The sequence below is a fragment of the Clarias gariepinus genome, chromosome 20, assembly GCF_024256425.1.
Source record: "Clarias gariepinus isolate MV-2021 ecotype Netherlands chromosome 20, CGAR_prim_01v2, whole genome shotgun sequence".
Classification (NCBI taxonomy): Eukaryota; Metazoa; Chordata; class Actinopteri; order Siluriformes; family Clariidae; genus Clarias; species Clarias gariepinus.
Genome location: NC_071119.1, coordinates 6,073,795 through 6,145,883, shown reverse-complemented (window position 1 = coordinate 6,145,883; position 72,089 = coordinate 6,073,795). Strand labels below are relative to the sequence as shown.

At 39.3% G+C, this 72,089-nt stretch overlaps 2 protein-coding genes, 1 long non-coding RNA gene and 1 pseudogene across 4 annotated transcripts; all 4 read right to left on the bottom strand.

The window, feature by feature from the left end:
- Window positions 1-8,013: 8,013 nt before the first annotated feature.
- LOC128508793 (uncharacterized) lies at window positions 8,014-9,600 on the bottom strand. The gene is made up of 8 exons (XR_008355950.1): window positions 9,543-9,600; window positions 9,399-9,449; window positions 9,273-9,317; window positions 9,115-9,176; window positions 8,737-8,791; window positions 8,608-8,649; window positions 8,374-8,527; window positions 8,014-8,260 (listed from the first exon to the last, which is right to left on the bottom strand). It is a non-coding gene; the product is annotated as an uncharacterized LOC128508793 (long non-coding RNA).
- A 1,599-nt stretch (window positions 9,601-11,199) lies between these two features.
- On the bottom strand, window positions 11,200-14,760 carry LOC128508234 (uncharacterized; annotated as a pseudogene).
- Window positions 14,761-33,939: 19,179 nt separating this feature from the next.
- Window positions 33,940-57,472, bottom strand: LOC128508784 (C-type lectin domain family 4 member E-like). The gene is given in 5 exon segments (XM_053480263.1): window positions 33,940-34,078; window positions 34,302-34,417; window positions 36,120-36,296; window positions 36,460-36,653; window positions 57,240-57,472. Coding segments are annotated over 5 exon segments (768 nt in total). The 5' UTR covers window positions 57,382-57,472.
- Window positions 57,473-64,673: 7,201 nt separating this feature from the next.
- Window positions 64,674-70,235, bottom strand: LOC128508788 (hepatic lectin-like). 2 transcript variants are annotated; one of them, XM_053480269.1, is made up of 6 exons: window positions 70,059-70,235; window positions 67,151-67,309; window positions 66,765-66,886; window positions 66,554-66,666; window positions 64,965-65,127; window positions 64,674-64,746 (listed from the first exon to the last, which is right to left on the bottom strand). In XM_053480269.1, exons 1-5 carry the CDS (start codon window positions 70,189-70,191, stop codon window positions 64,986-64,988), a joined length of 669 nt encoding a protein of 222 aa, XP_053336244.1. In that variant the 5' UTR covers window positions 70,192-70,235; the 3' UTR covers window positions 64,674-64,746; window positions 64,965-64,985. The 2 variants fall into 2 exon arrangements, with proteins under 2 accessions (XP_053336244.1, XP_053336243.1); XM_053480268.1 differs by having other exon boundaries at window positions 64,687-65,127.
- Window positions 70,236-72,089: the final 1,854 nt, after the last annotated feature.

Here is a 72,089-nt window from a genome sequence, read left to right as displayed (position 1 = left end):
ATGAAAATCCATGCGGTGATATGACCTTACCAAGAGACCGGGTATAGAGGGAGAACAGAAGAGGGCCAAGTACTGAGCCCTGCGGGACACCAGTAGAGAGTCTATGTGGGGCAGATGTAGATCCCCTCCATGTTACCTCATATGACCTATCTTTTAGGTAAGAAGCAAACCATTGCCACGCTGTTCCACAAATTCCAAGGCTTGTAAGAATAGATAATAGAATCTTGTGGTTCACCGTGTCAAATGCAGCTGACAGGTCCAGGAGGATGAGGACAGATGACAGTTTAGCAGATCTAGCAGCATGGAGCTTCTCAGTGACTGACAGAAGGGCAGTCTATGTGGAATGTGCCACTTTGAATCCAGATTGGTTTGGATCATTAAGGTTGTTTTGTGAGAGATGAAGAAACATTTGATTATAAACAGCTCTTTCAAGAATTTTGGAAATAAAAGAGAGCAGTGATACCAGGCGATAGTTGTTAACTTCTGATGGGGCCAGGCAGGGTTTCTTGAGGATGGGAATAACCCTCGCCTTCTTAAAAGCGACAGGAACATGACTGGTTAGCTGGTCATTACACGGTAAAACCGACACATCTTTTTTATGTATTGACGGGTCTCCAGAGCCGTTGTTCAGTTATGGTAATGGGCGTCTCGTTTTTCCACACACGCTGTAGCGGTTGACCAGTCATAGATCACCGTGCCATGTGACCAATCACAGCAGCGAGGGCTCAGGGAAAGGAGGGGTTTAGACAGACTAAATCTTCGAACTGCTTTACACAAGTCGTTTACGAATCATTTAAAAATAAGGTAAAATTAAATCTATTTTTAGAGAAAACTTAACTGTTTTTTGACCTTGCATACACGTAAACCTGTTTTAGGAGACTCATTAAGCAATATTAGCAACCTTTTAAAATGGCATAATTGGACCTCTTTAAAGAATGCGCATATATACTTGGGCAGCCATCAGTATACTTGGGACCAAGTGTGCTCTGTATGCGAAACACTGCTGTGGAATATCAGCACATGAATCTGCTCACACTGCATGTCTGTAGATCACACGTGAACTTCCCACTCTCACTCTCTCATACTCTCAGCCCCCGCCCCCCTCCTCTGCCAGCGCTGTCCCATGGTTTGTGAGTGTCTTACTTGCAGCTCTTTATGGGGTGTTGAAAAAACAAAACAATGTTAAAGTAAGGAATAAAAGACCCAATGGCATGTTATTACAGTTGTGTGCAAAATGACATTTTAGTGATTGGTTTGTTGGTTAATAAATGCATTGATTAGTAGCGGTTAACTATTTAACTATTATTTATTTATTTATTTATTTATTTTTAAATAACAACCATGTTGATTCCAGCAGTCATGCTTAACACTCGTTCAAACACACTATCAGCAAAATGTAATGCTAGCAACATGCTAAGCACTGTAGCATCAAATTAGCGACATTTTCATGATATTGCTAGAAACATGCTAATATAGCTAGCATCATGCTAGCTACATGCTAATCAGCTAAATGTCATGCTAGCAACATGCTAATCACACTAGCATCATGGTAGAGACATGCCAATCATGTTATTATTGAAATGCTAATATAATTAGCATAATGCTAATAAATGCTAATATAATTAGCATAATGCTAGCGACATGCTTATATAATTAGAATAATGCTAGCGACATGCAAATATTGTTAGCATAATGCTAGCAACATGCTAATCGTGTTATCATCATGCTAACAGCATGCTAATGAGGTTGCTAGGGGGTGTGGCTTAGAAGCATCATGATAAATGCCAAAGACTGATTGGTTACCTGAGTTGAATGAGCCCTCCCCGATGTCGCTACGACAGTGGGATCCACAGTTAAATTCAGTTTTAAAGTTCCTATGGAAGTTACCATTGTATGTTAATTGCTCCCGGCTAGGGCAGTTTACCATTTGACCCTTAGAAATTTCAGTCTTATTTTCGCCATGCGGAAACCCGCGGCTCGTACTTTCACTTTACAAAAGGCAGCATTTTGATCAAAAGGCTGATAAACGCATGTTGTACAGTATATACAACGCGACAGCGCACTCAGTTACTGTCATCTCTCTTCTCACCTTTGATGTAGGTGTGAAGTTATCACACCAGTTTCCCGAATGGGGGAATTGGCAGAATTGAGGCGTTTAAAAACGATTTAACAAGACCGAGCAGCCTAAAATGTATTTCGCCAGCTAAAGAATAAATAGAAATAAAATGTTTAATGGTACCAATCAAATCAGACTTCATAATTACTTTGAGCGTAATTCACAAATTTACTGAATATATTATGTTTTTATGTGTATACAGTATGTGTTTATATGTAAATATATTATATGAGTATGTGTTTGTGCGTGCGTCTCATACGTGACATTCATATAAAATGCAATTCATGATAAGTGTATGTTGTTAAAGTATTTCTGGATATGTATGTAACGATGCGGCTCACGCGAGGGGCAGAGCCGCGAATAAACTGTTTAGAACGGGCCGGGTCGTGATACCGCAACACTTCATGTGATCATTTGGTCGCACCGGTAAAAGGTGTCAGGGCCAAAGAAAAAGCGCGCTTTAGAAGACACAGGCAAAGCCCAAGCCTCTGTCTGTCTAAGACGCTGGCGAGAAAGTGAGGGAGAGACACGCATCAGTTTATCACGCGCTCTCAGGTTAAAGTGCACAAACCACAAACTCTACTCTCTCTTCCTACTATAAATCCTCAGTAAGGGCATAAGCCCCGAGAACATCTTTAGTTTTTTAGTTTTAGTTTCCAGAATCCCGTCCGTTATCGCGTAGACGGCGGAGCTCTGGTTATTTTGTGTTTTCAGTTTTCTTTGGTTTCCTTTTAAGTTTCATAATTAATAATCCCACGCTATCTCCAAATGTAAATGTCTTCCTGTGTCTGTCATAAGCTCTCATAACTCCTATTTCACTGACCCTCTCTAAAGCCCTGCGTCAGGGCTATTATAATTAGTAAAACATCTCGTGGTGCAGATCTCCACCGCAGCCCCTAACAATATAATTATTTTTTTTTAAAAGAAGTAAATTAAGGATGTCTTGAAACATAATGCAGTAACTCTTTATTCATTTGAACACGGTAAAGGTGTTAATCCTTCGTACATTCCTTTATTCGTCCTTTCTGTTTGTGCTTAGGTTTCACCAGTGGCGAACTAGCCATCTGAAGCACTGGGTTCCCGGTGGGCTGCTGATCAATGTGGGCCGGCCCAGTCAATCCGCAAATATATAAAAAATTACGGAAACTACACAGCCCACCACATCCTACATCATAATACACTGGCTCATTAATTTTTAAAACTACTTACTAGTATAAAAATATAACACAATATATTATAATGTAAAAAAAAAAAAAATAAGTATATATATTGGGTCATATTTGTAAAACAAAGAAATAAAGAACAATAAGACAAACAACATATAAAACTACCTATAAAGACAATAATTTCATCCCAGTGGCACAATCTGATTACATGTGCAGTGCCAAGTATTTGGGGGTATCATTATGATGCAGTGTAAGATATACCACTCATCAGTGTAAGAGACACCACTCATCAGTGTAAGATACAGATGTGGCTATTAAGACTGCGCGTGTTTTCCCGCGGGATGCCACAATTTAGCGCGCGGCGCGCCGTGACTTGCCGTAAGCAACATTCGGGAATTTAAATAAATGTGTTGTGCTTCACTCAATATCCGCCAGATGGCGCATGGAAGGACTTTATTTAAACGCCAGACCAAGTACTGTACAACGAAGAATTGTGTATAATTACTTAGTCTAAAACAATATTGTTCCCAATGCTGAAGCAAACATGAATTTTATTTTGCTTTACAACAGATCTTTCATGATAAATGTGTGTATATGTGCTTCATATTTTTTTCATAATGATGAAATGAGATGCCCAAATTCGTGCTTTAAAATTCTTAATAAGTTTCTTATATATTTTTTGTAATGTTTTAACAGGGACAAAACAGTGAAAGACATGGCAATGTCTCGGTTTACATGGTGTTGAAATTAATTTAATTTCCTGATAGTAGGCTATCTGATAGTGTTAACTATGCGAATGTCCTGATTTGTGAATATGCCAACATATCTTATTTAAAACGTAAAAATGTGTCGACATCATCAGAAGACATGAATGAACTATATATATTATATTATTAAGTAAATATTATTTTATGATCACGAGCTTCTTCGAGCATTTTATAATAATCATCACATTTGCTGTTTGTGTCCAGCATTTAATAATTATTTCATACATTATTTAACCACGGCTGGAAATAATAGCTGGAATGTGATGTGATTGTGAATTCATGACTGAAATAAAGCTGTTCGTCTTTTGTAAAGTACTTTCACTTTAGAAAAAGGCAGCGTTTTTTTATAAAGCGTTTTTTAAAGGCAGCGTTTTTAGGTTGATAAACGCGTGTTGTACAGTATATACACCGCGACAGCGCGCGCAGTTACTCACTTCTCACCTTTCATGTAGGTCTGCTTGGACTAATTCGTTTTAAACCCCTCAAAAATGTGTGTGTATTCAGCCCCAAACCTCCATCAGTTATTAACGATAGCATCTATTTAGAAAAAATGCCCCAGTGATTTCGGAGCTTTAGGAAATCTCCCGGCGCTCTGCGCATAACACCGGGCCAACTCATGTCGGAAAGAATTTATAAATGGTTTCTAAACGTGGGCTATTGTTTTTTTTTTACTTATAGTATTTGTTAATTTAATTTAAATGAGGTTTGGGCTGGGGACTTCGATTCAGCATCGTGATTCTCCTCTTTAATTTACTCCATAGTTTTAATCAGCGCTCAGCCGCATGCATGAAGTTTTCCAGAGTGCACCGGCAGAAGTAGACTAATGATTATGAACGCGTCGGGAAAACAGCAAGCAGACTGACTCTGACCATTTAAAAAAACGTTTGCGTTCATTTTCTGACGCGCTCAATTTCACCAAAAACAATACAGAACAGCGCACCTTATTTGCTTTCAAACATTTATAAAATCACGTTTTTTTGTTATTGTGAATGCGCCTAAATAAAAGTTGAGTCTTATAAAGGCATGTAGTCTTATATAGTTTTATTATATAGTTTTTGCACATTAATCAGAGTCCTCATCTGTTAAATTTTTGAGGACAATAGTTTTTTTTCAGCCTGTCACGGCGTGCGCCCAAATCAATATCGCTCCTCGCTCACTAGTTAGGCGGCCTCTCCTTCAGATATACGAAGAAGCGGGGCTGCAGAATTAAGCACGAATAGTGAAGAAGAGCTCTCCTTGCTAAAGATCACGGGCTTCCAATCCGCGCTATAAAATACTCGGGGTTTGTTGGTTTACAGTGGATTTTACTACTGCGGAAGTGCGGCATGCAAACGGGGCAATTGGAACGCGCCCCAGAGACTTCAAAGAAGAGCAAGCGCGAGCGGACGGAGGCAGGAGCTGCTGTCCGCGGATAGCCGTCGTACTCGTATTTTATAGCGCAGGGTGCAAACCCGGGATTGGCATGGATGAGCTATGTCCAGCTCTGTATCAGCATGTCATGTGGGCATTATAAGACTAAAAAGTGGCAGCTGGCACGCCTAAAAATAGACGCAGGTTAATTTTTTTTATAGTCTAAATTAAAATCCTCCTCTTTAGTGCCTCCTATTCCTATTAATCCTATTGTTCTTTTAGTGTCACTGCGTGTGCTTACAATGCCAGACAACATTCAAATGCAAATTATTCACTCTCCCCAAGTGTGAATCAGCTGTTCTCACCTATACATATTAACCTATACGTTCTCACCTAAAGTGTTTAGGTAAAATTTCACCTATACAAGTGTGACAAATATGCAAAGAAAAAAATAGGAAGGGGCAAATACTTTTTCATGGCACTTCACATGTAGTCAGATTGTTCCACTGGGCTGAAACTGTAGCAGGTGGAGTTATAGCACTTTTCAAATCACACTTATTATATATGAATAACTTTGAATGATGAATTCTACGTTAATATGATCTCGGGCTTGCTCCACATTATAAAAGCAAAGCGCGGAGTTTAGTCCGAGATCAGGGAAGTACGTGATGTGGTGGAAAATAGGCAGTGGCGGTTCTACACTGAATTGCTCCGCGGGCGAGACTCCCTCCCCCCATCCCCCCCGTCAGCGCCACTTCTAACCAACTAAACCCCCTGTCTGAAGTCTGCTCGGTCTTGTTAATTTGTTTTAAAAACCCCAATTCTGTGAATTCCCCCAGCAGCGAAACCGGTTTGATGACTTCACACCTGTTGTAAAGGTGAGATGGGGGATTACAGTAACTGTGGGTGCGCTTCACCTCGGAGCGCGCTGTCGCGTTGTATTCAATGAATAGACTAAAACAAAATCATGTTCTTCAGCATTGGAGACAATATTGTATTAGGCTAACTTTATTAAAGATTATACACTTTTGTATTCTTTGTCCACACACGTGGGCATCTTTAAATTTTTAGATATTGATCCTTTCTCGATGCAGTGAATTTTCTAAGCAAATTAATAATGATTTCCATGAATGAAAAGGAGAAAGAAGAAAAGGTTACGCAAAAATAAGAAAAAGCTTTAGAGGTAAATGCTGTGAAATGCTTCAAATGAACAGATTCTGCCTATAACAGGTCAGGGACAGTGAGGCTGGATCCAGCAGCGCACCACATCCCACATCATAATACATGCTGATGATGACCAACACGTCTCCCCTGATCTACCAGAGCCAAGTAAAAAGAATGGCAATCAAACAGAATAAAATTAGTAGCAGCACTAACTTGTGCTAGTTATTATGATGGTGGTCAATATTAATTGAAATAATGTTTCTCAGCATTATTTTGTGTTAATATTGACTACCCTAATAATTAAAATAAGTAACTAGTTTACTAGCGTTAGCTACTGCTGCTACTGATTTTATTTCAGCTTACCTGTTCAGTTTTATTGCCATTCCTTATAAAATATTGTCTTTATAGATTTATATGTTGTTTGTCTTGATGTTCTTTTTTTTCGTTTCTTTGACCCAATATATGTTCAGTGATACTTCAAAGAACATGTTTAAATAGCATTGATTTCTGTATTGTGTTATATTTTTATACTAGTAACTGGTGTTAAAAATGTATCTCTACATTAATGAGCCAATGTATTATGGTGTGGGCTGCTGTGGGCCAGGAAGTCCAGGGCCACTTTTTGGTCCCAGTCCGCCCCTGTAATAACGAATGGAGAAAGCACAGTCGAAGCCCGGGGATTCTGTGTTCCGCGCGCGGACCAGCCGCCTTAGAAAAAACCCTAAACCGTTTCCCATTCATTTTCAATGGTAGTGCTAAACCACTACGGATGTAATTATACTTTCGGCCGCCGGTGGCGCTGTGTGGCCCGCCGGCGTCGTTCCGCGCGCTGATTGGTCGAGCCGGGAACCTGAGTGAGACAGAGAGAAGCCCCTGTCTGCAGCCTGCAGATCGGGGCGGGGCTGAATCTGGGGCGGGGCCGCCCCGCCCACATAGATTCTTATTGGTTGTAAGTAAATGAATGACATCGACGCAACGTTCCTCCCACAACTCCTCTCATTGGTTAGTGAAATGTATTGAACTCGCTGCCACGAGAAACAGGAAATGCAGTTGAAAACAATACTTATAAATTATACATTTTATACAAAGGCTGAATCCTTTGCTCATTTATTCAGCTTTCAGATGCGTACAAATCTCAGTTAAGTTTTTAAAAAAATGTACGCTTATGGCAGGTTTGTGGTTTAAGGTTACATACATTTACAAGCAAGACTTCCGCTTTTTAGTTCTCCCATTTCTGGCAATCCGTGACGGTAAAAATGTCAACCAATCGAGTTTATTTACAGCTTTTTTTATATTGTTAATAAAATACATAAATGTGGAATATTCTCACCACTATCCTTGTGTTATTAAATTAATAAATAGAAAATTGTTTTTAAACATCAGAATTGTTTATAAATACAAACATTTATGACACATGAATGAATTATGATGACAAATGAATGAATTTCACTTTTATTTATTGAAGATGATTTCAGCAAAGCATTACTTCTCCCTCCCCATTTAATAATGGCACATGAAACAGCAGTCTGGGTCCTCAGTGCCATCATAAAACCCTCTGAGGCAACCACGTTTCCCATTGCCGCAATAACCGAAGCAGGTCTTGAATAACGTTTTGCATATTTTGCATTCTTTAATTTCAAAAGGCACCCGTAATTCAGCCCTTGATGCTTCACTCCAATTTTCCCAGTTCACTACACCTGTAGCCAAAAACACACACACAAAGCAGAACTTATCTAGGATTGTTAGCCATGATACAGCTTTAAAAATACAATAAGCAAAATTACATAAAAAAAAACAGACAGATGCTTACTGTCAAGCCATGCATAGTGTGCCTTCTGTCTGAACTGGGTCCTGTTCACAATTGCACTAAAGCAACTGCAAGTAAGTGAAATATTCATGTAGGCAGCATCTCCATCCTGTAGCACTACTTCCAAGAGTATGATCTCCAAGATCTCCATGAGTAACTGGAAAGTATATGGAAAACATTTAACTCTTCATTTGCTTGAATGAAACAGGAGAGTATTCAAGCACTTAAGAGACTTACATCCAAAAGTTGCAACTCAGGAGTCATGATTGCCTTTTGTGCCTAAAGAGGATAGCAGAGAAGACATGTAATTCTACACATGTTAAGAGAATACGACAAAAAAAGTCATATTAAGTGTAATTAAATTACATTATTTTCAGTTTGCCTCTTGAGTCTCTTAGTTGCCCGTCTTTCTTCTTCAGACCTGTAATAAAATGTAGTAAAGGAGAAGTATGTTATTATTTTTAAAACTTTTATTTACATAATAAAAAGTGCTACACCTTTAAAATTAAAAATTGACTGATTCCCATTAAACGTACAAAAGTTACTCTCTTTGTGCTTTTGTTCATGACCCTAAATAGATTAAAAACAAGCAATTATGCATATCGCAATATGTACATTTACAATTTCTTTAATCATTTTTATTATATTGCACAGGCCTAGTATGTATAATGTAAAAGCGCACCTCAGCAAAAAATTTAGTGCTAGTTTTAAAAAATGTAGACAAATAAAGAAAAGACAATAAACCTCAAGGTGAAATTCTCCAAAAGAAGCAAACACCACTATCTCCTAATACCAGGCATGTCTGTCTGAGGGGAAAAAATAAAAAATAAATAATATATTTATATATGCTTTCTAATTACTTTTTAATTATATGGCAAATATACGTTAGAGTTTTTACTTACCTCTGTAAAATCAAAGCTCCCTGCGGTTGCAAAGCTCAGGGAATACTGGAATTGTAAACATTACAAATACATTTGTTCTATACTGGATCAAAATCTAGTAAGAAAACATCAGCTCTATAAACTTACCATAAGGACAAAAATGCCACAGTTGTTGCTTAAATGTTGTCGTGGAAGGCCCTGTTGATGTAGCCATGAACACTGTTAATCTACCTTGAAAAACAAATTATTTAAAATGCTTTTACATTTATTTTTTCAAATGATTATTGGTACCATATCGTTGACACAGTATTCATGCCAAGGCCCAGGAGAAATGATCTGTGCAATATTTCTGTGATGAGAAAGACAAAACAAATCATTACTTAAAAAAAAAATATATATATATATATATATATATATATATATATATATATATATATATATATATATATATATATATATATATATATATATATATACTGTATACACATGGTTAGGAACAAATAGTCTTTTTTAAAAATGTGGTAAAGAACAACCACAATCTTATAAAAACGTGGTTATGAACGACCACAACCTCTCAAAACAGTGCACTAAAAACCTGTAGATTTGCACATATTCTTCCTGACTGAATATTTCACCATGCAGAGGATCAAGGAAATAAATGTCATGCTTTCCCGGATTCATAATCTGTTGAGTATGTGACAATACATTCACCAGACAACAAGATGACAACAGCAGTTTATAAATCAAAAGGTAGATGAGAATACATTTTTAGCATTTTATGAAAAATATTCTATTCTTTACTGCAAAACACTTGCTCTGTGTAGATATACTTAAATCTGAACTAGGGATGCATTCCTGTAATATCACACATGGACACAGTTCAATATATTGACAAAAAGAATAATTGTTTACATACAGCACAAATTCAGGCAGAAGCAGACATAAGTAAATCACAAGTTAAACGGGTTAAAGATTAAGAATTACTTACACAAACCATCCAATGGTCTGGTACCCATGTTGGGAAGATAAACCAGTCAATGTTTGTATCCAGCTTTAAAAAAAATAATATTGGTCATGGTCAAAACTCAGAAAAGGTGTCAGGATTTAAAATTTTAAAAAAGTGACTAATACATACAGGCAAGTGTAAAAGTTGCTCTTCAAGCATCCTATTTGGCCATGTAGCAACTTGATATGAATTGGCACAAAAAACATTTACATTCTGTATTAAAAAAAAAAAAAATACTTTAAGCTATCCCTTTAAGCAGCTTAAGCAATCTAAGCACAAAATACAGACTCTATCACGTGTGATTTTGCTATGGTCTCTGGCACTTTAAGGCAACAGTTGAGAACCTGTAATTAAAGAAAAAAATAAAAAATAAAATAAAAAATAAAAATAACGGAAACTCAACATAAACATCATTGATCAATTCTATATGGAAATATTATGTGTCTTAGCTGTCTTACCGTTCCCTCTATGTCTTTTTCCAGGCCTAGAGAGCACAGGTCTGATCGTGTTAGGGTTATGTTGTATACAGTTGTGAGTTGCTCATCTGAAAACTTTCTGACATCCAAAGCATTATTCAGCTAGGATTCAGAAAATAAAAGAAAAAACAAAACCACCAAAATAAAATAAAAAAACTTACAAGGATCAACTGTATTTTGCAAAATAAAATTCCTGAATGTAACTTACCAACTGCTGTTGCCCCAGATTTGGCATGGATCCCCAAAATTCAGGCTTGTTACCACAGGACCTGAACACCACCCAGGGTCACATTGGGACTGGACAGCTGTACAGAAGTAGAAGATATAAACAAATCTTAAATATTAAGCAAAGCACATAAACTTTATTGACTTAAAGAACAATCTCAACCTGCATGTGTTTCTTGCACATCTAGGGTTTCATTCAAAAATTGGGTTTTTGCTGCCACATTTAGTTCTGCTCCTCCTGTGCATGTTATGAAGATATAGTACAATAAAGTGTAAAATCATAAGGAAGTGACCCTTTAAAATTCACATTCAGCACATAGAATATTTAAACATTACACAGTGTGATCTTTCCATTGCAATCTAACTGAAAATTACGATTGCCACTGAACAGTTGCTTGAGGTGCTCCTTCTTCTTCCTGTTTTTCCCAAGGTTCCGATGATGAAGTATATTTCGAGCAAGAAATATGTGTGCAGATGGTCTTAAATGATTTAAGAAGTAATTATTTCTCTTAACTTCTGAAAACAGCTGCTCTGCACACTGACTATTAATTTTTCCAGCCAGCTCTGGTACAACACCAATAGTACGCAGCACATCTCTCTGATCTTTACTATTGTTTTGGTGGAAAACGTCACACAAGCAGTAGTGCTCTGAGGAACCAGTGATTGGGTGGCAGTCAGGATCCACAAGCGTCTTCTTGTGAGCCAGCCAGGGAAGGTGAACTTTTAACTTCCCTTCTTTTGCTTTTTGTATGTTTTCAGGGGTAGGGTCTTGTACTCTGCCCTCAAAGGGATGGAAAGGTGGGTGAAGTGGTTTTCGCTTATTTGTGTGTGCCACCAACCCTCTTGGATAGTCATAAATCGTTATATTTGGAAAATGTTTCCAAGACAAAAGAAGATCAGCAAAGTCACGGGGACTCTCCGCTCTCAGGTTGAACTTGACAGAATATACAATACCACACGGACACATGATTACACCACCTGAAAGCACATAAAACATTTAAATGAAAACTTACAAGTTTTTTGAAAGACCAGTGAACCCATTCAAACAATACATATGGAGAGAAAAAAAAAGAAAAGGAAAAAAAAACAACTTACCTGAAGCACCCCACACCTTTTCAAACACCTTGTTGTATGTGACTCTGTTTGACATTTTACCACGAAGTCTGAGGACGAGATCCATTTTGGAACCAACAGCATCAACCCGACACTTTCTACACAGCTTTTTCAAATCTGCAATCTGATCATGTATGCAAATTTGTAAGTAGTATAATCAGTTTCTGACAGCATATATACATACGTAAATACACACCATCATGCTATACAGGCAACGGTGTTATAATAGCACTATATGGTAAACCAAAACACTAAACAATTTAAACAAATATGTACCTTAAGGTGGAGTAGCTCATCTCCAAGCCTTTCCTCAGTAAAAGGCAAATCAATGTCACTTCCTTCATCTGGAGAATGTACTTTTGCACTCTCCGTGTTTAATACAGTACCATGGCTGATTGTCTTGTTTTTGGTCCTATCCATGGGGACCAGTTGTGATAACTTGGTGAAACTGTAAATGGAATTTCTTTACCACCTTGAGGAAGAAAAATATAGAAATTTAATGCAACAAACATAAAATAACCATACAAAAAGTGATAAAATAGTAAAAAAAAAAAATCTTTACTGTCCATTTGTCAGATTTTTTAGCCTAAACATTATAAATTTTTACATCAAGATTAATCTGCTAGAAAAACATAATGGCAGAAAACATTAAAGTCTTGTTTTTTTATAAAAAAAATAATTATAATAATAAAATGAATAAATCAAATGTTTATGCTTTAAACTAATAAGAAATTTGTGGGCTAAGATGAACAAAAATTAATTTTGCTTTTTCAGAAATAAAACATTAACCAAAAGTAAGCTTTATGCTGAAAACAGAAAAAACAAATCTGGCTGCCTGTTTTATTTTTCTGTTTTCATACCTGCTTCATATCAAAAGCAGTTATAAAAATGGGATATTCTGGAAAAAAATATCTATAATCAAAACTTACTTGGGTAAAACCCCCTGCTTAACATGTCCATTGCCACTGAATCCCAAAATTTTTCTATGTCAACATGACCATTGTAAGTTGCAGGTGGAGATGAGATTTCACTCACTGTAATATAAAATAAATAAATAAATAAAAAAACTCAAATGAAAGCTTAATATGTGAATTAATTTACACAGCAACAGGACAGAAACAGAAATAAGAAACCAATGCAACTAATATATAATAACTTTATACTTACCTGGGATGCTAAACACTCCTTTTTTATGAAGGTCCATAATCACGGTACTTGGAGTGTATCCACAGGACACACAGGAGTACATGTAGTCCAAATCACATAAAGTTTCGAAGTGCAGATATGCTTGCATGATTAGGTCCCCTTTGGGCAAAGACTCTCCCTCTGGGGCCTCAATTATCTGCACAACCCTATCTACAGCTGTGTGATTCTGGAAGGACACAGAGGAGAAGAAAGGTTAAAAATAAACATTAGGAAATAAACTATAAAATAAAATAAGAGCACTTCTAGTTATTTAAGACCCAAACCAGTATAAAATGTTTTAATCTGAGCTATTAGCAAAAATAAAAAATAGTTGTTAAAGTATAAGTACATAAGTACAGCAGCAGGTATGATTCTTGATATTGTACCTGTAGAGAATTTCTCAATACCACACACAAATGCAGTGTGAGGACTATATGATCATTGAAGTTGTGCAAACCATCCCTCCATTCTTGGTACCTGTATGTGAGGTTGCATTTATGGCACAACTTGTAATAAGTAGATACACCTGAGAAAACAATAATTTACTGATAAATAAATTATCTATCAAAACAACAACATTAAAAATATTTATCCAAGCAATATTAATAAAAAAAGACATACCCCGAATCACTCCGTGAAAAGTGACTATCTTCGCCCGGCAAGTTATCATTACTGGCTCACCCAAAACTCCCTTGCATAATCTGCATTCAACTTCCTCAGGCACTAGATGTTTTGGAAATGTGTGTTTTGGCATTTGCAGGATGTCCTGTGAAATTTCCACTGGAATTTTCTTATTTTCAAGCAAATATTCCATCATCTTTTTAATAATAGAAGAGTTTGGGGGATATGACACATCCTGACCATTGGTCTCATCAGATTTATGGACAGTGTTAAGGACCTCTGAACTCTTTACTCTCTTGAAGAGTTGTTGCAACGTTTGGAAAAGATGCCATTTTGCTGTCGCTTTGTGTATGCATGACTGCCGAGGTCGGGCACAAGGACAATGCCAGTTGTTTTTCTTTTTATCATATGCCACCATCACCCTTCCCATTCTGCTGTAATAGGACACTGTTGGTTCAAAGACCGAAATTAAGTACTTTGTTGATGAACTTCCACAAGTGACCTGGAAGGACAAAGGTGTCTCTGCAGTATTTGCGTCTTGTTGCAACAGTAACAGTTGGGCTTTTCTTGCTTTTCCAAACCACTTCTCCTGCACCAGCTGTGAGAGACTGTTCTCTGTCAGTGCAACTTTGGTTTTGTCAACTTTTTTACAGAAAGTTAGTGATTGGAGATGGCAGCACTCGAAAGGTAGGTCTGCTGGACGCAGGACGGCTGAGGCTGAGTCTGCTGGACGCAGGACGGCTGAGGCTGAGTCTGCTGGACGCAGGACGACTGAGGATGGGGTGGTGTGGAAGAATGGCTGCCAATGTGCTTCAGTAAATTTGCCCGAGTTAACACAGTCAATGAACAATAGCAGCAGTGAAAGTGGGATTTTGCCCGACATTTCAAACTGCATTTTATGATGATGAAATCTGAAATAAAAACAAAACAAAAACAATAGTCATTACTATATATTTGTAGATAATTGCCTATACTAAACTTAATTTGTCTTTCACTCTGGCCTGTGGACAGTGAAATAACAAGCAAATTTATTTGCGATTAAATGAAAGGTCCTTGATCAATGAAGTAAGGCTGCACCAATCATCGGCCAATATAATGCCTTAAAATAAAACAAACACTCCATTACAAAATCAGACATACATAATCATGCACAGAGCATTATTGCCCGGTTTGGTACCATAGTAAACAAACTAAAGTGACAATAGCAAAATTGTTTAACTCACCATCATGGTGCACTGCCAACTGGAAATGGTTTTTGATGTGATAGTACACCAACTGTGGCATACTGGTGTATGAGCAGAAAGGGCAATTGCTGCAGCAGTCTTTTAAATACTGCTCACACTGCCCTTTGCTTAACACTGTTGTATGCATGTTTGCGAAGAAAATGGCTCTTAAAAGAGCCCTTGGGTTATGTAAACAAAACAAAGAGAATTGAGGGGTAGTGTAGTGTAAGTTAAACAAAATAGAAAATGTGGTGCACAGGAAAAAATTTATGTGGATGTCAACATCAAGGATCTGCAAATAAAAGGAATAGATCATTGGTTTTAGTATCAAATAATTTAAATTGTGTATATATAGAAGTTGCATTATAAAAAACAAGCCCTCCTCTTTGTGCTGAATGATTTTATTCACAGAAACAAATCCTAACATTTTGCAAATCAAATCACAACATTAAAAATGAAACCATTTAAGTTAATTTACTAAGGAAAAAAATACATTTAAACGAACCCAGTAATGTTAGTCCCTTTACAGATAATGTTGTAATAAAGATAGACACTTATTACATCGAGGCTTATTTACAGTGAAACGTCATCCGCGACAGGCGGCAAATCGTGTGTGTGTATATATATATATATATATATATATATATATATAGTATATATATATATATATATATATATATATATATATATATATATATATATATGCATGAATTACTAACAGTTATAGATGGAAACTATACTGTATCCAAGACATACCACGCATGCACTGGGGAAGACACATCAACTCAAATGCATTAAAAAGCACACACACGAAAATCTACTTTAAGTACTAACGATACACTTTAAATTAACAATTTAGTCATAAAATGTACCCGGTGCACCTACTCAACATGCAGCAAAGAACACCAGAAATGGAAGTTTGAACGTTAGACTTTGCCACCAATGAGAGGAGTTGTGGGAGGAACGTTGCGTCGACGTCATTAATTTACTTACAACCAATGAGAATTATATGTGGGCAGGGCTGCACGTGCAGCCCCGCCCCAGATTCAGCCCCGCACCGATCTGCAGGCTGCAGACAGGGGTACTTGGAGACAGACGGACGCTGTGCGCCTGCGCGACACAGAGACCACGCTGATCGGTAAGTTTTTTCTTATATTATTATTAATTTTAACTTGAATAAGACACAAACAGATGAACAGACCTTATCTTAGCTCTTGCTATACATTTCTCGCCGCCATCGCTGTAATCTTTTTGTTTTTGCAGAGTTTATCGTGTGCGTTAACCTTCATCATTCATGTCTAAACACACTGAGCACATCATTCATTCATTTAGTTAGAGGGCATTTAGATGAAGTAGCAACGAGACAAAAACGCTAAATTAAAAAAAGAAAAAAAAACCCCGCTAAATTTCATTCTGTTACATCTAACTCTAATGTGTTTATCCCATAAGAAATGTTATATAGTATATTTATCCACTTTGGGTAAATTTCATAGTACTTACTTCAGTTCAGCAGGTACCTAATATGGTATTTTTGTTCATACAGTACCACATTAGATTTGTTTGTTCACAATGCTGGTGTGGTAAAGCACAGGCAGTATCATATTAAATACCCACTGTAGTACCATGGTCTTCACAAAATTATCCTTTGGAGGGAACCATAACAGAACCATAATTGTTTGTACTGTTTGTGCACAGTAAGTTAAACTGTATTGTGAAAAATGTATAGTTTTTGTGATAGCTCCTATGTATCCGAGGGATTTTCATGGCAATGTCAGGCCTTTGCCAGCATTACGGATAATGTGTGTTTGTTTAATTTGTGTAAAAGGAAACCTAGACAGTTAGAATTAGATAGTACAGACAGTAAAAGTACCTGTACTGATATTTAATCTTTATAATCCTTGTTGTCCACTGAGCATTTATATAACATGTTATAAAAACTATGCTTGCTTGTGATGCTTAATTAAACAAAATATTTTTTCTTTGTAACAGGTAAAATGCACAAACAAGTTTGAATCCATGTATTTTAAATTAAAAACTGATCAGTATGCCTATTATGAAATGTGCATGCCTATGTAGTCTTTATTTCATTATTATTTTTCCATGTTTCTTTCAGCTTCTGCTTCAGCTCCTGCTTCTGCTACTGCTTCTGCTACGCCGCAAACGACATCGACTGCCAGAGAAGGTCCAGGCATCAGGACCTGAAAGAGCTGTCAAACCAAAAGTCCTCCTGCGCTGGGACCACAAGTCGTTTTCCCAAACTAAATCTTTTATTAAATCTTTTCTTCTCATCCCAAACAGCCAACTTGTACACACGGGTTACACTGGAATGGCAGGGAAGTAGATTACTGAACTGCAAAGGTATTTTTTTTGTACAAGGATCTGTAGAATTATGGAGAAGGAAGGATCTGGGCATGGAGAAGGAGATGAAATGGAGAGAATTTCAGGACTATAAATTCAATGAGATGAAAAGACAAAGATGGGAAAAGACAGAAATGATAATGTGAGAAAGGGGTAGACTGACAGTGGTTTCTCAAGTTTGTATTTTTTTTCTTCTTCTTGTTCTTTATAGTTTTTGTTATTGTTGCCAAGAGTGTTTAAAATACAGTATAATAATTTCTGCATGCTTCATTAAGAAAAGTGAATAATGTATAGTGAGAAGTAAAATAAATTAATGAGTGTGGAGATTGTAACAATTAATTGCAATTTCAATTAAAAGTGTTTCGGCTGAATAAGTGAAGTCAGTCTTATTATTTAACAGCCACAAACAGAGTTTTGGATATAACCATGACATTACATTATCAAGTTATGCTTCAGTACTAAATGCATGTTTGCAATTGAGATTTTTTTTTCTTAAGCTATGAAACATTAGCACTCACCTTACTATAATTTAATGATAATCATAAGCAAAAAGTATAAAACAAAGAATTTACATTTTCACCCAGAGCGGGAATAATTCACAAATTACTACCCTGTGCTGGGTATCTCTGATTCTTCAGCCTCAATACCATAGTGAGGTGAGCATTAGCTTTTTAATTTCTACTCTCCTTCTTTTGTATCAACAATGGTTCTCCTTTGACTGTTCCACAAGAGGTAGAGGGCACATGCCCTCTGCAGAGAGAAAGAAAGAGAGAGAGAGAGAGAAAGAGAGAGAGAGAGAGAGAGCACATCCACAAGGAACTCTCAAATGAAAAAGGTTTTGCCCTTCTAGGCCACTGTACAGTAGGTATCATCCAAATGAGAATAGGTTCTCTTTTGAGTCTGGTTTCTATCAAGGTTTCTATCCGTCAGCTGTCTTTAAAAAGTAATCAGTTAAAATAAATTACAGCATTACTTTCTGATAAAAGTAAGTCGTTAGAGTACTTTTACATTGCAGAAAATTAAAACTCCTTTGTGATTCCTCATGCATGTTGTTTTAGTCAAGACCTTCATAATTATTCTACCATCATCACTTAATGAAGTTTGGCCCATAATCTGTTAACTACTAATACCCCTATCTCACCTATGTGGTTTCGACCAGTGGCCGTAAGTACGCGGTTCACCATGATTCACCCTAAGTTTTGGTGCTGTGATTAAGTTTCCATCTTCCTGCTTGTCAGTCCTAGCATGCTGTCTGGCTCATGGATTACATAAATTATCCGAATAACTGATTACATTTCTGAAAAAATAACTAAATAACTGAGTTAACTCCAGTCCTGAAAAGTCAATGTCAAGCACAGTTTGTAAGTCACCAACATCTAAACACTGAACCTAGTAATAAACAAAGTAGTTAAATCAACTCTGTTTGAGCAGAAGGATCACCAAATTGTCTGGGACACTGGCCAGACACTGGTTCAGGTTTTGAGATTTTAACTGACTGAAGATGAAACCGTTTTGCTACACTTAGCCTTTAAAAAAACCCATTGAAATAGGTTGTGATATGTAAACATTATAGTGTTTTGTTCAGATTTACCACAACTGCACTGTCTAGTCTTGTAGTAGACGAGAGAGAGAGAGAGAGAGAGAGAGAGAGAGAGAGACTTGACTTTTAACGTCTCTTTATTTTACAAAAAGTTATTTTTTTTCACATGACACATGCTAAATAAATAAGTAAATAAATTTAGTAAAAAAAAAAAAAAAAGCAGAAATATTCAAGTAGCCAATTTTGGGAGAAAAGCAGTGGGACTTAGCTGCTGGGCGTATGAATAGCGTTAGTGAAGGCTGCTGCTGATGTTCTCTAGGGCTTTGCCCTAAAGATTCTCGAAGTTGGGAGGGCAGTGCTGACATCACCTCTTCCAGGAGTCTCTCCATTGGGCGGTTTGATTTGAATCCAGTTTTTGTGCAAAGTTCATCTGCAGTCTTCCACCCCGTTTTGTTCCTCAGGTCCTTGGTTTTGGTAATTCCAGCTTTCTGGAAGCGGTGTCGAATGAACGTTGATGATAGCATCCTGGTGTTTATGAGCGGGTTTTGGAATAGTGGTTCCTGCTCATCTTTACCACAGATGTCCAGGCTTTAAGTACGGATTACTAGAAGTGTGTTGTGGCTGATAAGTCAATTTCACACATCACCTTCATCCTGCACCACATCACCTCCATCCTGCACCACTCCAGCAACACCTGCTCCACCAAAACCACGGTGCTCACCTCACAGCACACCCCGTGATGGAGTGGGAGAGGAGGGGCTTCACCACTCAGGTGAGCCGCAATCCCTGCACCCCGCCACGAGATCAACAGCTTCACACAACAGCAGATTAAAACTAATAACGCTGCGTGGGTTGCTGTTTATAGATGTTTAGTGTTTTTGTGCTTCAGGAAAGAAAGCTTTAAGTATTAGAAAAGTTTTTCAAAAAGTTGGTAAAATGCTCACTCGCTTTCACACCACTTCCCAGCTTGCACCAGAGAGAAAGAGAGAGGGAGAGAAAGAGAGAGAGAGAAAGATATGTACAAACATAACAGATTCATGCTTTATTTTTTTTTTTTCTCTTAACATATAAGTTAGCAAAAGCAACAATTACTGACAAGGCCATGCACCACTACAGCAGTACAGACAATGGTGGATTTAAACACAATCTCTAGACTTGGCCATAACTAAATTGTGTCTCTGCTGATGCGGATTTTATCAGGTCTTACTGTTTTGAATCATTCATAAATTGAATTTAATTCTGAATTTGAGTGATTGTTTCTGTACTGTGTGATGGATAATGCTTATTATGTATGCATATAATATACAATGTATCATGCATAAGGTATCATGATATATACAGAATTGTGTAAAAAACTGATTTATATTACCAAGGTTAATGTTATGGTGGTCAGTTTGTTATTAACCATATGTTGGCCTTTTATTTAAATGGATGCATTTTACACAAGTATTAAACTAAGTAGATCAGTACATATGCAAATATTTCTGAGTATGAGTGTACTTCACCTGAACTCTCAGATTTCTGATGGCCATCACTGTTGTCTTCTGAAGCGTCTGCATTTGCATAAATCTTTTCAAACATAGTGATCTTTCTGTGAAGTATAGTAGTTATCAGTCCTTATAGAAACACTTGTAGCAGTATTTAATTGTCTATAACTACACAGAGGGACTGTCTACAGGAGCGCTGCCTAACTAACTGGGTTTGTTGCTGCTACAGTATTGTGGCGTACTGTAGGTGGGACGGCGCCGTTGTAGACCATCATGCCTTGCAGGGGGTTTTCTATGTGTTTACCCTGTTGGGGAAGGTTGTTTGGGTTAGTGGCTTCCGCCATGTTTGTGTGTGTTACCTCATGCTAATCGTGCTCTAGTTCATGCTAAAGCTGAACGGTGTGATTCTCGAGTGAATGTGTTTCCCATGCTGTACTGTGACTGTGTGATAAATAAACTTCTCCCAGCCATTTGCATTGGGCAGCAATCAAGCTAACTTGTTCTCCAAGATCCTTCCAGTGGTAAAAAAAAAACAAAAAAAAACGCTACACTATGTTGAATCCTATTTCCTCTTTTATTTTAAACATGCAAAAAGCAAATGACACACTATGAAAACACTTTTACCGTGGAAAGCCCTACTGCACTCACTACACACTTAATACACAGTCATCTAACCATCAGCCTTTCCCCTTGGGTGTTTACTTACACCTTAATAAGTATAAAGTTAATAGTAGATGATGATTTTAAGTGTTTGTACTGATATGCAGGAATCATTGGGTTCTGAAGTGAAGCAGCTACACATCACACCAGCTGCTGCATCAGAGGCTATATCTGCTTATTAAATTAAGGAAATTCAGTGGTTAGTAAGCATTACTGTGTTTGGAAAAGGAAGTAAGCATTTTTTTCCTCATGTTTTTCAGGAACATTTTAAAACACCATCTCTATAAAACACAATCATGATTAATTAATAAAATGTATTTCAACACTGCTTAATTCTTGAATATAATCAGTTGATAATGAATTATTTTCTTTAATATCAAATTGGGCAAAGGCAAATTAAATGTCTATGATATTGTACTCCATCTAGTAAGTTCTTGTTTCTGTAGTGTTTTCACACTTTAACCACAGGAAGCTATGGCAGTTAGTATCTTTATTTACAGTACTTACTGTTAAGCAACTTAGGCTTTTTCTGCATGTGAAGCCTTTTTTTTTTTAAAAAAAGCACTGTGCAAGACTAGAGAGTATGCCTGGAGTGAAAGGTGATTCTCTGGGTATTGATGCATGCTGTTTCGTATAAGATGCTCTTATTACAATTAAGAAACAGGCTACACACTGACCAGCTATAACATTAACATTAAATACAACTAGAGTTCAGGTTCTCCAGGTTCTCTCCTTTGGCCCCTCACAGCATGGCTCTACAAGAGGTTGTCCTGTATTGTCTGAAACCAGGACATCTAATTTGTCCTTTTAGGTATTATTTGTTTTGTATTTTTTTTTTTTTTTTGTATCACAGAGCATTTATAAGTGTACTTAGCAACTTCATCAAAAAGAACCTCAGAAGGCTTGTGGTGCAACACAATGCAATAATGAAATAATTTTGAAACAAATAACTTAACCAACAGTTCTTTCTTAATCTGAGTTCACTTTTCGGAGAATAACCATGATGCAATAATTCTTAATCGTAAATATGAGAACAAATGTTTGTGTGGTTAAGAGCTGCTTTAAGTTTAATTATTGATACTTAATTCTGAAGGCTTTACGGCCACTTAGCATCCTTTCTAAGTATTTGTCTGGAAAGGAAGTTTTAACTGATGAAACCTGCATGTTGAGAACATGGATCTATTTTTACTACATTTCTATTTATTGTTTAAGGAAACTGCCACACACACACACACAGGTGTATATGAGAGACCTGTTCCTGTAAAGTCCTGTGTTCTGTTGAGCCTGAGATACATTTCACTCATCCTGCGCCAGCCGCGCTCAATGTTGTGCCTTCGCTATTTCACGCACCTGCACAAGGGGAGGCACCCTACGTAGGGAGCCTTCAGAGTGAGTGAGGGACAAAAGATTTGGGTGCTTCCCCATCACAACTGCACAGTGACAACAAATGCACATATACATTTAATTTACTGCTTTTCATTCACAACATGAAGGCAAGGCAAGTTTATTTGTATAGCACATTTCATACACAGTGGTAATTCAAAGTGCTTTACATAAAGGAGAAGGAAAAAATCATTAAATGAAATAGAAAATAACAGCAATAAAAGTCTAAAAAATTTTTGATTTTTTTTTTATAAAAATGAAATCAGTTTGCATGAAACAATTTAAATTTTTTATTAAAAATCAAAATAAAACAGTTAATAAAGGTAAACATAAAATACAGTGCAGTTAGTTCTGACATGGCACAGTGCTCATTGAATAAACGCACAGCTAAACAGATAAGTTTTAAGTCTTTTAATGTGACCAATCCGATTTCTTCTGGAAGCTGGTTCCAACTGCATACAGCACTAAAGCTAAAAGAGGACTCCCCTTGTTTTGTGTAAACCCTTGGTATTTCTAACTGACTCAATCCTAATGATCTGAGTGGTCTGTTATACCCCAATCCCACCTACGCGGTTTCGCGCAGTAGCCGTAAATAGGGCTCATCATGATTTACCACGAGTTTTTGTGCTGTGATTACGTTTCTATCTTTCCGCGTAAAAAATTAAACATGTTAATTTTTTTTTCAACTCACGGTGAGATGCAGTGTTAGGTACTGTTACGTCCCCAGGTCTAGGGTCCCAGGGCGTAATAAATAATAAATTCTTAAACAACCAACTTGGTCTTTGTTTTATTTTTTTTTTTTTTACACACACACACCGGAAGCTCTTGGCTTCAGGGTTGGGCCAAGGCCAAAACAATAAACAAAAACCCTGCCCTATCTCCTCCCAGAAACTAACTAAACTACAAAGAAAACTAAACCAAAAACACAGGGCTAAACTGACTCCCTAACTAAACATTTAAAACAGGAGAAAACGGGTCTAACTAAAATGGCGCCCAACCCCTACTGCTTCCATCAAAGAATATGTATAAACAAACAAAAATATAACTATTTACAATATTTACAACACTTAACAAGTAACATAACACAAAGAGACCAAAACACACACCACACAAGCTCACAAACACAGGCGCGATCCAACAGTTCTATATTCATCACATAAACAAGCACAAGCAACATCTCCCAACATAGCGCGCGCTTCCGGCTCTCTTCCGTGACTTTAAAAAGACGCGCAGGTCCAACAGCAGCCAATCCTGGCGCACGTCACGCACGTCCAATCAGGGCGAGGCCACCTGCAGGAACGGGAGAGCAAGAGAGAGAGAGAAAAAGAGCGCGCGTGCACGCCGCCACCAGCATCCGCGCCTCTACACTTACATGCCACACACACACTGGCATGTAACAGTACCGTGAGCTGCTGTGATTGCCCACCGACGTTCCGCTGACGTTCTGCTGACGTTAAACATGTTTAATTTTTTTGCCCGTCCTCGCAGAAGTTTACGGACCTTGCAGAACTTTGCGGAATGTCGGCGGGCAATCGCAGAATCTCATGGTACCTAACACCGCATCTCACCGTGAGTCAAACCGCATAGGTGTTGTAGGGGTATAAGGTTTATGTTCAGTAAGCGTATCTGCAATGTATTTCGGTCCTAGGGCATTAAGTGATTTATAAACGGGTAAAGGTACTTTAAAATCTATCTTAAATGTTACACAAAGCAAGTGTAAGGACCTAAGGACTGGTGTGATGTGATCAGATTTTCTGGTTCTAGTCATATTCCTGGCAGCAGCATTCTGGATGTGCTGCAGCTGGCTGATGGTCTTCTTGAGAAGGCTGGTGAGGGGACCATTACAATAATCCTTACCATTACAATAATCCACACTGTTGGTGATAAAGGCATGGGCAGGATTTTCCAAGTCTTGATTGGAAACGAAACATCTAATTCTTGCAATGTTTTTAAAATGATAGTATGCTGATTTAGTTACAGCTTTGACATGACTACTAAAACTAAGGTCTCCAGAAACACCCCAAGATTCTTGACTTGATTTTTAGTTGTTTGAACCCTAGAGTAAAGTTATTTATTGACCTTCAGAGCTTCATATTTGTTTTTAAATGCAATGACCGAAGTTTATTCTCCTTATTCAACTGAAGAAAATTAATTTCATCAATGTATTGGAAGAGGGAGTCTACGGGGCTATAGTCATTTGAAGATAAGGTTAGGTAAACCTGGGTATCATCAGCATAGCTGAGTTTCAGTAGTAGGGAATTTGGTTATTTCTCATTATGTGACTTAGTGGGAGCATATCGACAGTGTCAAACGCAGCACGAAGATCTAGCAGTATCAGCACTGACATTTTGCTAGAATCAGAATTTAAATGAATATCATTTATTATCTTTATGAGCACTGTCTCTGTACTGTGTTGTGCTCAGAAACCAGATTGAAACCTGTCCAGGTATCCACTTGAGTTTAAGTGGTTGTTCAGCTGATTTAAAACCAACCTTTTCAATAATCTTGCCTATAAAAGGAAGATTTGACATTGGTCTGTAGTTATTTAACATGGAATTATCAAGATTACTCCGTTTCAGAAGTGGCTTAAGAACAGCAGTTTTCAAAATGTTCAGAAAAGTCCCAGAAAAAAAAAAAGGTGTTCTTTACTTCTAAAAGATCTGCTGCTAAACAGTTTAAAAAAGATGGAGAAAGTGTTTCAAGGTCGCAGGTTGACGATTTTAGTTGCTGTACTGTTTCCTCCAAGATTTTGCTATCAATTGCTTGAAAAACAGATAAAGTAACTGTTTTTTTTTAGGTTGTCTTTGAGTTTTTCTTACCTCTGCATAACTTGATGTGTAAATACCCATTCTAATATCATTTATTGAATTACTGAATTATTTTCTTTAATATCAAATTAGGCAAAGGCAAATCAAATGTCTATGATATTGTACTCTGTCTAGTCATCTAGTAAGTTGTTTCTGTAGTGTTTTCACAATTTGACCACAGGAAGCTACTGCAGTCGGTATCTTTATTTACTAGCTGCTAAGCAACTTAGGCTTTTTCTGCATGTAAAGCTTAAAAAAAAAAATAAAAAATACCTAACTGTGCAAGACTAGAATATGCCTGGAGTGAAAGGTGATACTCTTGGGATATTGATGCATGCACTTGTAATATATTTTCAAGAGCTATTTTTTAAAAGATCAAATACAACTAAAGTTTAGGTTCCCCTTGTGCTACAGTACCAGGTCAGCTTTCGCCCCTCACAGCATGGCTCTGCAGGAAGTTGTGCACTGTTGTCTGACACCAAGACATCTAATTTGTGTTGTCAGGGTATTTTTTGTTTGTTTGTTTGTATTTTTTGCGTCATAGGGCATTTATTAGTGTACTTAGCAACTTTATCAAAAATAACCTTAAAAGGCTTGTGGTACAGCACAGATAATCAGTATGCACTAATGAAATCATTTTGAAACAAATAACTTAACCAACAGTTCTTTCTTAATCTGAGTTCACTTTTCAGTGAATAACCATAATGCAACAGTTCTTAATCTTAAATTTGAGAACAGATTTTTTTGTGGTTAAGAGCTGCTTTCAGTTTAATTATTGATACTTAATTCTCTCTCTTAAGGCTCTATGGAATTTTAGCATCCTCTCTAATTATTTGTCTAGAAAGGCAGTTTCAACTGATGGGACCTGCATGTTGAGAACATGGATCTATTTTTACTACATTGCTATTTATTGTTTAAGGAAGCTGTCACACACACAGGTAATTCACAGGTGTTTATGACAGACCTGTTCCTGTAAAGTCCTGTGTTTTGTTGAGCCTGAGATACATTTTACTCATCCTGCACCAGCCGCGCTCAATGTTGTGCCTCCGCTATTTAACGCACCTGCACAAGAGAAGGCACCCTACGTAGGGAGCCTTCAGAATGAGTGAGGGGGAGGGATTTGGGTGCTTCCCCATCACACCTGCACATCGTGGGAACAGATAAACATGTACATTCAATTTATTGCTTTTCATTCATAACATGAAGGCAAGGCAAGGCAAGGCAAGTTTATTTGTATAGCACATTTCATACACGGTGGTAATTCAAAGTGCTTTACATAAAGGAGAAGAAAATAATCATTTAATCAAATAGAAAATAATAGCAATAAACTTGATTTAAAAAAATATATATTTAAAAACAAAAAATAAAACAATTAAAAATCTAAGATAAACCTAAAATAAAGTGCAGTCAGTTCGGACATAGCACAGTGCTCTTTTAATAAATGCAAAGCTAAACAGAGGAGTTTTTAAATCTAGATTTAAATGTGACTAATGTTTTAGCATATCTAAGTGTAAGTACAGTGTAAGTACCTAAGGACTGGTGTGATGTGATCAGGTTTTCTGGTTCTAGTCATAGTCCTGGCAGCAGCATTCTGAATAAGCTGCAGCTGTCTGATGGTCTTCTTGGGAAGGCTGGTGAGGAGACCATTACAATAATCCACCCTGCTGGTGATAAAGGCATGGACCAGTTTCTCCAAGTCTTGATTGGAAACAAAAGATCTAATTCTTGCTATCAATTGCTTAAAAGACTAACATAGTAACTGTTTACTTTTAAGTTGGCTTTGGGTTTTTCTGACCTCTGCATAACTTGATGTGTTAATAGACCTTCTAATATTACTTATTTTCTCAGAAAAGAAGGAAGCAAACTTATTGCATTTGCTGTCAGAAAGCATTTTAATGGGATTCTAGCTTGGTGGGTTTGTCACTCTCTCAATAGTAGCATAAGGATTGTGAGTGTTGTTTAAGTTGCTGTTTATAATGTTTGAGAAGGTCTATCTACAGTAGCTGTGGCTAGTTCCAGATTAAAAGCATGAAGGCTGTCTTTATAGAGGCTATAGTGAATTTTAAGTTTTGTCTTCTGCCACATACGCTCAGCTTTTCTGCCTTCTTTAAATAATGATAAACAGAATGCATGGAGCACCTTTCAGCAAAATACCTAGATATTCAAAAGACAAGTACTAACCAAATGACACTTGCTTGCATTGATAGACATATTTAAATAGAGCAGCTACACCTCCAGCTTCCTAACAGTTCTGCATAAACTAATGGAAGTAAAGTTAGAAGGGGCTGTTTCATTAAGGATTGTTGCACTGCAGCTATCTTCTAACCAAGTTTATTTTAAAAATATAGAATCCAATTTGTTTGTGGTGTTTGTGATAATCAGTTAAGTTCCCAGCAGTTCCAGTACCTCTGACAGTAGTGCAGCTGAAAATCTCAGCTATATATTATGTTCAAGTTCTAATACACTCATTCATTTAGCTGTTTTACCACTTAGCCTGTTTACATAGTGAAGGGGGATCCTAGAGTCTATCCAAGGTGACTTTGGGTATAAGGCAGGGCACACCCTGCGCACACAAACAATATGAGCAATTTAAGAATGCCAATTAGTCTAACCTACAGCTCATATACTGTATATATACAGTATATAGTGTGGGACCCAACTTGGTCTGCTATTGTTTTGCAAGACAAGCAAAAATTTGTAATAAAAATTTTGCTTCAATTTATTTTAACGACCAGGTTTTGCAAAGCATCACGTGATCACACTGTGGGATTGTGGGTAATCCTCAAAATGAGGCAAAAGCAAGTTACCCTCCTCCTCCACAACAATAATCCTCCTCATCATCTTTTCTTTCATCTCTCTCACACCATACACAATTCAAGGTAAAGTGCAGGTTAATGTTTCATCTTTACATTGTTTTTGTCATTTTTATATCTATATTTTTGGGTTGTGGAATGAATCATCCGAGTTTCTGTAATTTCTTATTGGATTACAAGCACGCTTCTGGAATGAATTATGCTCGCAATCCAAGGTTTAAATATCTACACTCAACAAAAATATAAACGCAACACCTTTGTTTCTGCTCCGATTTTTCATGAGATGGACTTGAAGATCTAAAATTCATTCCAGATACACAATATTACCATTTCTCTCAAACATTGTTCACAAATCAGTCTAAATGTGTGATAGTGAGCACTTCTGCTTTGCTGAGATAATCCATCCCACCTCACAGGTGTGCCACATCAAGATGCTGATCTGACATCATGAGTAGTGCACAGGTGTACCTTTTACTGCCCACTGTCCACAGTAGTATATTAGTATTCATTACACACATATTTCATCCGACCAATAAAAGAAAAGTGTTTTTAATACAAAAAAAAGTCAACCTTCAAATAGTTATGTTCAGTTATGCACTCAATACTTGGTCGGGAATCCTTTTGCAGAAATGACTGCTTCAATGCGGCATGGCATGAAGGCAATCAGCCTGTGGCACTGCTGAGGTGTTATGGAGGCCCAGGATGCTTTGATAGCGGCCTTAAGCTCATCCAGAGTGTTGGGTCTTGCGTCTCTCAACTTTCTCTTCACGATATCCCACAGATTCTCTATGGGGTTCAGGTCAGGAGAGTTGGCAGGCCAATTGAGCACAGTAATACCATGGTCAGTAAACCATTTACCAGTGGTTTTGGCACTGTGAGCAGGTGCCAGGTCGTGCTGAAAAAATGAATTCTTTATCTCCATAAAGCTTTTCAGCAGATGGAAGCATGAAGTGCTCCAAAATCTCCTAATAGCTAGCTGCATTGACCCTGCCCTTACACAGTGGACCAACACCAGCAGCTGACATGGCACCCCAGACCATCACTGACTGTCTGTACTTGACACTGGACCTCAGGCATTTTGGCATTTCCTCCTCCCCAGTCTTCCTCCAGACTCTGGCACCTTGGTTTTCGAATGACATGCAAAATTTGCTTTTATCCGAAAAAAGTACTTTGGACCACTGAGCAACAGTCCAGTGCTGCTTCTCTGTAGCACAGGTCAGGCGCTTCTGCCGCTGTTTCTGGTTCAAAAGTGGCTTGACCTGGGGAAGGCGGCACCTGTAGCCCATTTCCTGCACACGCCTGTACACGGTGGCTCTGCATGTTTCTACTCCAGACTCAGTCCACTGCTTCCGCAGGTCCCCCAAGGTCTGGAATCGGTCCTTCTCCACAATCTTCCTCAGGGTCCGGTCACCTTTTCTCGTTGTGCAGCGTTTTCTGCCACACTTTTTCCTTCCCACAGACTTCCCACTGAGGTGCCTTGATACAGCACTCTGAGAACAGCCTATTCGTTCAGAAATTTCTTTCTGTGTCTTACCCTCTTGCTTGAGGGTGTCAATGATGGCCTTCTGGACAGCAGTCAGGTCGGCAATCTTACCCATAATTGCGGTTTTGAGTAATGAACCAGGCTGGGAGTTTTTTAAAGCCTCAGGAATCTTTTGCAGGTGTTTAGAGTTAATTAGTAAGTGACCTATACAAGATGCAGGATAGGACACATAAAAGCAACACACACATTTTTACTGTCAGGAGAAAACCTACCACAATGTTCAACATGCATAACCCAGTTGTCCATTAAACATATTTTATTTGACTGTAACTCTTTTACTCCTTTAAGGAACTTGTTGTAAAAAGTTTTTAAGCAAGTAAATCCAAATATGGTATTAAAATTCTTAGAAAAAATACATTTTAAACATCTTACCTAGTTCTTGAATAACAAAATGCTTCTCGCCATGAATATAGGCATAGAAGCTGGCATGGCGTTAAAAAAGAAAGAAAGAAAGAAAGAGAGTTCTACAGCATCACAGAGGAACTCAAGCCTGCCTGTGAATGGTGCTACGATTCATCAAGGTAACAACGTGCACTCTTTTCACCCCTGTTGAACAGGACCAGGTCCCCTGTTCTTGGACCGACACATAGTGGAAGAAGTGATGGGACGTGGTCGACGCATATCCCAGTCCCTCCAAAGAACGCTACCTCACGGCAAAACACTGGGAACCTGCTACCTCCATCCCCAGAGCATCGCATAGCGTAGACCTCGAAGACCTCTGCAAGCTTGCCAGGAACATTCACAAATTCACGCCGCGTGTGCCAGGCAGCCAAAATTTCCAAACTATGTACAAAAACTTAATTACCATCTAGAAATGAGACCCCACATCATTGACCAAGGTAGACTCTACATCCGAACAACATCCAGCCCTAAAGTGTGCAGCTTCCTAGACCAGCAGCCTGCACACACAATGGCTGTCTACCATCTGTTTCAAGAAACCCTCATCAAAAAATTACCTAACCCTGAGCCAGAACAAGAATTAGTGGCTGCTCTGAAAATGAGACAAGGTCGTCATGAACCTTCGCAAGCCTACTACAGCCGACTCAGACAAGCATACCACTCGGAATGAAACAGACATGGAAGAAAACGTGAACTGTAAACTCTCTTCCTACGAAACATTTATCCTGAAATAAGCCACCACCTTGGCATTCTTGCATACCCTTGATCAATGAATACTCAGCAATTGCGAGAATTGGCACAGAAAGCCTACAAAACAAGAAGCTTCAGAAAGGGCGTCAAAACCACAGCAGTTCGTGACTCCAACACTCAAAGTCAGGGCCCTGATGTTGGGCACCCTCTACCCCTGTGGAGGGTGCCCAACATCAAGACAAATGCCAAGCCGCTACCTAAAGAGAGGAATGCACTCTTGTCTACAAAAAAAAAAAATTAGACAGCTGGTACCCGACTTAAACAGCGGAGCTGCCACTGGGATGGATTGCGTGGATGATAACCCTTATCTATACCTTAAAGTCAGTGAAAGAAATCATGGAACTAGCCAAACGCAAAAGGCAAAAGCTTGTGGGAATCCAACGGAACTTCCAAAGGCAAACACATCTTGGAGCAACCAGCCCAAGAAACTCGTCAAGATTCCAAGCTTACCCAGCTCAAGCCAAAGCCACAAGCTTTCACCAAGCTTCAATCCCCAACAACTGGTGAGAAGGATGATTGAGGAGTTTTTCCAAACTGATAGGAAAAGGGGGAAGAACAGACCACTGACACAGATCAACTGTCCTATACCTTTCACCACAGTAACATAGTTCGGTTCTTTTAGAAAGGTATATACAGTACAATTAGAAAAAAAAAATGAAGAAGCCTGGTATTTATTATGTTGAATCATCTAAAGTAAGGAAATTAAATTAGTTAAAATAAAGTAAGTGGTTAACTACCTGATTATTTTTTATTATATTCTTGACATAATTTACAAAGTAAAAGCAACTACATAAAACCTAAAAAAATGATAAGAAATCTTTATTGCTGTAATTAGGTTTCCATCTTATCACGCGTCGGTTCTCTTATAGTTAAACCTCATAGGTAAGATAGGGGTCAGCATCAGCAATAACAATGGTGGACTGGCTATCGGGGGTGGGGCTTGTAGGATGACACACACACGCACGCAATAACGGATTGGAAATGACTGCTCTCTCGCTCACGAATTACATAAATTGGCGGAGTAACAGATTACATTTTTGAAAAATTAACTAAGCACTTAAATGGTGGACCTAACACATTAAATTACTCATTACATCAAAAAAGTAATTCAAATACTCTAATGCGTTACTTTGTAACGTGTTACACCCAACACTGTCGAAATATGAAGCATCATTGCCATACAAGTGTACAAACCAAGACAAACATGCAGGCTAGTTTGAGTGCAAATCTGGGAGCTGTTCAACACTTCTTTGTGTCAGTGGAAACCCAAATAAAGGGAGTTTGAAACACTCCCAAAACCCTGACATCTATTTGGTTATTGGGCAGGTATGTAGATAGGCCCTATCCACCCCCCCACCCCACAATACTATATATCCCAAATATGCTTTAAAAAATGACAATAGAATTTATTCAGATTTTTTTAAAAACACTAATAAATATACAAAGTAGTAATAACACAAAGGAAAAACATAAAATATGGAAAAAAATTAACAAATGTGCATTTATGAAGGTGCAATTAAATTAAAAGAGACACTAAAACAAACATGCACCAGTGCTTGTTAGATGTCTAAAACAAATGTCCTTCTAGCTCGGTCTCATTAGATATTACATGCTGACGCGTGGCACGCAATGCCATCCTCCCCATCGGACAACAGTTCCAGTATTGCAGTCTGCCACAATTCTCTTTCTGCATCTTTTTGAATAACTCTACACCTGGACTCCAGCAACTGCAAAACACACCATATGTTAACCCCTAAAAACACTTAGCGATATACCGAACTTAAAACAATGTCTCATAGTCCTGTAACATGCTGGATAAAGAAAAAAAAAATTATACCAATTATTAGAGGGACAAAAATAAAGGGAGATAAAAATAATTACAATAACAATATCTGATTACCCTTTATACACTCAGGGTCTGCATTTGCAAAACTCATCTTTAATTCCTCCAGCAGATATGCCATCACTGCCTGATCATAAAGTAAATATATTCTGCGTGGAAAGAGAGTAGTATCATTAATTACATTTAAAATGATCATGTGAAACCCCATACATAGCATGTAAAGAAACAACATTCTTACCTAGTTTGTGGATCATATTTATGTGGGTTGTTTTCTGAATTATGAAGGCTCCTTACAGCTTCCTGTAATGTTGAATTAAAACCGCTTTAATACATACATTAGTAAACAACAGTGTATAATTCAGACGTGACAAACTTTCAAATAAGCTGGACATCTACAACAATACAAGTAACAAAAAGTAGATGTGTAGCCAAATGCTTAGGCCAACTTGGCAAGGTATAATTTACTGTATTGTCAGGTAACATAAAGGTAAACTTACTGCAATGCCCACGTTATGCCTGCTTTTAGCTCTTTTATGCACATGGCTTGACTCTTCCTGCGGTCTCATTAAACTTGCGCTCAAATGCATCAAGATGTTGGGTTAACCTCTTTGAGAAGAGCAGTGTGTGCAGCTTTCTTATCTGCATTTCACGATATGAAATTTCGCCGTACAAACTTGCTTCCTGAACAAATTAAATTTGTATGCGAAGGTACTACTGTTTATCAGTGTGGTGTGCCAATTACAAGTGTTTAAATTAAAGAAAAGAAATTTACAGTGAAAATATGAAAATGCAGATTTATTAGATTAGAAATAAACACAGGGACATCTCAAATCCCATAAGCTTTATCTACTAAGAAAAAAAAAATTATTATGGGAAAAACTATACAACATTTAAACATATTGTCTTGCAAATCAACAACATCATCAGTTTTTTGTAATCAATTTTTACTGCAGTGAAACAGTAGATTGATCATACTTTAACAAAAAATCTAAATCTAAAAAGTATTTTATTAATATAAAAAAACAAATAAACTAGCTGGCAGTCTGACAGTCCTTGGAAATCTGAGCATTTGATGCACTTACACACATTTGATATCAGTGATATAAATTATAGAAAGTATATAATATGAAATGGGTGAATTGACATGTGGTAGTTCTGTGTGAGCAAGTTAACTGATCAGGTCAGATAAGAACTTTTCACAAGTAGAAGGTGTAAAGGGTTCAGCTGTTAGTAATATTAGACAGATTTGTAATATTTTAAACATTTTTCTCACAGATCCATCCTGCATTATAAGAACATGATCTATCATTCCAGGCCTTCTTATCTGAAAAATTCCAAATCTCACCACAGTCTTCATTTTGACCCTGATCATTTGGTTCCCCTTTAAACCAGTATCTGAAAGACAAAGAATCAGATTAAGTTTTAAGATTAAGATTAAGAGCTTGTTTTTGTAACAATATTTATTTATTACAATACTCTGGCTAATGCAAACATATATTACAGGACAACATTAGCATGGCTTTTATTTTCTGCAATGAATAATAAAGTAAAGAAATTACACTAGCTCAGACAAAGAGATGAACAGAAAGATATACAGTAAGCATTTTTGTTTCTTTACTGAGTGGTGCTGGTCAGTGGTGTACCGTCCACCCATTTCCATGTCCCCTCTGTGTCTCTGTCACTCAGACCAATCCAAGCCTGTTTATAGCTGCCCATATGGTTAATGATGAAGTTCTGTGATTGAGATGAATGTAACAGTTACACACTTAAAAAAAAGAAGTTGGCTACCTGTTACATGTACTAAAATGTAATATGTGTTTTGTACATATTAATTTTATGTTTCCAAGATGAACATAAATAAATTATGTTATATTTGCATGGAGTTCAACAACTTAACATTTATTAGATTCAATCATGTTAAGATAAATCAAAGAGATCTTGTCACTATGAAAACCGGAAATATCAAAGCAAACATCGCGAGAAGAGAACACAGTGTGTTGAGAAGACGAACGTTTGGCAGGCGTGTGAAAAAGGTAAGCAGGAATAAATTCCCATCTTTCTTAATAGAAACGAAATACTGAACATAAATGTCACCTGATGTTTAGCAATGTTTAGTCATGTTATTTTGGTTTAAGCTATTTCTTGTATTTTTAATCACACTTAAAATACCGACGGTTATATGCGCTGCTTAATCTGTGGTTTAGTTCTGGTTTCGGTCTGTTCTCATGAGTTGTACGTGAGAAGAAACTATAAAGTATAAATATTTTTCATTTGATAATTTAAGTATCATGAATTTTAACTGAATATCTGTCCTGTCTGCATCTGACTTTAAGAGTTTCCTGACCAACTGTATCTAACGGTCATATTTAAAAGTCATAACGTACAGTTATAAAGTACAAGACTTTTCTGTTGGTGTTTAATTGTTTTTTATGATTAATACTTATTTGTGGTGTTTTATGTTTTGTACATCTTTTCAAATTGAGACCTCATTTGTAAGCTGCTGCTGGTGTAAAATAAAAATCTCCGTTTTATCCCGTTTGTCTTATGCTTCCTTTCTTCACAGAATTCTGTTGACCAGGGCTTGAAATGTAAATTTACTTGAGTTGGATCAACCTAATTTACAACTGAAAAATGTGTTGGTCCAACCCTATTCATTTATGTTAACAGTATTAAATTATTTTGGACGCAGCTGTAGTAAATAAGTTAAATAAACCTTGTAAGGGCCATATTTCATTCTTGTGATTTGTTGTTATGTTTATCTTATTTCAGTTTATTAGTTAAGCATTAAGCATTAAGTATCATAAATATAATTTGTATTGTGACATCATTTCATGGGTTGTTCTGTGACATCATTCCACAGTTATGCAGTTTCATGTCTATCACGCACGTTAGTTGTAGTTGTTGTTAAGACACGGAAGGATACAGAAAGGTGTGGAGCACACAAGCCTTTGACCGTGAGACAGTAAGCTAAAAGGAATACAGTAAAATAAGTTGTTGTAACTGTAATCTATCGAAGCTACAGAACACAGCAAGCGACTTGTCGTGACTACAGTGGATTTATAATGCAAGAAACTGTAACAACCGTTGTTTTTGATGTTGAAAATAAACAAGAGACAAAGAAATCAACGAAACGTCTGATGTCGTCAGTGACACTGTGTAACTAAAGACACGCGTCAGAACTTGTGAATAACATGCACCTACAAACCTAATAAAATTTATTTGACTAAACCTAAGAACATTAAGTTGGGCCAACAAAATTGCATAATGCTGAAAGAAAGCCCTTAAATCAGGTGGAAATTCTTTCCATGATTTAATTATGTTCATTCAACGAGTTTTTTTTTTTTTAGTGCACTGATTTAGATTTTCTCCAGCTTACACACACACACGCAACACTCCCCCCCCACCCCCACCCCCCACACACCCCCCACACACATACCCATTCCTCTCCATTGTTTATGATCACCAGGTCTGCTCCTCTCGCTCTACAGTCCTGTCTGCTTTCAGTCCAGTTCTTCTCCCCAGTAGAGATGTAGTAAATACTGGAGCTGGTGAACCTCCATCCTTGTTTAACAAGACCTGATTATATAGTAGAACACAAAATACTCAGGTGTTTCTTTAAATGTACATCACTGGGTTTTAACTGATTTTTAAATCTATTAATTTATTTAAAGCATTTGCTCACCTTCAATGCGCAGTGTGAGTTTAGACTGACACTGGTTTCTCTCTAGAATCAGGTTGTTGTATTTGATCTGTAACTGGTCTTTATCTTTAGTCACATTTTTGAAACTGCTCTCTAACTGGTCTCTCTTTATAGTCATTTTGCTGTAATTGGTCTGTAACTGATCTTTTTCTGTATTCATTTTGGTTAATTTAATCCACAGTACTGCAACTGCGGTTAAAAGAACACATAAGAACATGACCATGCACACTGCAGCCAGTCTGTAGCATCTGCCCCCTTCTGTGTTGAATCCTAATAGAAGAACAAATACAAAAATATGTGTATCCAGTTTAATGCCTAGAAATCCTCACAAAGCACTCAAAACACACACAAATTACAATGGCACACTGTAAGCCCAGACAAATTGAATTTACCTAAAAAAATGAGGAAACCGATTGTCTTAAAAAAATAAGTAATGTTTAATTAAAATTTAAGTAAGTTTAACTTAAATGCCAAGTTAAATTAACTTAAAATTGTTTGTAATATTAATTGCTTAATTGCCAATCACACTCCCTGGACAATAAACTGGACTACATCCGACTCCAGCAGGCTACACAGTGTGAGGTTAGAGACTGCTGTGTCTTTGTTTTCACAGAGACATGGCTCAGCGACAGAGTACCGGACGCCGCTATTCAGCTAAATGGGCTAGCCTCGTTTCGCGCCGACAGAAATGCAGCTCTGTGCGGTAATACTCGTGGTGGCGGCTTGTCTGTTTACATCAACACGAAATAGTGCATAAACTCTGTGCTAGTTTCTAGTTATTGCTCATCGCTGGTGGAGTTTGTGACTGTTAGATGCAGACCTTTTTATTTACCACGTGATTTCACCACTGTTTTTATTATCGGAGTGTACATTCCACCTAGCACTAATGCTAAGGAAGCGCTATGGGAACTGTATACATAGATCAGTGAACTGCAAAATACACACCTGGATGGACTGTTTATTGTTGCTGAAGATTTCAACCATGCAAATCTCAAGTCAGTGCTTCCTAGATTCCATCTATATGTGAACTTTGCAACGATAGGGAAAAACATGCTGGATCTTGTTTACACAAACATCCCCGGAGCATATAGGGCAGAGCCCCGCCCCCCACCTCAGCTACTCAGACCACATTTCTGTTATGCTAATTCCAGCATACAGACCACTCGTCAGGTGTTCAAAACCGGTTCGAAAGCAGGTGAAAACCAGACTGATAGATCTCAATTACTTTTTTTCTTATTTGTTCCTGAATTTCTTTGGATCTTGGCATTATGTCTAGCTTTTGAGGTGTTTTTGGTCTACTTCTCTGTGTCAGGTAGCTCCTATTTAAAAGATTTCTTGATTGAAACAGGTGTGGCAGTAATCAGGCCTGGGGGTGACTACAGAAATTGAACTCAGGTGTGATAAACCACAGTTAAGTAATTTTTTAACAGGGGGGGGGGGGGGGAACTGTAGATTTGGAGGTTTTTTTCTCCCTTAATAACGTAAACCTTCATTTAAAAACTGCATTTTGTGTTCAATTATGTTATCTTCGACTAATAGTTAACGGTTTTTGATGAGCAGAAACATTTAAATGTGACAAACATGCAAAAGAATAAAAAATCAGGAAGGGGGCAAATAGTTTTTTTACACCACTGTGTGTATATATATATATATATATATATATATATATATATGCTTCCGTGAAAAATTGACAATTCGCCATTCATTCCCGCGTTGATAATCAGCTCTACTTAATTTTATATCATTTTGAGAATATTCATTAGTTCGTTCATTTTATTTGAAGTTTTTGAACATCTCAGATAGAGCAAGAGCAGCAATTTAGTTCTAACCTCGCTTCCGTGAAATTAACGCTAAAACAATATTTAATTTTTTTCGTTGCATTTCGCTGCATTTCGTGGCCTTGTACTTGTACATGTGTAATGACAAAGTTGAATCTAATCTAATCTAATTTGAATAAATCAGATCTACCACAGCAGATAATAAACTATGCTATGTCATAACCGAAACAAACAACATGATTATGCCTCATTTCACACACACACACACACACACACACACACACCTTTAAAAATATATATATATATATAAATATGATCTGTTCTATAGCCCATCTGCTTTAACTTAGTTTTTTTTTTTATTATTCATTAGACAACCTTTCAGTTTTGTAAATATTCTAGTTACAGTGTGACAAGTCTTACTTTAGGTTAAACGTTTTTGAGAATTAAAACATCCAGCTAAGATAAATGTTATGTCGTTAATTGGTAAAATAAATTTTTATTAATAGCCAGGTGTATTACGAAGTGAAGACCTGTTGTTCAGTTGTTCCCTGCATGGTGTATCTGCACGGAGAGATTGTGTGTTTGTGTGTGTGTATATAATAACACATGCTAGGCATACTTTTACTCTGCTGAAGTACCATTTAAAGCTATTTATTCATTTATCTTTTATTTGCTTACTTACTTACTAACTGTAAGGGTCCCTTAGAGGTCACTGTTTTTATTTTGTAGTTTTTGTTGGCCGACTCAGTTTCCCAGCAGGCACCTCGGTCAGGTGATGCGAGTGCACACCTGAACCGAGGTAGCCATCAATCAATCTATAAAAAGCTGTTTAGACTGGGAAACTGGGTCGAGCATTTTTGGTATCATCACTGTCACTTGTGTGGGCATTTAGTTTTAGTTTATTTCTGTTCTTTGTTTAGTTTATTTTGATTTTAGTTGTGTTGACTTGGGCTCTCTTATATTGGCAATGTTTCTGTGTATGTTTTGTGTGTCTGTGTTAGTGGAGCTGATTCAGTCCTGTCCTCCTGTGTTCTTGTGTGTTTAGCTAGAGTCAGGTAAGTAGTTAGGTGTGTGTTTGGCTAGGAGCATGTTTAGCTAAAATCTATGTTGAGTTACAGTAACTAGCATGCTTCTAGCCATAGCCCCTATGTGTCTCTAGCTTTTCTGTGTTTCCTGCCTCCCTATTTCCCAGTGAGCCTAGCCTTTGAGTGTCCCCTAGCCTAGCCTTTGAGTGTCCCCCAGGCTAGCCTTTGAGTGTCCCCCAGCCTAGCCTTTGAGTGTCCCCCAGGCTAGCCTTTGAGTGTCCCCCAGCCTAGCCTTTGAGTGTCCCCCAGCCTAGCCTTTGAGTGTCCCCTAGCCTAGCCTTTGAGTGTTCCCTAGCCTAGCCACTGGGTATCCTTCGTCTGTGTTTCTGTGCAACCATTCCCTAGTGTGTGTTTAAGCTATTAGGTAAGTGTAGCTTAGTGCATGTTGGGGCTAAAGACATGCTTAGCTAAGTGTATGTGTAGCTGACTGCCATGGTTAAGCACAGCTTAACCATGTTTAGCTAAAAGCCATGCCTAGCTGATTGCCATGTCTTTATTCCTCGTCCCGTCTCTCTCTTGGTCTCTCGTCTCTAGTGTCTCTACGTGTCTCCCTCTAGTGTCTCTACGTGTCTTTTCTCTCTGGTGTCTCTCTTCTCTCTGGTGTCTCCCCTCTCTCTTGTGTCTCCCTCTAGTGTCCAGTATTAGCTCCACGCATAGTCTGTGTGTCCTGTCATGTTTGTCCTCCTCCTGTGTCTCCCCCTGCCTGTGTCTCGCCACAGGGCGTGTTATGTGTCTTCCCCTGCCTGTGTCCTTCGAGCCTCACGTGGAGGCCACAGCTGCAGCATCCTTCGAGCCTCACGTGGAGGCCACAGCTGCAGCATCCTTCGAGCCTCACGTGGAGGCCACAGCTGCAGCATCCTTCGAGCCTCACGTGGAGGCCACAGCTGCAGCATCCTTCGAGCCTCACGTGGAGGCCACAGCTGCAGCATCCTTCGAGCCTCACGTGGAGGCCACAGCTGCAGCATCCTTCGAGCCTCACGTGGAGGCCACAGCTGCAGCATCCTTCGAGCCTCACGTGGAGGCCACAGCTGCAGCATCCTTCGAGCCTCACGTGGAGGCCACAGCTGCAGCATCCTTCGAGCCTCACGTGGAGGCCACAGCTGCAGCATCCTTCGAGCCTCACGTGGAGGCCACAGCTGCAGCATCCTTCGAGCCTCACGTGGAGGCCACAGCTGCAGCATCCTTCGAGCCTCACGTGGAGGCCACAGCTGCAGCATCCTTCGAGCCTCACGTGGAGGCCACAGCTGCAGCATCCTTCGAGCCTCACGTGGAGGCCACAGCTGCAGCATCCTTCGAGCCTCACGTGGAGGCCCCAGCTGCAGCATCCTTCGAGCCTCACGTGGAGGCCCCAGCTGCAGCATCCTTCGAGCCTCACGTGGAGGTCCCAGCTGCAGCATCCTTCGAGCCTCACGTGGAGGTCCCAGCTGCAGCATCGCCGAGCGCCTCAATTGGAGGTCCCAGCTGCAGCATCGCCGAGCGCCTCAATTGGAGGTCCCAGCTGCAGCATCGCCGAGCGCCTCAATTGGAGGTCCCAGCTGCAGCATCGCCGAGCGCCTCAATTGGAGGTCCCAGCTGCAGCATCGCCGAGCGCCTCGTGGAGGTCCCAGCAGCAGCAGCCGCCGAGCCTCACGTGGAGGCCACAGCAGCAGCAGCCGCCGAGCCTCACGTGGAGGCCACAGCTGCAGCATCCTTCGAGCCTCACGTGGAGGCCACAGCTGCAGCATCCTTCGAGCCCCACGTGGAGGCCACAGCTGCAGCATCCTTTGAGCCTCACGTGGAGGCCACAGCTGCAGCATCCTTCGAGCCTCACGTGGAGGCCGCAGCTGCAGCATCCTTCGAGCCTCACGTGGAGGCCGCAGCTGCAGCATCCTTCGAGCCTCACGTGGAGGCCGCAGCTGCAGCATCCTTCGAGCCTCACGTGGAGGCCGCAGCTGCAGCATCCTTCGAGCCTCACGTGGAGGCCGCAGCTGCAGCATCCTTCGAGCCTCACGTGGAGGCCGCAGCTGCAGCATCCTTCGAGCCTCACGTGGAGGCCGCAGCTGCAGCATCCTTCAAACCTCACGTGGAGGCCACAGCTGCAGCATCCTTCGAGCCCCACGTGGAGGCCACAGCTGCAGCATCCTTTGAGCCTCACGTGGAGGCCACAGCTGCAGCATCCTTCGAGCCTCACGTGGAGGTCGCAGCAGCAGCCGCCGAGCGCCTCAATTGGAGGTCCCAGCTGCAGCAGCAGCCGCCGAGCGCCTCAATTGGAGGTCCCAGCTGCAGCAGCAGCCGCCGAGCGCCTCAATTGGAGGTCCCAGCTGCAGCAGCAGCCGCCGAGCGCCTCAATTGGAGGTCCCAGCTGCAGCAGCAGCCGCCGAGCGCCTCAATTGGAGGTCCCAGCTGCAGCAGCAGCCGCCGAGCGCCTCAATTGGAGGTCCCAGCTGCAGCAGCAGCCGCCGAGCGCCTCAATTGGAGGTCCCAGCTGCAGCCGCCGAGCGCCTCGTGGAGGTCCCAGCTGCAGCAGCAGCCGCCGAGTGCCTCGTGGAGGCCCCAGCTGCAGCATCCTTCGAGCCTCACGTAGAGGCCCCAGCTGCAGCAGCAGCAGCAGCCGCCTCGTGAAGGTCCCAGCAACACCAGCAAGCCTCATGTGGAGGCCCCCACCTTCGTCCAGTAGCCCTTATTTAAGGTTCGCCGTCTTCGGAGCGACACCCCAGCACAGCGTCCAGCACCCGGCTTCGATGTCGGGCACCCACCGAGGCACGGCGGAGGAAAAGCCAGTACTGCATCGGCTGCCCGGATTGGGGGACAACTCAGCACTGTCTTCAGGGGCTCTACTTCTCAGAGCAATACAGTGCTGCCCCCTCCGCCCGGCCTACAACAGCGATCCGGTGCTGCCTCCACCACACAGTCGACTATGGGAGCTAGCCCGTCGGGGTCGGGTAAAAGGACACGGGACACCAGGGAAGTGCCCCGGGACCACCAATAGCGCTCAGGAGGAGCGGTTTAAGGGGGGGGGGGGGGTACTGTAAGGGTCCACCCCTAGAGGTCACTGTTTTTATTTTGAAGTTTTTGTTGGCCGACTCAGTTTCCCAGCAGGCACCTTCGGTCAGGTGATGCGAGTGCACACCTGAACCGAGGTAGCCATCAATCAATCTATAAATAGTTGTTTAGACTGGGAAACTGGGTCGAGCATTTTTGGAATCACCACTGTCACTTGTGTGGGCATTTAGTTTTAGTTTATTTCTGTTCTTTGTTTAGTTTATTTTGATTTTAGTTGTGTTGACTTGGGCTCTCTTATATTGGCAATGTTTCTGTGTATGTTTTGTGTGTCTGTGTTAGTGGAGCTGATTCAGTCCTGTCCTCCTGTGTTCTTGTGTGTTTAGCTAGAGTCAGGTAAGTAGTTAGGTGTGTGTTTGGCTAGGAGCGTGTTTAGCTAAAATCTATGTTGAGTTACAGTAACTAGCATGCTTCTAGCCATAGCCCCCATGTGTCTCTAGCTTTTCTGTGTTTCCTGCCTCCCTATAACCCAGTGAGCCTAGCCTTTGAGTGTCCCCTAGCCTAGCCTTTGAGTGTCCCCTAGCCTAGCCACTGGGTATCCTTCGTCTGTGTTTCTGTGCCCCCATTCCCTAGTGTGTGTTTAAGCTATTAGGTAAGTGTAGCTTAGTGCATGTTGGGGCTAAAGACATGCTTAGCTAGGTGTATGTGTAGCTGACTGCCATGGTTAAGCACAGCTTAACCATGTTTAGCTAAAAGCCATGCCTAGCTGATTGCCATGTCTTTAGTCCTTGTCCCGTCTCTCTCTTGGTCTCTCGTCTCTAGTGTCTCTACGTGTCTCCCTCTAGTGTCTCTACGTGTCTCTTCTCTCTGGTGTCTCTCTTCTCTCTGGTGTCTCCCCTCTCTCTTGTGTCTCCCTCTAGTGTCCAGTATCAGCTCCACGCAAAGTCTGTGTGTCCTGTCATGTTTGTCCTCCTCCTGCCTGTGTCTCGCCACAGGGCGTGTTATGTGTCTCCCCCTGCCTGTGTCTCGCCACAGGGCGTGTTATGTGTCTCCCCCTGCCTGTGTCTCGCCACAGGGCGTGTTATGTGTCTCCCCCTGCCTGTGTCTCGCCACAGGGCGTGTGTTTATCTCCCTCTGCCTGTGTCTCGCCACAGGACGTGTGTTTGTCTCCCTCTACCTGTGTCTCGCCACAGGGCGTGTGTTTGTTCCCCATTCTGTGTCTTGCCAGAGAGCCCCTGTTAGCACAGAGTTAAGTATTGTTTGAGTTTGTTTGTTCCTTTGTTTGTGTCTTTATTTATACTTTGTGTTTAAATATTATTAAAAGACTCTTTTTGATCACATAACCCCTTTGCCTCTATGCCTGCTCCTTCCGCCCACGGCGTTCAACACCTGCCACAACACCCCGCTCGTGACACTAACTAGCGAAAGCTTTGGTAAAGAGCTCTAAAACAACGACAAAATGAATAACAAAAAAAGCAAACCCTTTAAGGGTCAGAAATTTGGCTAATAAGCAAGTGATCTAATACTTATTTGACACAGTAATTCACAAATAAAGTCTTGAAAAATCCGGAAATCACATTGTATGATTTTTTTTTTTTAGATTCTGTCTCTCACAGTGGAAATGCACCTATCCTGAAAATTGTAGACCCCTCCATGATTTATATTTATATATATATAAAATATGTATCAACATCCAACTGATCTGATTTAATTGGATTTAATTTAAAGGTTAAAGTACAACAAATAATACAAAAGTGTATAATTATAATAAAGTTAGCCCAAAACAACATTGTTTCCAATGCTAAAGCAAACATGATTTTGTGCTACAATAGATCTATGGATGTCTAATAAAAGGATGATGAAACTGCTAAATGTTCTTGTAAGATGTCGGGCAGAGAAGACACCGAATGTTTCAGAACTGGTGAACTGTGAAAGTCGAGTATTGAACCAGTTGCCAGTTGATGATTTGTAGGTCGTAGGTATACTGTTGAACCTACGGATGCAACATTTTCCGTATCAATCTGGTACAGTCAGTCAGGGGTATTTAGGCGGCTGGTGGAAAGCCAAAATAAAAGTCCAACAAAATCTAAATATCAAATAACGTCACTGGAAAAATTGGTAACTAAATAACTACTTTATATTATTAAAAGGCTTTCTTACCCTTTGTTTTTTGCCCGCACAAACGGCAACATTCTTCATGGAATAAAACGTCCTTGCTTACATGTCTGTCGTGTCTGTTACTAATATCTGTAGGAACTGCAAATGCCCACAGTAGTTTCGTTCATTTTCTTTTATAGCTTAGGACCCTCCCCCCAAAAAATAGTATGAATGTCTGCACCTAACACTAACTATTTTGATTTTTATTACACATTATATATATATATATATATATATATATATATATATATATATATATATATATATATATATAAACTCGTGCTAGGGTACTTTTACTCCGCTAAAGGATCATTTAAGCCTATCTATTGACTTTCCTTTTATTTGCTTGCTTACTTAGAGAGATTATGTTTGATTTTGCTTATTTTTAATCTTTTGCAAAATCAGATTGACCTATATATCAACTTGATAACTAGTGAATGCTTTAGTAAAGGGCTCTAAAACAATGGCAAAATGAATGACAAAGGAATACATTAAGGAAAACTTTGGTATTAATTAGTTTTTTTTCTGGACAATGACCTGATGACCAATGACACTGCTGCGAGAAAATGCTGATTGCTGAAGAGGGAATTGACTGGGTGAAGATCTCCTGACATGAATCGCATTAAAATGGTGTGGCATGCTGTGAAAGACTATATCCGGAAAAAAAAGCAAATCTGTCTACAAAATCAGATTTAATTGCTGCCATTTATAAATTCTGGTTTGAGATACTTACAGACGAGGCCTGTAATAAATACATTAATATGTTGCTTAAAGTTCTTCTAAAAAATATAGTCTAATGCTATAGAAGCCATAAAAATAAAAGCTTAAAGGTGACCATTGTGTTGTATTATTGTGTTAATTGTATTAAACAAAAAAAAAAAAAAACTTTGTGCTATTTAATACAATTATATCAGTTAATTATATATATTTATATATACAATATAAATGTGTTTGTTGCATTTCTGGGGAGAATGTCTGCTTTTTAAATCGATAAAAAAAATCGAAAAAAAATATTTAGATTATAAAAAATATTTTGGCATCTATTTTAGATAGGCGGGTACATGAGCTCAGAGCGCCTTGGGGTTTTCTGGAGATCAAATATCTAAAAACTTTGGGTTTTGAAACCAGCGAAAATTGCAGCGCTTCTAGATAAAACACACTAAACCTGTCCGTAAATAAAAATTATTATTTAGGCCTATACGCAAATTTTTTTTCACTTGAATATTACAGATTTAAACAAGAAAAGAAGACGTGCTGAGCTTTAGTTCATCATGATGCAGACAAAAAGGTTTAGGGAAGAAACGGAGGCATTTAGTTTTTCATTTTTTTTCATTATGTTTAATTATGCAGCACTTTTAGTATTCATAGCAAAGCAACCCAACAGTATGATTACCCGAAATACCCGAAATAAAACAGAATTTTGACTCAGCATAAACAGCCCAACAAAGTGTTTACAGTAACCCAGCATTTTTATTGTACTACTACTACTAATGAATGGAGAAAGCGCAGTCAAAGCCACTAGTATCTAAATAGATTTTTCTCTAAACAGATTAGTAGATAAGCGGGTTAGTATCTAAATGCTAAATGGGTTAGCGACTAAACAGACTAGAGGCTGAACAAACAAGAGGTGGACCATACTACCCAGATAGCACAGGTACGTCGCGGAGATGTCTGCTAAAGAGCGTATCATCTGGTAAACATTGCGTTCGTTTTTTTATAGTCGTATTTTGATCGTCTGTAGATGGCCTGTTTGAGCTGTTAGATAATACATCATTACATCTATACGACGTCTATACGACGTATCTTTATCATCCGAAATTTGCTGGTATGTGGACGGGAAATATATATATATATATATATATATATATATATATATATATATATAATCTGGAAATAGAGTGGAGAAACACCAAAGGAGAATCAACCAGAAGGTAGCGTAATCAACCAGAAGGTAGCGGTAGTGCAACACTTATGAATGCAAGCCGCCGTTAAACTTCGAAGAAGAAGAAGAAGAAGAAGAAGAACAGTTTGTTGAGAAGACAACCGTTTGGCGGGTGTGTGGAAAAGGTGAGCGGAAATTAATTCCCATCTTTCTAAATAGAAACGAAATACTGAACATAAATGTCACCTGCTGTTTAGTGATGTTTAGTTACATCATTTTGGTTTAAGCTATTTCTTGTATTTTTAATCACACTTAAGATACCGACGGTTGTATGTGCATGCTTAATCTGCGGTTCGGTTCTGGTTTCTGTCTGTTCTCATGAGTTGTGAAGCGAGAGGAACAAAGTATAAATATTTTTCATTTGCTAATTTAAGTATCATGAATTTTACTTGAAACTATCTTTATATTTTTTCACAGCAGTTTGTGTCCTGTCTGCATCTGACTTCAGAAGTTTCCTGACCAACCGTATCTAACGGTCATATTTAAAAGTCATAACGTACAGTTATAAAGTACAAAACGTTTCTGTTGGTGTATATATATTTTTTTCTATTATTAATACTTATTTGTGGTGTTTTATGTTTTGTACATCTATTTAAATTGAGACCTCATTTGTAAGTTGCTGCTGGTGTAAAACAGTGTTTTTTATTAAATATAAAATAAAAATCTCTGTTTTATCCCGTTTGTCTTATGCTTCCGTCCTTCATAGAATTCTGTTGACCACGGTTACTTATAATTACCCGAGGGTATTTAATTAAAATAATGGGAGGGGGTGTTTTAATAAAATGACGTCTATCCGACATGAATCAGACCTTTGGCAGATGTATGAACATCTAATTAACATTGTCTAAAGAGCGGATCAGGGTCGTTTTAATTCATTTTCATCCTAAATACGTAGGCTAAGCGTCGTTCTAACATCTGGCATGGACGTTTCGATGACATCTGGCAGATGAGCAAACGCCTTCTGCCAGACATCTGCCGGATGAAAAAGACGACGTCGCATAGGCGTCTCTGCGACGTGTGTGTGCTATTTGGGTAGAGGCTTAACACACTAGTGGCTAAACACACTAGAGGCACACAGACCTGGAGAAACATGGGCATGGAGACTCACGGGCATGGAGACACACAAAACAGGAGACAAACTATCTAGCCAACTTAACAAAACAAATACAAACAATGCTAATGAAACAAAGCTAAGCAAACTTAACTAAACAATGCTAACATAACAATAACAGCTCCACAAAACAAATGCCAGCATAAACACAACAAACTCAACAAAACAAAAGCCAACTTAGCACAACAAACTTAATAAAACAAATGCCGACTATACACAACAAATGCAAGACGCTCCCATCAACAGAGTCTTTGGGCACACAGTGCTCTCCAGGGGTTATCCCTGACAGCAGCATTAATTTTTGTGTTTGTTGCATTTCTTGGGAAGTATGTCTGCAGTTTTATCAAAAAATCTGCTTATATCTGCATGCACGTTTATCAGCTTTTTGATCAAAAAGCGTGCACGCACAACTCACTTCCACTTTGGAAAATGCAGAGTTTATTGTTAAGTGTATAATTAAAGCACATATTCACAATAAAAAAATATTGTTTTAGGCTAACTTATCATACATTTTTGTATTCTTTGTTGTACTTCATCTTTTGTTGTACTTCGAGAAAGTGCAGTCAAAGAAGTATCATCATTGAAGGAGGGAAGAAAATAAAGAATAAAAACATATCAGTATTTACAGTTTGAGCTCGACATGTTTATGAGCGCTGTCGCTTGCTGTCAATGGCCGCCTAAGAGAGAGAGCTCATTTTCGGCTTCAGTAGACACACAATACTTCAGATTGAAACATGACTGCCTCCTACAGGAAATGTGCTTTCTTAATAGTCGGATCGTCTCGGGTTACTTTGCTGTAACCCTGTTCCCTGAAAAAGCGGGAACAAAAGGCTGTGCTCCAATGCCGCACTGCTTGCGTGACTGGATGTCCTTTCAGACAAAATTGACCTGAGGATGTTTCCGATTTACTTCTATTTATAACCTGCAGGTGCACTTTATTAGATGACGTCACCTGACGGAGGTTATATATAGCCAAAATTTAGCATGTTTGATACACACAAGCTTCACAACTGGTAACACAAAAAGATGTTCCCAAAGCATTTTACACGCACCATCTCGTTCCCGCTTTTTCAGGGAACAGGGTTACAGCAAAGCTACACTCGATGCTGCGTGAAAATGCTATGGGAATGAAAATACCAATGCCACCGCACTGCAAGTGCCTGGACCCCCAAGGCTTCAATGCAGAATAGCTTTGACTAGCCCAGGGGCAAAGCCTAGGCAGGGTGGAGAGACTGACAAAGCCTGCAGATCTCCAATTCTCTTTAAAGAAAGAAACCATTAACTTAGGCAACTAAAGTTGTTCTAAGTTCGGCAGTGGACTGGGTCTACATGTTTTGCCATTCACCAAATTTCAAATACACTCCATTCTTTGAGGGCATACAGTAGTTGATCAATTGGAATGGTTATTACCGTCGCGCTCACCGCCGCGTAAAAACGTCAGCGGCCAAAATAAATCAGTTGCATTTCAAAGTCATTCATAAAATGGCCGCCAGGTGGCGCAAAGTGACATTTTCGCTCGTTGCCGTAAATACAACAGTGACCGTTATACAGCGTATCTCTGTATCGGTTTATTGTTATTTAAGTTCTGGATTATTTCAGGTACTTTAAACACATTGTTGGGTTGCTCATGTTGGCTCTTATGAGATACAAATGTCAAGTTTACAAATGAACACCTGGTTGGGTTATTTTGACCCAACAACTGGTTTATTCATTATTCTTTCCTTTCTCCAAATATCAGCCTGCAGAATGTTTGAAATATTACTGTTTATTGTGTTACAGGTGTAGTTTTAAGAGTTGTTTAGGCAGGAATGCGTGTGTATACAGCTCAAAACCTCCATCAGTTATTAAAGATAGCGGCTATTTAGAAAACATGCCCAGTGATTTCGGAGCTTCAGGAAATCTCCCGGCGCTCTGTGCATAACACCGGGCCAACTCGTGTCGGAAAGAATTTATAAACGGTTTCTAAACATGGGCTATTGTTTTTTTACTTATAATATTTGTTAATTTAATTTAAATGAGGTTTGGGCTCAGGACTTCGACTCGGCATCGTGATTCTCCTCTTTAATTTACTCCATAGTTTTAATCAGCGCTCAGCCGCATGCATGAAGTTTTTCATGATTATGAACGCGTCGGGAAAACAGCAAGCAGACTGACTCTGACCATTTAAAAAAACGTTTGCGTTCATTTTCTGACGCGCTCAAGTTCACCAAAAACAATACAGAACAGCGCAGCTTACAACACTTATAAAAAAATCACAACACTTACAAAATCACAACGTTTTTCCGTTATTGTGAGTGCGCTTAAATAAAAGTTGAGTCTTATAAAGGCATGTAGTCTTATATAGTTTTATTATATAGTTTTTGCACAATAATCTGACACAGTTTTTTCAGCCTGTCACGGTGTGCGCCCAAATCAATATCGCTCCTCGCTCACTAGTTAGGCGGCCTCTCCTTCAGACATGCGAAGCAGCGGGACCGCAAAATTACACATGACTGGTGAGCTATCGTTGCTATCGTTGCCCGGGCTTGCACCACGCGCTATAAAATACTCGAGGTTTGTTGGGCTACAGTGGATTTTACTACGCGCTGTGTATTTTTTTGTGCTAAATAATGTTTATGCAGTATAAGAATTCCTATTAATCCTGGGTTGTTCTTTTAGTGTCACTATAGTGCTTTACAATGCCAGACAACATTCAAATACAAATGATTCACCCTCCCTAGGTGTGAATCGGCTGTTCTCACCTATACATTCAGAGGAACTGAAATGCACTTCTCCCCACTTTAAAAACCTCTTGAATCTGAGGCTCTTCTGGAGACTTTCAGTGATTTCAATTTGTGTAATTTTAATCTCCTGGATTCTAGATTCTAAAGTTGACATTGTTACCTTTTTTAATCATTGGAATGGAAGAATTTGAGATTTTCCTTATGATAGCATAAATTGCATTGTTTTTAATCAGTCTATACACAATAATATTCTTTGGTATTTTTTTTTTAAACGGGTATGGGGGCTATCTTGGTTCATTAATCTCCGTGCCTGGTTTAGGTTTAGTATTCAGTGCGCATCTGTTATATTACAACTATCATAACACTCAAATACCTTTTATTGGGGGTTAAGTGACTGATGTGCCTAACATTTTTCAGCTGAGTCTTTGTTTCACTGAAAACGACCGCGACACCCCTCTCTCTCTCACACACACACACACACACACAGAGTCGACCAAATCATTAGCACCTCACTCCCCCAAACAGCACAGACATTTACTTTATATCCATTTACTTACACCTGAACTGAGTTGTTTGAGTAACATGGGTCGAACCCGTTACAAATCATAACAGTCTACTGCATTTCATTCTTATAATAACGCAAAAACACAAGCGGGGCTGAAAGACCGACATCTGCTGACACAGTAGAACGTCCTAACACTGTTTTAATTTTACGGTAATTTATTTCAGTTAATAAATCTACTATAAATTTAAAGAACACAAGAAATAAGATGACACAAATCCCTACACGCTTTTTTTCTAATTACAAGTGATAAAATCAAAAGGCTCACTGTGTTAACATTTATTGTGCCTAAATTTGATCCTAATAAGATTTGATTTAATTTGAATTTTAGAACAGTGGCAGCTGGAACACCTAAAACAGATGCAGGATTATTTTTTTATAATCTAAATAAAAATGCTTTTTTAAACGTGGGCTATTGTTATTTACATGCAATATTTGTTAATTTAATTTAAATGGGGTTTGGTCTCCGGAATGTTGAGCATCAGGATCCTCTTCTTTACTTTCCTACGTAGAATCAGCGCTTAATCGCACGCATAAAGTTTTGTAAATTCGTTTAATGTTTAATAGTAAATAATGACCCCCGTTGCGCTGTACCACCGCTCGGAAAACCTTATGAAATACAAGTTTAGGACAATTATGATGATCTGCCACGGCGTGCGCGTGTGATGGGTGTACGCCCAAATCTACTATAACTACTCCCTCACTCCGTAGGCTCCCTAAATAGCCGGCAAAGGGACGGGAGCCGCCTATTTGTGCCAGCTGGCGATAATTAACGTTAATATGATCTCGGGCTTGCTCCGCATTATAAAAGCAAGGCGCGGAGGTTTGTCTGAGGTCTGGGAAGTACGTGATGTAATGGAGAATATAAAAAAAAAGCATGTCAGTGGGGAGATGTGACGCGGCCCAGGCGCTTTAAACAAGGACACTAGAATTCCGCCCTTTGATCTCCGCGCTGAGGACAGCGCGAGAAAGAGCTGCGCGAGCTCCCGCGGCATCTTCACTCCCGCACCGTGCCCGCCCTCACAGCCCCGCTGCCGAAGAGGAAAAGTGTGGTTAGGTTTTTGCGTCAGCGAGAACTCGCGCCGGCCATCGACAGCGGGAGAAGCGCCGTCACGAGGGAGTGTGCAGGAGCGCTGCCTCCGCGTGCTCAGTTCTGCCACTCGCACCAACACTTAGCATCAGCTGTGTGCCCGCATGCCAGTGTGGCACAGCCCCCGGAACTGCACATGCACAATCTTTATCCCTTTCTTTCCTTTCTCCCTCCTTCAACACTTTCCTTCCCCATTTTACCTAAATAAATTACCCTTTTCCCGTAAGACCTCGCCTCGTGTCCGTGCTTTATGGTGCCGCCCATGCAACATGGGTCGAATCCGTTACAGATCATAACAGTCTACTGCATTTCATTCTTATAATAACGCACAAACACAAGCGGGGCTGAATGACCAACATCAGCTGACGCAGTAGAACGTCCTGACAATGTTATAATTTTTATGGTCATTTATTTTAGTTAATAAATCTACTATAAATTTAAAGAACACAAGATATAAGACGACACAAAACCCACACGCATAATTACACGTGATAAAATTTAAAGGCTCACTGTGTTATTTTGTTTAAATTTGATCCTAATAAGATTTAATTTAATTTAAATTCTACATTTATATCGTCATTTTAGTTCTGTGATTATAAATTTGTTTAACTACAATGTTTTACTTGATTTTATCCGCCACTACGTGCAGTTCTAAAACTCTGTGTCTCATTAATCCAGCAGAGAATGAACTAAGGCATGAGGCGTCAGCCTGTAGTTATATAGCGCCACTCAACGGTAAAAGCCAGCAAACGCACAAAGCCAAACGGTACCGCCGAGCGCGGCGACGGTAGGACCTACATTCCGAATGATTAACCACTGTAGGTTCTTCCAGTGGCATGAAGGTTCCAGAGCTCGGGCCGGGGATGAAATATTGTCCCCTGCATCTGAGACAGAAGATCCCTCCTGTCAGAGAGTAGGAGAGGGGACATTGTGCTGTTTCTTGCAAGGCCAAGAGGTTCACCTTTTTCAGATTTGACTGATTAATGTCTTGATGGATGACCCACAGCCAGGGAATTTGCAACCTTTCAGCTGTTTATCTAAAGTTACACAGCAAGAGGTTGAGGTCATTGTCAGAAAGATGAAACCATCAAATTGTGCTCTGGATCCTACAGTTTTGGTTAAATCCAACCTTTGTGCTATAAGTCCCCTGATTACCAGGATAATAAATCACTCTCTCCAGACTGGATATGTTCCCGCTACATTGAAATCTGCTATCATCAGACCACTTAAAAAAAAATCCACCTTAAATCCAGAAGTACTTGCAAACTACAGGCCCATTTCTAACCTCCCGTTCCTTTCAAAAGTACTGGAAAAAGTAATTGCTGCACAGCTTCAGTCTCATCTAAAACAAAATAATTTGTTTGAGAAATTCCAGTCTGGTTTCCGCCCCTGCCACAGCATGGACACAGCTCTGGTTAGAGTCACAAATGACCTGCTGATGATGGCTGATGCTGGTTTTTCATCGCTTCTTATCCTGTTGGACTTGTCTTTGGCCTTTGATACTGTTGATCACAACATTCTGCTTCACAGATTACGTCACACTGTTGGACTCTCTGACTCTGTTTACAACTAATTCTCATCTTATCTTACCGAAAGAACGGAGCATGTTGCCCTGGGAGAGGCTAAATCATCAGCCAGCATGGTATTTAATTTCATTGCTATGCTGATGATACTCAGCTCTACCTCAGGATAAATTCCACCCCTCGTCTACTTTGCCATCATTCACTTTGACCATCTGTTTGGAGGAGATAAAGTCATGAATGAAGCAAAATTTCCTTCAGCTAAACAGCTCTAAGACTGAAGCTATTTTAGTAGGCACCCCACACCAGGTTAGGTCATCTAACATCACCAGTATTACCTTTTCTGGTCAGGATATCCCATTGTCAACATCTGTTATAAACCTTGTGTCACGAGCCAGTCTGATCAACCAAGCACATCTAAGTCATAACTCCTGCCAATACACTCTGCGCCAATGGCGAGAGCACACCTGTTACCAATTTGGCAATCAGCCAGAGACTTTAAAAGTAATGCAGAGAGCTCTCCACCTTGCCGATGTATCTTACTACGTGCCTCTCGTCTTGTTTCTTCGTGAAATTTCCTAGCGTCCTGGATTTGTGTTTTCGACCTTGCCTGTTTTGGATTTCGCTTTTGTGCTTCGCCCTCCGGATTTGCTCGCTTTGGATTCGTCTATGTGTATGACCGTGTCTGTTTATCTACTCCGAGTTTGGATCACGTTTTGGATCTTGTAACTTCTCTCGCGGCTGGATTACTGGTCACCAATTTCGCCTGCCTCTCCGACCTCGACTTGCACTATTCCTCTCAAGCTGTGTGTGTGCTTGCGTGCACTTCCGCGTTCGCGGAGATCGGACGAAGGAGTTTTATCAACACGAGCGGGGATTCACTTTCTGCCAGACACAAACTCCCAAAAACACCAAACACTGCATTTACACAGGCAAACTCTCATCCTCCACCCACGCATCACGGGAGACTACCGCTTCACCTTTGACTTCCGGACCCCCCTACGTCAACGTCCCGCCTCCTCTTGCGTCACAGGAGATTCCCCATTCATCCCGTTCTCTCACAAGCACCTTATTCTCCCCTTCTCCTATCTCTTATACATGTTGAAACTCCCTTGTGCTTTTCAATAAAGAAAGAAACACTATTAGTCTGCTATTGGGTTCACCCTTCTTCAGTCCCGCGCCTGACACCTTGGGGTTACAATGGACTCTTGTTTGATGTATGAGGCTCATGTCAAACATCTGTGTAAAACGTCTTATTTCCACCTCAGAAATATAGTAAAACTGCATCCAGCACTTAAGTTTGCTGATGCAGAAAAGTTAGTCCATGCGTTTGTCTCCTCCAGGCTGGACTTCTGCAATGCACTTCTCATTGGGACTACTGGAAAAACCCTTCAAAAGCTGCAGTATATTCAGAACAGTGCTGCTAGAATCCTGATAAGAGGGCGTAAATACGACCATATTATGCCCATTCTTAAATCTCTTCACTGGCTCCCTGTTTCATTTAGAATTAATTACAAGGTTGCCCTTCTTACCCACCAGTGTATTTATGGGGATGCCCCTCCCTACCTCAAAGAACTTATTTCCTCACATATGTCCACACGCATCCTCCGCTCTGCGTCAGTACATCTTTTGAAAACTTCTAAGACTAAACTTCATACCATGGGGGATCGAGCTTTTTGCTCAGCTGCACCCAGACTGTGGAATGCTCTCCCTGAGTATCTGAGGACGCCACAGACTGTTGATGCTTTTAAATCTGGTTTTATAACTTATCTTTTTATCAGAGCTTTCGGGTCGAATTCATTTTGTAGCACTTTGAGATTTGTTTTAAATATAAAGTGCATTATAAATAAAATGTATTATTACTTCGGGGTGTGGTTTCCATTCCCCATGTGTCACAGCCTGTCTGGACAGCAAGTCTGCTCCCACCTTCTTATGCCCTGGAATGTAAATCACTGTGAGGGACAGGAACTTGTCCTGTGCCCAAACCTGGTGACCTGGTGCGCTAGCTTGTTCAAGCGGCGCGAGCACAGTTTGCCCTGGTGATTATTTATGAGACTACCATAGTGTTATCCACCCACACTTGGACATGGTCCTCTCAACTGCTGGAAAAGGTGTTTTATGGTGTGAAATAAATCATTTCGAGGCAATTGATGTGCCATGCAAGAAGATGGCCTCTCCAGCTTCCTTTAGCTGGACAGCCATCTAAGACCGCACCCCAGCCCGTGAGGGAAGTGTCTGTCTGTCCGTCTGCTTGAAGAGACAGGTCTGTGGCTTGACGTAGTTCCAGGAACGCCCTATCGTGAAGAGCCCTGCCAGTGCTCAAGTCACGGCAAACTGCCATGGTGTGCAGTAGAGCACCAGCCTGATCCGCTGCCTGAAATCTTTTCCCCACCAGGAAAGATGTCAGTCTACGCAGCTTGGTGGGGAGTGTAGCGAGGCGCGCTTGAGAAATGGACGGAAACCTTCCTGATCCGGCGGGAGCACGAGAGAAAGGGGGAATTCCGTCTCGTGCGTGTCTGCCTGATTGCACTGTTCTAACCAGGAATGTGCCGTGGCTCGCGGTTCCTCTTTAAAGAATGCAAGGCGCGTGAAGCAAACAAAAAGTGTGGAGATCACACTCTGAAAGAGATCTATCATGCGAAGGTATGGATCTCCTAACAAACTCCACCATATCAGTAAGTTAACACTTTTAAACTCGCTTGCACACACACACGCAAAAACAATGCAGTCCTGAAGACAAAAAGATGTGAGGATGTTTCCGGTTTACTCCTATTTATAACCTGCAGGTGCACTTCCTCAGATGACGTCCCCTGACCAAGGTTATATATAGCCAAAATTTGCCGTGTTTGATACACACATGCTTCACAACCGGTAACACAAAAAGATGTTACCATAGCATTTTCACGCAGCATCGAGTGTAGCTTTTGAAAGGGAACTGTACGTTGCTAGCTTACTTACTATTGGATATAATTTCACACAGTGCCCCACATGATAAAGCATGAAGTCTCAAAGCTTACTTTCGGTGTTGTAGTGTAAACTAACATTGTCTGTATTATGCTGTTACTTTGCATCTTTTGTGAAATATAAGTAATGCTGGGCTTAATATTACTCAATTACTCAATTCAGTCAAAATGACCTGAAGAGCACAATGAAGACTCATCAGTGAGGTAAAGAAACAACTCCGAGTGACAATAAAAGATTTGAAACCGTCATTGAAACTAAATAACATCTGTGTTCATGATTCTACAGTATGTAAAACATTGAACAAGCAGGGTGTCCATGGCAGGACACCACAAAAAAACTGCTGCTTATTAAAAAGAACCTGAAGTTTGTGAAAGAGCGCATTGACACACCACATTCGGAAAGAGCATGGAGCACTACATTTGGCAAAAAATGATTTTGACAAGTGACATGTTTGACATGTTTGCCTGCGTAATGTAATACAGTAACAGTGTAAAACAATGACTCCAAAAAATAAAAGCACCAACAGTTTTTTGCCCCAGGCTTTGCTGTACATACTGTTAGTTTATAGCCAAGCACATTGCCCGTACACCACTACAAACGATGTTGGATTCACACACAATTGGTAGCTAAACTGGACCATAATAGAATTGAAACAGTCTTGCTGTGATGGATTATGACTGCATTTAGTCTTATAGTTTTAGAACTGAAATAGCTCAAAAATTTTGCCACAATTCCCCTATCAGTCAACTGTGTGTGTGTGTGCGTGCGCATGTGTGCACGCATGATATGTCTAAATGATTCTTTCAGTTTAAATAACAACTAATGGTTTTACAGATTCAGTTTTACAGATGCCTTGGATGTGTAATGGATAGTTGCATGTTACACAAACTAATTCAAGTAGATCAGTACATCATACACATATTTCTGAGTGTGAGTATATTGTACCTGAGTTCTCAGATTCCTTAAAGTTTCTGGGCCTCTGGGTCTCCAAATTGTCCTGATTTGCATAAACATCTTCATATGAGTTCTTCCTGTCACTGTCTTTTGTAACCTCTGTGTTTGCATAAATCTCCTCACTCATCTCCATTCTTGTCTTTGCAGTAATCCTGATCTTTCAATGGACTATGCCCTAATGCACTAATTATTAGTCTGTATACACACACTTTACCAGTGTTTATCTGTTTAAAACCGCACTCAGAATGGCTGTCTGAAGTAGCACTGCCTACGTGACTGGATGTGGTGGTGAAATATCTAACGGCTCGTTCCTCTTTTATTAATTTTGAACATGCAGAAAGACAAGTGAGAAACTTACACACTTTAAAAACACTTAAGCAGAAAGTTTTTACTGCAGTCCCTACACAGTAACCACACAGTCATGTGACTACCAGCCTCACCCTGTGAAGTTTACTGAACATTTTATTGGTGTAACTGTTACCATACAGTAGATGATTTTAAAATTATTTGATCTCACAGATCTGCAGGAATTACTGAGTTCTGAGGAAAAGCATCCCCAACCCACACCTGCCTGCTGCTTCATCAGATGTGCATACACAGTACGGTCTCAGGTAATGAGGATTACTAGGCATTAATACTATTTATTTTAACTTTGGTAAATAACTGAATATTTTTTATTATATTAAATGCATTTGGTACAGATCTGGCCATTACAAATGCACGTTTTGAGAAAAGGGATTCCAGCTGTGCATGGCAAGCTGTAAAAATGCCCTTCATTACCTGTAGGGGGCAGTTGTGTTTCAATCTGAATATTGTGTGTCTACTAAAGCCAAAAATGTGTTATCTCTCTTAGGGGCCCATTAACAGCAAGCGACACGAGAGCAGGCAGAATCCCTGGGCTTTGACTGTGCTTTCTCCATTCATTAGTAGTAGTAGTACTACTAGGTTTCTGTAAATACATCGTTCGGTTGTTTATGCTGGGTCAAAATTCTGTGTTATTTCGGGTACTTTAATCATACTGTTGGGTTACTTTTGCTATGAATACTAAAACTGCTGCATGATTAAACTCAATGCAAAAAACGGAAAGAGAAATGTCTCTGTTTCATCTCTAGACCTTTTGTTCCAGTGTTTATGCAGTAAACCCATGGGTGCACATTAAAAAATGCTGGGTTATTTTTTTCTACCCAAGCGCTGGGTTGCCCCTGTTGGATAATTTTTTTGGGTTATTTACAAAGAATTGGGTAGTTTTTGTGTAACACAGCTGCTGGGTTAAAGTTTGGTTGGCCCCTCCCCCAAAGTTCAACGGTGTATTCAGCGGCTGTCAGCATCGTGTCTTCTCTTGAGCTCCCACACTGCTGATGACGGTTCATCTTCCTCGTGCATTTAAGGGAAAATGACATTAAATACAAGGTCTGTATACACATGTTCACTCAACTAAGTCACATGACTGAAAAATTAGCACTATAGTTAACTATACCCTAGCTTTGTCATTTTTTATTTTGTATCAATCTTATTACACACTAAATTGATAGTCTGATTCAGTTTAATCTTTGAGATTTAACAAAAATTTTTACTTTCTTTCATTTACTTCTTTTTAAGGTTGGCACCAACATGGTGGAATACCTCCAGCAGGCTGAAGTGTCGAGGCCGTACCCCTACTGTACATCCTGACGTTGGGAGACGATGACCAGCACTGTTCTCAGGCATTCGTCATTCTGGTGGGACAGGCTGTGGAGCAATGCACACTACTTGGGGCGGTTGATGTGTGCTTCAAGGCATTTTATATTTTTTTACATTAAAAGAAAAGAAAAGAAAAGATATCTGAAGTCACAAAGAGATTCTGCTCTGTAGAAGCTGCCTCAGCCTATTTGTGTTATTACTCCATTCTGCCCTTATGAGTAATAGTATAGTAATGATGTCGCTGTTGATTATCTGTTCTTGTGCTTTTGAAAAATAAATGTTTTTTTCTATGAACATTTAATAAAATGCTGTTTATTGCATATATGTATGGTTTGCAAAACTTTTTTTTTTTTTTTTTTTTTGTAATAGACCAGTATATTATATATAAGTAATTTAACTGTTTAATAGACGTGGGTATTTTTATTTATTTATTTATTTTTTTACAGATTCACTGTAAAACATGAAAATAATAATAACCTATTTGTGAGGTAGAATTAACTCAACATTCCAGTTAAAATGAACCAACATCTGGGTAGAACATTTAACCAAATTATGTGGTAAAATTAACCCAGCATTATAGTTAAATATGACCCAGCATTTGGGTTCAATATTTAAATTAACCCAGCATGTTGTCACATCTGAGCCAGCTCAGCCCTGGGGAATAAGATCTGGCTCACCATATTACTGAGCCGTTGCTTTGTCTCCCCCTAGTGTGTCTACGTGTGTAATTGTTCCCCATTAAGTTCTTCTAACAACAAATTGAAGTCACCTGTGTCTACCTCGTGTGTCTCAGTATTTATCCCAGCCGAACCCATACCACTTTGTCTGGTCTGAAGTGCAACCTCATGTTTTAGTGTATCTTTAACCTCTAATAAATATATTCAGAATCCATTTAATATACACTTAACAAAAATATAAACGCAACACCTTTGTTGCTCCGATTTTTCATGAGATGGACTTAAAGATCTAAGATTCATTCCAGATACACAATATTACCATTTCTCTCAAACATTGTTCACAAATCAGTCTAAATGTGTGATAGTGAGCACTTCTGCTTTGCTGAGATAATCCATCCCACCTTACAGGTGTGCCACATCAAGATGCTGATCTGACATCATGAGTAGTGCACAGGTGTACCTTATACTGCCCACAATAAAAGGCCACCCTGGAATGTGCAGTTTTGTCTCACAGCAAAATGCCGCAGATGCCACAAGCATTGAGGGAGCTGCAATTGGCATGCTGACAGCAGGAATGTCAACCAGATCTGTTGCTCGTGCATTGAATTTTCATTTCTCCACCATAAGCCGTCTCCAAAAGGGCCGTAATACATGGGGCATTTTATCACATTTACATTTATTTGAAGGTGTCTTAAAGGGCACTTTTAAGTTCCAAGGGCACCATTTACTTAGTCTACTAAGTGTTTGTGTGTGTGTGTGTGTGTGTGTGTAAGAGAAAGAGAGAGAGAGAGTGAGAGAGAGGTACTGTATTTATTTTTGACCATAACAGAAGTTCATCAATAAATTTAAGAGAAGAGCTTGAATTGGTCTGAATGAGAAAGAGTTAAGGTGGGTGGATGATACAACACTGTTCACTGGGTAAGAAATCACTGAACTAATATTTTGCTCATGTTATAGTTACTAACTCTTCATTAATCTGAGAATAACAGCAAATCCTCTAAATCGCTTCTTCAGGTTCAAGTAAAGTAAATAAAAGCTAATTTTCCTCATAAGAAATAATAAAACTCTATTATTATTATAATTATATATAGATTATTTATTCCAGAATCCCCCAAATAAAAAACACATGTACACGCTGTGTGTCTCTGTGCGCGCATGCGCTGTGTAGGTGTGTGTGTGTGTGTTTGTGCGCGCATGCGCTGTGTAGGTGTGTGTGTGTGTGTGTGAAGCTAAAGTAAGATGAGCGGAGAAATGACTACCACCCCCTTCTCTTCTTCGTCCAATATGCAGGATGACTTTCACACACACTGTTTTATTAGAATTGAATTGCAACAGCAGTGTTTCAGTTAGAGTGTGTGTGTGTGTGTGTGTGTGTGTGTGTGTGTGTGTGTAAAATAAATATGTGGACCATCTCCTTTAATACAAGGAGGGTGGCTTTCTCCTCTTATTGTCGTATGCAATGTTGTGAAGTATAACACAAGCCACTATGATGTCGCATGCCCTCTCTGGACTGACCCAGAGCCAACACAGATACTGAAACCCAGGCTTCCGGATCTCTATGGTCATCTCCACCTTGGCCCGTGTTCGGCTGTGAGCCAGGTTAAAGCGTGTCTGTGGTCCAGGATCAGGTTCAGGGTAGGGTGTCATTAACTTTCCTCTTATGTTAGCTTTCTGTTACTATCTCTTATGTTAATGTTTCCATTTTTGACCCGTGTCTTTAATCAGCCATATTAACCTAAACACAATTATTTGTCATCCAATTTCTTTCTTTAGCTTTTGGTTACGCTTCCTTGTCCATTTAAAAAAATGTTTTTAATGTTTTTGTGACCTTATGAGCTTTTACTTTAACAGCATACCTCTCGTTTTTAATTATAAAAAATGATTAAATGAACCTCAAGTGAATTTTTTAAATAAATAAAAGGTTGTTATATTACCTGACTATTACTGAGGGGGTATTAGAATACATCTCTTAAAAAAATTTGTTATATATAATTTTATTATAATATTAATTACTATAGTAACATCTACGGTGTTATGGGTCAAATTTGAACCATATATATTTATTTCAAAGAAAAAAGCAAAAAAAGTATTTAAAAATAACTTTAATATAAATGAAGAGCTAAACAAGTTAATCTCAAAATGTGCGTTTGCAAGTTCAAACAAACACCGAACAATCAAGCCAATAATTTGCTTCTAAAATACAGGATGCTGTGTTGTGTGAATAGATTAGACCAGGCCCTCTGCAGGATTATACCCAACAATGTAAACATCTAAATATACAAAAACATTTTTAATGAGGGCTGATACATGCTGATTACATTCTGTCATCTTTTTTGACTATCATGTGCATACTCAGTTAAAGCAGACAGATTAGCTACCAAAGTTTTAGTTCTTATTAAAATTCTGCACTAGTCTTCTAGTCTTCTAGACTAATTACTAGCCAAATCATGTTTCTGTTGTACAGTAACTCCATGAAACTGCATCTGACTGAACTAAGTTGACATTGAGCCCAGCATATGCTTTATTTACTACTTCTTTATTTACTACTTCTGTTTTTTTATTACTTTGATGCTGAACATCAGAAGTAAAAAAAAGGTTAATAAGCCAAGTTTTTTAGACAGTATGTTTTCTGTCAAATTATATACTACTGTAACTGCAGTGACAATATCTGACTATAACATCAGCGTTGCACACAACTGCTAACTTTTCACTTTAACCTTTTACCTGTTTAACACCAGAATCAATAATTACAACACAAATATTTTATATATACATAATATATATATGGGGCTATCCAGAGTTTGAGCCCGATAAGCAGGAAGAGCTAGCTCGTCGCTCATTTCTCCGAGGACTCTGACCGCCGCGGCTCCGCGAGCACATCAGGTTAGCGGCACCAGCCTGTCACGGGCGCTCGTGGACACTGGTTTCACTGTTTTGCTGTTGCGCTCTGGATTACTGAGACAAAGAGCGTTTGCAGACTGCTTATCCCACCTTCAACATTAGCATAGTTACTGAGAGCTACGTGAAGGTACGGTCGTGTCGCACAGTCCGAGTCAAAATAGGTGAGCGGATGCACTCTAATGAATTCTTTGTGGGAGACATCGAGGAGGATTGTATTTTGGGGCTGGACATTTTCTGAGAGATTGGGTGCGGTGCTGAATTTAAATGACGAAACTCTGCGTGTTAACTTCGGGTTAGCTAAGTTCCTAATACCCAAACCACAGCCGCACGTGTTAGTAGCAAACATCCGGGGGGCTGAACTTCCGGTAGTTACACCAGGTAAACATCCGGTAGCAGACCCAGCGGGAAACCTACACGTAAAACGTTTTATCCCGATGGCCGGGCAGCAAAGTGTCAGGTCGGTACTGCGAGCGAGTGGAAAAGCGTGTGTGCGGTTGCGACGTAAAACCCTTGACTCTGAACATTCTCTCTGTGCAGTCCTCCGGGCTCTCCGGTGGTGTTCAGCCGTCCGAGCCGGCGTGCAGCTGAGTTACTGCGTCGCCTAGAGCGCCAACCGTAGTCGTTTTGCCTGCGCCACAGCTGGACCGTGATCAGCTTATTGCCGAGCAGGAGAAGGATCCGGTTCTGCACAGGGTGCTAGGTTGGGTTAAAGAGGGCCTGAGACCGGATTATACCGCAGTCACTCATCTAGGGCGAGAGGTAATAGCTCTTCGCTCCCAGTTTACTCACCTCGCGTTGCACGAAGGGTTACTCTACCGCTGCTAAAAACAGTCGCCCGTGCCACGCGGCCGTTTCCAGCAGCGGTAGAGTAACCCTTCGTGCAACTTTGTGCTGGTGCCAAGGTCTTTGCAAGCATGTGTACTGGATTTGGTGCATGGACATTCTGGTTCAGGACACTTCGGGGTGAATAAAACTCTGTGGCGTTTGCGCGCTCGTTTCTACTGGCCGGGCTGTCATACCGACAGTAAACACTTTGTCCACTGATGCGACCTCTGCACGGCAAAGAAGGGCCAAACCCAGGGCTCGCGGGCACCGCTGCAGGGCTTTCGGGTGGAGGCACGTATGGAGCGTATGGGTGTGGACACAAACCAGCGAAACGTCGAACTCTGCGGAGGTTGGACCGCCCCGCCACGTCTTCACGCCTCCAAGACTGAGAGTCATGGTTGGGTGGAGGCAGTGTGGCGTGGGTGGGGCGGCGGCTGACGACCATCATGCATTGCGGGTTTTTTAAAAAGTTTTTAATGTGCTCACCCTGTTGGGGAAGGGTATTTGGGTTAGTGGCTTCGGCCAGGGTTGTGTTTTAGACTGTGTGTGACCTGTTGAATGTGCTCCGGTTCATGCTAAGGCTAAATTGGATGTGGTTCTTGTGTGAATGTGTTGCTCATGCTATACAGTGCTGTGTCAAATAAAGTACTCCCAGCCATTGCATTGGACAGCAATTAAGCTCACTCGTCTCTCCAACATTCTTTCCGGCGGTAAAACGTTACTATATATTGAAATCAATAAAGTAACTGTGCATTTTGCCAAGTGTAACTAATCTTTTTTCAATCTGTGGTTCTAATATGTTAAATACTTCATATAGCCACTATATTTGTATCACCTTGTTTCCTGATTTCATAAACACTTATGTAAATGTGGATTATAATCAAACACATAATCATATACTACGAAAGTTTATAAGCTAAAAATCAGTTACAACCGTGTAGGTTTAAAGGTAATACCCAATAATAAAGAAAAAAGATGTACATTTATTCATGAATATTTAATGGGGCACATGATAGATTTAATAATTTCTGACTCATTATATAATAAATATATGGGTAAATATTAATATATATCCAGTCCGCTCTTACCCTTTGTGTTCATCTGAAGTTGTTTGAGAGTAACACAGCCTGATCTGAGACTTATCCTTAATTACCAAAGAACAAGGTATTTTTTAATTTAATTTTAAAGTCATATGTCATTAGTACAATCTATGAAATATAATTAATGAACAAGCAGTCGATTATTTTAGAATTACAGTAGAAGCATGGTGGAGAATTAGACATTAAAATGATACAAATTCTGTTAGCATCACTAAGTGTTTTATTCATCAGATAAATTGTTTCTGTACAGCACTATAGATTAGAGGACTGGTCAAATCCTGAGTGTGTAAAATCCATGGCTTCTTCATCTGTGCACTGCAATTTACATTAAATCAATATTTATATAAAATAGATATGATCTCCCTGAATTTTAAAATGTGGTAGTTCTGTGTTAGAATGTTCACTGAGAGTGGGTTTACACATAAACACTCTTCACAAATGATAGTTATAGTGGATCTAAATGGTCTAACTACAGATGGTCTGGCTGCTTAGTACATTTTGTTTAATATGTTTGCAAGCATTATATCTTTTACCTGTTGGTTCTAAATTTATCACTAAAAAGCCGTCGTCTCACAGATCCACCAAAACTCTCGAGTGCATGGTGCGTCATTCCAACCCTTCCTATCTGGATAGTTCCAGAGCACCCCACAGTCCTCATTATTATCATAATCATTTGGTTGTCCCTCATACCAGTACCTACAACCCAGATCATCAGAATCATTCAGTTATTTTAGTTACACACATTTACCTTAATCATATCATTATCACACCATATAATTTATTACAACCATCTGATAACCAACCTCGTACAGATCCTGATTCACACTATGCAAGACAAATAATTAAACAATTGCAAGAAAACGTATGTGAACCTTTTAAGACCTTTTTTTTTTTAGAACTCATTTCTTGCATTAATTAGTCAAAAAATGTGATCTGATTTTCATCTAGTCAAGAGTATTTACAAATACAATGTTCCAAAAATAATAGCACAAATAAGTCTGATCTGTCATGCCTTTTTTGAGAACAACCATAAAAACCTCATAGTGCTAGTGGAAAAAGTGTGTGGATTTCAGCTGTTAGCATACCTGAAATATTTTAAGAAAATGAGAAAACACCCAAAGTTTTGAATTTGCTCCATATAAGAAGAATACACTCATGTGAGCCCTGCCTCGCCAAAAAGAGCTTTTAGAGGAACTCCAAAATGAGCACAATAAAGACTCATCAATGAGGTAAAGAAGCAACCCAAAGTAAAAGGCAAAGATTTGAAGGTGTACTTAAAACATGGAACAAATAGGGTGTTCATGGCAGGACACCACAAAGAAAGCTGCTGCTTACAAAAAAAAAAAAAAACATCTCTGCATGCCTGCACTTTTCGAGAAATCACATTGATACTCCACAGCGGTTTTGGAAAAATGTTTGACTGATGAAACTAAGATTAAACTAGTTGGGATAGAAATAACCATCTGGTATAAAACATGCACTGACTATCATCCAAACAGTAAAGTATGGTAGAGAAAACACCATGATTTGGCCCTCTTTTGCTGCAACAGGGCATGGCCAGTTTGCAGTCATAAAGGGAAAAATAATTCCCAAGTGTGTCAAAAAATTCTTTAGGATAATATGAGTGTGTGTATCAGCTGAGACTCTGGGTGATTTGGGTGATGCAACAAGACAATGATCCAAAACACCAGAGCAAGTCCACATCATAATAGCTTCAGAAAAACAAAATCCGCCTTTTGGAGAGCCCAGACCTCAACCTAATAGAAATGCTATGGAATGACTTGAAGAGAGTCGTACACATAAGACATCCATAGAATATGACAAAGCTAAAGAAGTTCTGTCAGGAAGAATGGATTAAAATACATTCCTGAACTGTGTGCAGGTCTGATCCACAGCTACAGGAATGTCTGTTGATTGCTGCCATGGGGGGTTCATTTACTTTTTCCACTACCTTTCGAATGTTGTATGAAAGACATGAAAGATCAGAATTGTTTTTTGTTATTATTTTAGGTACATTATATTTTTCAATAGTCTTGACTTAAATGATAATTATCAAATTTATAATATTCCATGATATTACAAATGCTTTTTATTGCTATTGTATTTACAGAATTAATCTTACCCAGTGCCATTCGTTAATTCTGTTCCATTTACCCATTTCCACTTTCCCTCTGTTTCTGAGTCACTCAGACCAATCCAAGTGCGGTCTCCCACCAGATGGTCAGTGATGGACTCCTGTGATTGAGAGAACTAGTGTAAAAAATTACACTAGTTTAGACACACACACACACACACACACACACACACACACACACACACACACACACACACACATTTTCCTCTCTGCTGTTTATGATCACCAGGTCTGCTCCTCTCTCTATGCAGTCCTGTCTGCTCTCAGTCCAGTTCTTCTTCTCAGTAGAAAAGTAATAAAAACTGGAGTTGTATTTCCATCCTTATTCAATGAGTGAACCACAAAGTAGAAATAATGATTAGTTCCATACACATTCTTTTAATAGGCTTTGTAAATTGATTAGTAGACTAATTCATTTAGGTAATAATTTCATAAATTAGTTAAATTGGGTTTCTCTTTGAAAAGATTGTAAGAACCAGTTTAAGGCTGTAACCCCTGAAATGTACAGTACCTTATTCATGCTCACTTTTTTCTAATCATCTTGGTGCTAAATTTAAACTACTGACTGAGGCAATAAAATCTCACCTAAAGTATCCGTCTCATTTTGAATGCTGTTGTTTTTGGTCTGTAGCTGATTATTTTTCATATTTAGGATCCACAGCACAGTGACGGCAGTCAGCAGGAGAACACACAGCAGGACCACACACACTGCAGGCAGTCTGTGACACCTCAATGCAGTGTGAACTTATATGGAGAGCAGATAAAGTGTATTAATTTTATTTGAACATTCACAAATCAATAATTATATAAACCCTAAAAAAAGACAGAAAATGAAATTACAAAACTATGGTATCTTTTGACATACATGTTGGAATTACATGCTGATTTTGTATGTTGCACACAGAGGTACAGGTCAGGCAAGACATGTAACTACTCAGTTATAAGGGAGAATTATGATGGCTGACACAAACAGCTTCCTAGCACAGCGCAAATGGTCCTTATCAAGGTGGAATTAAATTCACTGAGTCATCGTGGGATCATGTTCCAAGCGGGGACATTGTAGGGACCTACATCTGTAGCTTTTAAGAAACAGAGGTGTTGATCCCTCTCGGGAAAGTGCCGCTCTCATTTCTCATTTCTTGCAGTATGGCTGATTATCAGGCCGGGATGTGTGTATACAGTATGTTTGCTCTAATGACTCATCTTTTATCTCATAGCAGCGATTAACTGCTGTAATTAGCCCGACAGTTCCAGAACATATGAGATAAACTGGTTATGTTTAAACAAAATGATAACTACCCACAGGACCAATGAACATACAGTACTATGTACTGCACGTGTGTTTGGTAAGGAATTAGGTGCTTTGTTGTGGCATTACGGTCATTTTGTGTGCTCCACATACTGTATTTATGGTAAACTATCATGATGATTGGCTCTGTTAAGTGACACGTATATCCATGTCCACGTTAGGGGTAAAAGCGCTGTATTTGTCTGAAAAAGCGATGGCTGCTGTGAGGTAATCTGGCACAAAACTGCTCATAACTTCCCTTCTTCTCAACATTTCATGCAGATGAAATTCATCAAATTCTGTTCAGCCAGTTGTGTGTGATGCTGTGACAAAATCATCTAGACAGATATTCAGACAGACATACAAACACATATTTTTCTTAGACTAGTTTCAGGTCCTCCAATATATGAACTGTAAATATATTGTTGAAAAAGCGTGCGAGTGTGCAGACAAAACATTTTTTTTTTATGTATAATGATTTAGCATACAATAATTTAATAATTTTATGAGTCTAAGTGTCTGGAGGAAAGCTCCAATTAAATTAGAAAAGTAATTTTTTTTTCAGTTTTTCAATGAAAGGGCAAGCCATGATGAATCTTCCCCTACTTTTTTCACACCCTTAATAAATGCCTCTAAGTTGTTTCAAATCACATCTGAACTATCAGTGTTCTTTTATTTATGACTATAAAGCTAACTAGCTTCTAACACAAGGCTGAACCCCAATTGTTTTCTAACCCCTGATCAAGGGCAATATTTGGTGTGTGTAAAAACCTTGTGTTTTTCTTACAAGTCTAACTGAGTCTCCAAAAACTACCTGGACTCCATGTTAACATCAATTGGTATAGCTGAACTACCTGCCACCTAACAAACTGTATGAATGCAGATAATTTACTGCTTTCTGTTTCACCCAAATGAGGATGGGTTCCCCGTTGAGTCTGGTTCCTCTCAAGGTTTCTTCCTATTACCATCTCAGGGAGTGTTTCCTTGCCACTGTCGCCCTCCGTTTGCTCACCAGGGACAAACTGACCATTTTGATTCATACACATTTACATTCCATACAAATTTAAATAATTCTTTTGATTGTGTAAAGCTGCCTTGCGACAAAGACAATTGTTAAAAGCTCTAAACAAATAAAATTTTATTGAATTAAATTAAAAAGTGAATGTACACCTTATATAACACATTTGTAAAGGTTAACCCCTAGAGGGCGCCCAAAAATTTTTGGCATTTTTTGGTTATAGTTAGTTTAATTTGAACTTCATTTCCCATGGTGCACTTAGGTCAGGTGAGGGGAGCGCTCACCTGAAGCCGAGGTGGCTCATTAGGCTGATTAGTATAAATAGCCTGTTTAAGTTGAGGTTGGTGTCTAGCATTAGTTGTAGTTATGGTGTTTTCTTTGTGATGATGGGTTTCGGGGAAGAGAGTTATATTGAAGATCCTTGAGTGCTCCAAGAAGAGAGCTTTCGTTTGGCTTTGATTTGCTTTAATTTATCTCATCAATAGAGAAAGCTATATTGACAACACCTCTGCCTCTGCACTTATGCCACCACACTTGCGCAGACACCCACATCACGACAACATTAGCTTTGTATTTAACATTATTAGGAGATTAACACTGGAAGCAAATAGTTAACAGAGCTGACATTTTAAAGCAGTAAGAGTAGGTAGAAATATAAAGAGTAATGTGAGATTCACAGAACTTTACCTAATATTGGTATAAATTTAAAATTACTAACACATCTGGTAATAACACTAACTGTCAGTCACTAAGTTTCGCTTGCCAGTGCCACCAGTTGTGGTTAGTTAGTTATGCCAGTTGTCCCTTTTGCCTTTAAATGCAGGGGTAACTTTGTTGTTCTTTGGGGTTAAGTATGTTCTGTATTTTTTACTTGGCACATGTTAACTTTAATTGCAGAATTGATTTGTTGTATATATTTGACCTAGCTTTTGTGTCACGAGCTCTGCATATGCAATTAAAATACATCACAAGTGGCTCCACAAGCCATAACAAACAAAAGCACACACTGTGAATTTGAACTAAAAACTTTATTTTTTACTTTTACTTTTCCCTGTTCCACTCTCAGACGTCAACCAGCATCACCACTCACTCAGAAACACACTGAAACATACTAATCTATAAAACCTGTGAATTACTGCATCTCTGCAAGTGGAAATCCTATTAGCGTTGCAAACCTAAACACTTACCAGTGTGTGGTGCTGTGTCTGGGTCTTTCTTTGTGTCATCACTATCAGGTTCAGGGTCATAACCTCTCACAGCATCTGCACTTTCATAGATATCCACCACCATTTCAATTCGTTCAGAAGAATGCTGAAACATCTCTAATCTAAAGAAGACTCATGAAAACACTAAATTCCTGAGTCTCTGTGTGAGCTTAAGTAAACTGCTACACTTCCTTCATAGTGTAGACTAATTTAAATGTGCTGCTGTCAGTAAAGGAAATGACACATCAGAGGAGGAGCATCACTGGCTTCTTTTGGTCAAAGTGTGAGCTGCATGTTGCACTAATACATGGCATTCTCTTAGTAAAGTTCAGAAGTTATATACATACCAAAAGTACATTATGTTATGATGATGTATATATTACACCAGTTTGTGTAATAATATATTTGTGTTCCTTAAAAAAAAAAATAAAGTGAGAAATGTTTTTTTCCCCTGCTGTTTTTAAGATTTATTTAGTTATAGCACTGTTCTTTCCTGTGACATGATGAAGTCAACATGTTTCTGCAGTAGATCTGGAATTTTTTGTAGGTTTACTTTTTCAGAAGCTTTACTGTGAGACTACAGGCCAGAAGTTCCACTGCTCTAAGATCACTGTTAACCACTCTCCAGAAGTATATACAGGGGTTAGACAATGAAACTGAAACGCCTGATTTTAGACCACAATAATTAATTAGTATGGTGTAGGGCCTCCTTTTGCGACCAATACAGCATCAATTCATTTTGGGAATGACAGATACAAGTCCTGCACAGTGCCAGAGAGATTTTGAGCCATTTGTCTTGCAGAATAGCGGCCAGATCACTACCTGAGGCTGGTGAAGGAAAACGTTTCCTGACTCGCTCCTTCAAAACACCCCAAAGTGGCTCAATAATATTTAAATCTGGTTACTGTGCAGGCCATGGGAGATGTTCAACTTCACTTTCATGTTCATCTAACCACTCTGTCACCAGTCTTGCTTTGTGTATTGGTGCATTATCCTGATACAGGCACCACCTTCAGGATGCAATGTTTGAACCATTGGGTGCACATGATCCTCCAGAATCTTTCGGTAGTCCTTGTCAGTGACACGCCCATTTAGCACAAGTATTTGGCCTCAAGAATACCATGATATTGCAGCCCAAACCATCACTGATCCACCCCCATGCTTCACTCTGTACATGAAACAGTCTGGATGGTACGTTTCTTTGGGGCTTCTCCACACTGTAACTCTAACAGATATGGGAAAGACAGTGACGGTGGACTCATCAGAAAGTAATACATGTTTCACATGTTACATGTTTTTTGGATACAATCCGGGTTAGCACCCATCTATCCCTTTCAGCTTTCTCTTGCATCCACAGTTACTCCTGTTGGATGTGGTTTGTCATTCTCAGTGGTATGCTGACATTACCCTGGATACTGTGGCTCTTGATACATCACAAAAACTTGCTGTCTTGGTCGCAGATGCGCCAGCGAGACGTGCATCAACAATTTGTCCTATTTTTAACTCATTCATCCATAATGTTGTGTGCACTGCAATATTTTAAACAAAATTGTGCTGTTACTCAGGGCCTGGTTTCCTGAAAGCTTCTTATTGCTGAGTAGTTCTTAAGTTGTACCTTAACCTCTCTCTTAACGTTAATGCGCAATTCCCGAAACGTTCGTACTCTAAGTATATCTTAGGTAAGTCACACGTTCATAAGGTTGGTCTGGACCAACCTTAACTCACTCTTATCATTGTTTCAACTTAAGAATGCATTCATTTTTCTGAGTGATTGTAATGCTTAATACACCTATCTCACCTATGCGGTTAGACTCGCTGTAAGATGCGGTGTTATACCCCTATCTCACCTGCGCAGTGACCGTAAGTAGGGTTCATCATGATTCACTGTGAGTTTTTGCGCTGTGCAAAAAACTTTGTATGGGTCCATCACTATATACAGTATATACTTCAAGTTTGGCAATAAAGGGGTCAAACTGCAATTTTTTTCTGTGCTTTAGAAAGAGTTTTATACAG

Coding starts and splice junctions, on each gene's coding strand:
- LOC128508788 (XM_053480269.1), bottom strand. CDS start 70,191: ATGTTTCAGCATTCTTCTGAACGAATTGAAATGGTGGTGGATATCTAT. Junction 66,887..67,150: donor AAATGAGACGGATACTTTAG/GTGAGATTTTAT, acceptor TCATTGAATAAG/GATGGAAATACAACTCCAGT. Junction 66,667..66,764: donor TAAACAGCAGAGAGGAAAAT/GTGTGTGTGTGT, acceptor TCTCAATCACAG/GAGTCCATCACTGACCATCT.